The 72,089-nt window shown below is 43.0% G+C and overlaps 2 protein-coding genes across 3 annotated transcripts; one reads left to right on the top strand and one right to left on the bottom strand.

The window, feature by feature from the left end:
- Positions 1-11,927: 11,927 nt before the first annotated feature.
- On the top strand, positions 11,928-50,546 carry INTS6 (integrator complex subunit 6). 2 transcript variants are annotated; one of them, XR_011363147.1, is made up of 19 exons: positions 11,928-12,606; positions 12,789-12,866; positions 20,343-20,492; positions 32,031-32,120; positions 32,839-33,022; positions 34,988-35,113; positions 38,900-39,054; positions 39,338-39,490; positions 40,779-40,911; positions 42,653-42,747; positions 42,829-42,939; positions 43,202-43,417; positions 43,501-43,627; positions 44,749-44,891; positions 46,392-46,623; positions 47,761-48,126; positions 48,665-48,758; positions 49,871-50,222; positions 50,322-50,546. XR_011363147.1 is itself a non-coding variant. In XM_069969981.1 (18 exons), the coding sequence occupies exons 1-18, from the start codon at positions 12,496-12,498 to the stop codon at positions 49,962-49,964; spliced, it is 2,658 nt and encodes an 885-aa protein (XP_069826082.1). In that variant the 5' UTR covers positions 11,928-12,495; the 3' UTR covers positions 49,965-50,546. The 2 variants fall into 2 exon arrangements, 1 of the variants encoding a protein (XP_069826082.1); XM_069969981.1 differs by having other exon boundaries at positions 49,871-50,546.
- A 2,294-nt stretch (positions 50,547-52,840) lies between these two features.
- SERPINE3 (serpin family E member 3) lies at positions 52,841-64,458 on the bottom strand. The gene is made up of 9 exons (XM_069969982.1): positions 64,315-64,458; positions 62,835-63,120; positions 60,055-60,288; positions 56,545-56,742; positions 55,593-55,791; positions 55,409-55,509; positions 55,242-55,328; positions 53,947-54,030; positions 52,841-52,955 (listed from the first exon to the last, which is right to left on the bottom strand). Exons 1-9 carry the CDS (start codon positions 64,390-64,392, stop codon positions 52,912-52,914), a joined length of 1,311 nt encoding a protein of 436 aa, XP_069826083.1. The 5' UTR covers positions 64,393-64,458; the 3' UTR covers positions 52,841-52,911.
- Positions 64,459-72,089: the final 7,631 nt, after the last annotated feature.

Genomic DNA, 72,089 nt, shown 5'->3' on the forward strand with positions numbered 1-72,089 from the left:
AACTATAACATGTCACCATACCATGCCATATTTCTAGTGGGGGAGGTCCTAGGCACATGCCACTAGTTGTTTGCTGTACAAGTATCGAGAAAAAATAGAAACAAAGACTCTGCCTTGAGACAAAATATGCGTACACAAAATTAGTATGCAGCTACTAAGAGTATATAAGTGGACGGGATTATAATTAAAATTTATATCTGTGTTTTGTTATATGAGCTAATTACCCAAACATCCCATCCGGAAACAAATGATTCAGGTTTGTTTTGGACACAAGCAATTTTGTACTTATACCAGCAGTTAGTTAATTCTATTAATAATTTCTTAGCAAGAAGGAACCTTAGAGGATTGGCCTTTTTTTTGCAATATAAACTCTACCCACTATTAACCCCTTAAGGACGGGGCCCATTTTCGTTTTTGCGTTTTTGGTTTTTCCTCCTTGTGTTTAAAAGGCCATAGCACTTGCATTTTTCCACCTAGAAACCCATATGAGCCCTTATTTTTTGCGTCACTAATTGTACTTTGCAATTACAGGCTGAATTTTTGCATTTGGTACACTACGAAACCAGAGAAAATTCAAAGTGTGATGAAATTGAAAAAAAAAACGCATTTCTTTTCTTTGGGGGAACTGTGTTTTTACGCCATTCGCCCTGGGGTAAAACCGACTTGTTATGCATGTTCCACAAGTCGTTACGATTAAAACGATATATAACATGTATAACTTATATTGTATCTGATGGCCTGTAAAAAATTCAAACCATTGTTAACAAATATACGTTCCTTAAAATCGCTCCATTCCCAGGCTTATAGCGTTTTTATCCTTGGGTCTATGGGGCTGTGTCAGGTGTCAGTTTTTTGCGCCATGATGTGTTCTTTCTATCCGTACCTTGATTGCGCATATACGACTTTTTGATCGCTTTTTATTACATTTTTTCTGGATTTGATGCGACCAAAAATGCGCAATTTTGCACTTTGGGACTTTTTTGCGCTGACGCCGTTTACTGTGCAAGATCAGGAATGTGATTAATTAATAGTTCGGGCGATTACGCACGCGGCGATACCAAACATGTTTATTTATTTATTTGTTTACTTTTATTTAAAACCTGGGAAAAGGGGGTGATTCAGACTTTTATTAGGGGAGGGGGCTTTTTACTACAAACAGCACTTTTTTTTTTTTTACACATATACTAGAAGCCCCCCACTAGACTCCAGGGAAAGGTTGCCTCCGGTAATCGGAGGCAGCTGTCAACTTTGACAGCTGCCTCCGATTAGCTAATTAGCGGGCACGGCGATCAGACCGTGCCCGCTAATAGCGGCGGTCCCGGGCTACACGCGGCACCCGGAACCGTGGCGCTTCAAAGCGGGGTCGCCGCGCGGCCCCGCTTTGAAGTGCTAATGAGGACATATGACGTACGGGTACGTCATATGTCCTTAAGAGGTTAAAGGGGTTGTAAATTTTCTGATTCTGCAGGGGACATATCAGAGCTATATACTCACCCGTCTTGCTCCACCGCAGTTAGATAGCTATCTAGCTGCAGTGGACATCAAATGGCCTGGGAACTGGCAGCTGCTACCCTGGATTTAAATGGCCTATTCTTACTTCACTTATCCTGGCTCACCTTCTCCTTTTATTATACTGTACAGCCTATTCCATCTTGGTTCCTTGTGATCCTGAGCAAACACGTTGTTCCTGTGTCTCTTACTCCATGTATCCTGACCCATGCCTATTCCTCTGACTACACTTACCTACTTTAAGGCCCTATTACACAGAATGATTATCGTCCATTACGGCAGATAGTCGTCCTGTGTTATAGACAACGATCAGCCGACATACACGTCCCATGTAATAGGGGCTTTATTTCTCCTGTACCATATGTCTCTTGCTTTGCCAACCCAGACTGCCTGACCTGCACCTGAAGAGGCCCACCCAGATCCTCTGCCTGATTGACTACTTTGCTACCTTATCCCTTGTACTGTTCTGATTCACCTGCTTTCCCAGCCTGCTGACTGAATACATACTACCTGTTTCTCTGCATCAGCACAGTTTGGTTCTGAGGTCCAGCCACCACCCATACCAAGACCCCGCTTGTGGAGCGACCTGGTGTCCACTAACAGCAGAAGTCCAGCTTCCACATCCTGGAGTGGGATAAAGGATGAAGACCTAGAGGGCACTTAGACTCTGCTCCCCGATGTCAAACAAAGTCAAACAAATTTGGTAGGAAATCGGATCCACATCCGCTCCACTGTCTGTTCGGCAAGGTTGACACAGAGTTTTTGATGTCTTTAGTAAAAATAGATGCTGTTGTATGCCATACTGCATAATCTTTTTCCCATTCCATTGTTTTAAAAAAAGTTTTTAGTTTTTTTTCTACGTACACATAAAAGTAGTTGACCATGTTTTTCTGTATTATAAAATTAAACAAATGGAAACACTGAAACGGATGGGAAAACACTGTGTAAACCCAGCATTATACTGCCAGCAAATAAGGAGAGAAGAAAGGGGGATACCACCTAAAGGAGAAGTTAAAAAAAAACTTGCAATTTGAGCATTTAGAGGGTAATATTGAGAGGCCACCACTGGTGGTTTATGGCGTTCTCTTTACAGTTATGCCTGTCTACCCTTTTTAAATTAAAGGAAAATGGACAATCAGACAATAATTTAAAACCAACATGACAAGAACACTCCAGTGATTTCAGTGCCCACTGTGTAATGCTTCAACTTACCGGTGATCTGTCACTTGCTGCCACAATTCTTACATTTTACAGCTGATTATCCCAGCAAATGAACAACATATGGTTAGCTTATCTACCAAAAAGAAACACTTATCAATGGTCAGACAAGCTATTTATTTAATTATAATTAATGATTAGAGAAGAGTGAAGCAGGCTTCGATGGGGTCCAGCCCGAGAACTGCCTAGAAAACCAGACGTCCCTCAGGCTTTATCCACCTTCTCCACGCACAGAGGGATTCAAAAGCTGATCGTTCAGCTTTGTAAGAACCCTACCAAAGCCCGCTTCACTCATCTCTATTAGTAATCAATAAACTGATTGTTGAAGGAATTGTTGCTGCTGGAAACTATATCATCATTGTATCCTAATATTGTCAGTTATTACTTACCGATCCAGATGGTGCAGTGCAGGTTCTCAGATTTCTGATCATTTATCTATGCGCACAATTCTTTGCATTTGATAATGATTGTTCAGCTTAAATGATCACCATAAGGCTCTCTCTCCCTTTATATATATATATATATATATATATATATATATATACTGTATATATACATATGCAAAATAAGCTAATATTCTTGCCTGAAGATTTGTGGTCTGAACATTAATGCTTTTTTAAAGCGATACTGAAACATGTTCTTTTTCTTGCTTTACGGCAAGCCACATGGACATAGACACAATGGGGGGATTTATCAAACATGGTGTAAAATGAAACTGGCTCTGTTGACACTAGCAACCAATCAGATTCCACTTTTCATTTTCCAAAGAGTCTGTGAGCAATGAAAGGCAATTGGTTGCTAGGGGCAACTGAGCCAGTTTCACTTTACACCATGTTTGATAAATCTCCCCCAATGAACAGCAGCAGATCCTATTCTTTGTATGGGACACATTTGTTAGCATGCTCTGTGACCTGTACAGGGGAGGGGAGGCTGGGATTTGTCTCCTGGTGTCAGCTTTCGCTGTAATGCTGTAGACATCACTTTTCAGCAACCACCTCCATATCATCACAAAACAGCAAGTCTCAGCTTAGTTTTAAGCCTAGGAGAATGTAAACTGCAAGATTTCAGGATTATTTCATAATATAGATGGTAAAATGGTAACATTTGTAAAAAAAAAAAAAAAAATTCTTCAAAAGATCATTTACCATAAAAACTTGATTTAGACAATAGGTCGAAGAGCTGACTCCTGAATTATTGGTGGCCTTTAATTCCATTTCTGATATAGAATGTTTCCCGTCTTCTTTCTTACATACACATATCACAGTTATCCCAAAGGAGGGGAAGGACCCCTGCCTGTGTGCCAGTTATCGTCCGATCTCTCGAATTAATACAGACGCTAAGATATACGCGAAGATACTAGCGAATAGGCTTGCGCCCCATCTCATGTCCTTAATCTACCCGGACCAGGTTGGTTTTATACCTATGCGTGAAGCTCGGGATAACACCCTTCGGGTCTTTCTTTACTATGCATTATGCTCAGACAATAGGTCATTGTCTGATGACACATTCCCTCTAAACTAATTATCCTGTGTTCTCTATGAGGAGGGTGAAGCAAGAGCCAGAGAGCTCTTGCTGCGGCCTCTCTCCCCCAGAACAAAGGGCCAATTACTGATTTTACATCAGACACGACCACTATCTCCACCGATATCACCCGTCAGTGAACAGTCAGGAGAGACCCATAGACTCTATACTGATGGCAGAACCTTCCGCAAACAGGTACAGCCAGTAAAAAGTATAAGGTGTATGGGGACCTTTAGTCCTAAGAAAACACTGAACAGGAATCTTTACAAGACTCGAACTTACTGGCGGTTGATGGATTTGACTCATTCTGGAAAACTGAGGACAGTGTGCAGTCTGATGTATGAGCAAATTGAAAAACGATCTTGAAAAACTTCTCACTTCACCAGTTATGACAGTTATTGTCAAAATGTGTACACCTAGAATAGTGTTCAGTACCATGAATACAATAAATGAATATCTAGCCAATTTGTACAAAATTAACAAATCTTTATTGAATTTATAACAAGATATAACAAAGATTAAAAACAAGACGGGAGGTGGGAGACCATATTGTTGGGACATTAAAAGTGCAAATGATCATGTAAACACTATGTAATACTAATACAGCATGGTTGCATAAAACATAGAAAGTGCTTGTGCCAAAGTAAATATGCTCCAATACGTTGACAATAGTAAACACCAGTTACTGACTCATGCAAGTGCACATGAACAAAATTACCAGTATAGTACGTAAGTCTCAGTACCACAGGCCTCCCACCTCACACTCCGTCGTTTCGCTACCAGATTCCTCAGGAAGTTAATTAAAGGAGACCTGTCACCCCCCATGCCGGGGTGACAGGCTCCCGACCCCCCCTACACTCACGTGATCCCGCCGGGTCCCGTTTCCTGATCTGGTCGGGTCACGGAGATATCAGCTTCCGAAGCCCGGCGCGCGCGCTGACAGGAGAGTCCGACGCTCAGAGAATGAATGGGGAGTCCGATGCTCCGTCATTCTCTATGGGCATCGGACTCTCCTGTCAGCCCGCGCGCCGGGCTTCGGGCGCTGATATCTCCGTGACCCGACCGGATCAGGACCCGGTGGGATCACGTGAGTATAGGGGGCTCTAACGGGGGGTCTGGAGCCTGTCACCCCGGCACGGGGGGTGACAGGTCCTCTTTAACTATTAATTAATTGTACAAAATGTGCATGTTAAGTTTGTTTTATTTTCCCTGCCACCAACTTAGTGATTACACAGCCTTTTTATTGGTGTTAATGTTCCAACTGTATGGGGAAAAAAAAAGATAAAAAAAACCCCATTTTTTATTTAGTATCTTACATGTGCAAAGTTCTAAAAATTAGGTATGAGCGAATGTATAAGTTTGGGTTTGTGGGAATCTAAACTTACTGTAAGTTCCCTCATTATTAGGTGAGCTTTCTCCGAAATTGGTATTAAAACACCACAAGTCAGTTTTACAATTCTGCAGCAAACCTTTACTTCAATTTTTTCATTGTTCTTCTTTCTTTCCATATGGTCTTCTCTACTCTTTATTTCCCACTGTATTTTTCTTGGTAAAGGCATTTTCATCAGAGAACACACATGTATTACAAAACTATTTTGCAGAGATTTGAGTCTGGACTGTCTTTGTACCCATCTTCCTATCCTTCTCATTATCACAGTCCACTTTAATGTGGGACTGTATCATGTATCGCAGGTAAGGTCAATGCAAACTTTAGATATTTTAGCCAAGGAAGCAAGAGCAGATTTGATGGCATACAATTGCCACACTCCATGTAAACTCCACACTCCTTGGTCAGAAGACAGCAGATTGGCTCTTTACCACTTCTTTGTCATACAAATATTTACCATGTAAATGTTTGTCTTGTAAATTATTATGACCACTTCCTAATTTTGACGTTGGCAGCATAAAACTGATGAAGGAAGTCACTGATGAAGGCTGTCTACACACACACACACCCCTTGCTGCTGTCATGGGTAAAAGGTAGGGCTGGACGATATGGCAAAAAAATAAAATCTCGATTTTTAAATTTTCTGGGACGATTCTAGATTTAAATCTATTTTTTTTTTTCATTTTTTGCTAAATAAACTGAATTTTTTCTCGCAGCGTCAGAAACTATTTTAATGACGTTTGAGACAACAACTGTATTGCTTCCCAGTGTAACAGTGCTCCCCCTGTGACTAGGGCAGACTGGGGGTGAATGAGGGAGCTGAGGGGGACTGGGGCAGCTAAAGGGGACCAACCCTAATAAAAGGAGCGATATATCAGAGTTGCAAAAAAAAAAAAGGGAAAATTATTGGCTTTTTGGCCAAGGATAGTGAGATTTATGAAACAGCAGTTTGTAAACCGTTCTTGTGCTGTGGTAGTGAATGTGTATCATAATTGAAAAAATGGTACCACAGGGAATAAGCGACTTGAAAACTGCAGAGCACCAGTTACCATTGATGTGAGAGGCAAATGCTGGCTACAAAGATGAACTAATGGACTATCAGATATGTGTCTAAAACAGATAATTAGTTGAGATGATCACAAGTCCAATTGTTTGGCATTTGAATACTAGTGACTGAAGTTGGATCGAACCCTAGGAAGTCCAGGAAAATGGCTGTCTCCATGTTTTCCAGAACTCCTTAGGGCTTAATCTGACTTCAGCCACCAGTATTCAAATGTCGCATGCTTGGACTCAAGCATGCTAGAGCTGTACTAATCTCTAGTCACTGCACCTCTGCTAACAAAAGTACTGTACATCTTCAGAAAAGGTTTCAATTTCACAGGATTATCAGAATTGAACCTCCACTGAATGGCAAAGAGTTGTCTTCTCTGATGAGCCAAGTTTTCAACTTTATCTGATCAACACTAGTGACTCTGATGAGAAACATTATTTTCGTAACATTCTCTGGGCCCATCCATGTTGAAAGCAATCTCAGATGATTTGGGTATGAATCCATTGTTTTAAATCACATACACCCATACATATTGATTGTCTTTGCTAGGGCAAATTACATCTTCCAGGAAGAAAATGCGACATGTGAAATAGCTGTAAATGTCCCACTAGGGTTTAAAGCGGGAAGAAGTAAGGTCCTTAAAAGACTGTAGGGCCCACAAACGATCCTTCAGACAGCATAGCGCAGGTATTGGAGCCAGGTGGTCAGTAAGCCGTGTGCAGTAGGCTACCAATGGATGTGACTCACCAAGCCAGATAAAAATGCCAAGATAGGTTTATTAAAAAATAGCGACGCGTTTCGGCACACTAGTCTATCAGTGCCTTTCTGAAGCTTGAGAAAGGCACTGCTAGACTAGTGTGCCGAAACGCGTCGCTATTTTTTAATAAACCTATCTGGCTTGGTGAGTCACATCCATTGGTAGCCTACTGCACACGGCTTACTGACCACCTGGCTCCAATACCTGCGCTATGCTGTCTGAAGGATCGTTTGTGGGCCCTATAGTCTTTTAAGGACCTTACTTCTTCCCGGTGTAGCTGCTCCACACGCTGTGTGGATGATCCTCTGCTAAGCTGCGGTATTTGGCATTATGTCTGATATAGTGTTGTGCCTATCATTGCACAACCTCAAAAGGTGAGCACATTGACAATCTTGTGCATTATTGCTATCTAGTAACCCAGATATTGCACTAGGAAGCGCCCTTCCCTCCTTTCCTTCTTCTTTTTTACTATGGTTTAAAGAGCATTAGTAAGGGTCATATTACAAGGCACAATATTGAGGAGAAAGTGGGGTCAGCACTTGCTTCCTCCTCGTTCCCAGTTGGCTGCCTGTGCTATTAAATGCACAGACGACAAGCGGGAGGGGCTGCACAGACGATTCTTAGATCATCCGGGTGGCCTATTGAAGTCAGCAGTGGTCTGCTGCCACCACTATAGCATGAAGCGACGAGCAGCAGACTATAAATGATGTGATCAGGCTGTTTCAACCTGTTGAAAGACTATGATTGGCCGACATTGTGCATGTTGGCTGATCGTGGTCTTTTAACATGACTATTACCCTGAACGACTATCGGCCAGAAATTGGCTAAGTACTGCAGATAATCACTTGGTGTAATAGGGCCTTTAGTCTTTCAAGTATTAACCTGGCCTCTTAATTCCCTAGACTTGAACTCTGTGGGACCATCTCATATTCACTGCATGGATCCCCCCATGCACTCTCCAGTAGCTGTGGGATGCGCTGCAGTAAACATGGCACCAGATACCGATAAAAACCTACTAGGATCTTACCGAGTCATTCTCAACTGATCCTGCTGGTATCTAAGGCATGGGTCTCCAAACTGCGGCCCTCCAGCTGTTGCAAAACTACAACTCCTATCATGCCTGGACAGCTAAAGCTCTGGATTTGGCTGTCCAGGCATGATGGGAAATGTAGTTTTGCAACAGCTGGAAGGCCGCAGTTTGGAGACCCATGATCTAAGGTATACACAGAAATTACTTACATATACTATATCTATATGTATAACAGCCAGACCACTGCATTTAAAGAGTGGTTGTCATTAACCTAAACAATGATCTGCAAACAAGATGAAGAAAAAAGTGGGCATAGCAGGAGGAGGCAGGTTTAAATACACCTTATGTGCTCCACAAGTTTAACTACATTGGGACGGGAACACCCCTTTAACCCTTAGAGAATGGGGCCAATTTAAATTTTAGCGTTTTCGTTTTTTCCTCTTTGTGCCATAGGCCATAGCACTTGCATTTTTTCACCTAGAAACCCACATGAGCCCTTATTTTTTGTGCCACTGATTGTACTTTGCAATGACAGGTTGAATTTTTTCATAAAGTACACTGCGAAACCAGAAAAAAATTCAATGTGTGGTGAAATTGAAACAAAAAAAACGCATTTCTTTTATTTGGAGGGTATTTTTTTTTTTTACGCCATTCGCCCTGGGGTAAAACTGACATGATATATATGTTCCTCAAGTCGTTACGATTAAAACAATATGTAACATGTATAACTTTTATATTATGTGATGGCCTGTGAAAAATTCAAACCATTGTTAACAAATATATATATATATATATATTCCTTAAAATCGCTCCATTCTCAGGCTTATAGCGCTTTTATCCTTTGGTCTATGGGGCTGTGTGAGGTGTCATTTCTTGCGCCATGATCTGTTCTTTCTATCGGTACCTTGACAGCGCATATGCGACTTTATGATCACTTTTTATTACAATTTTTCTGGATTTGATGCGACCAAAAATGCAAAATTTTGCACTTTTTTGTGCTTACCGTTTCCGTACGAGATCAGGAATGTGATTAATTAATAGTTCGGGCGATTATGCACGCGGCGATACCAAACATGTTTATTTATTTATTTATAACATTGGAAAAGGGGGGTAATTCACTAATAATAACACTTTTACTAATTTTTACTAATAATACTTTTTTTTACACTTATACTAGAAGTCCCCATGGGGGACTTCTAGTATAAGTACACTGATCTCTCACACAGATCTATGCTGCATAGATCGATGAGATCTGGGATCAGCGCCATTTTGGCGAAGACCCCGGCAGGTAACAAACACGGAGATTGCTCCTCCGGGACAACATCCCGGGGGGGGGGGGGGGGGAGATCTCTGCTACTAGACACCAGGGAACGGCTGCATCAAGTAATTGGATTCAGCTGTCATCTTTAACAGCTGCATCCAATTATCTAATTAGCGGGCACGGCGATCGGACCGTGCCCGCTAATAGCCGCGGTCCTGGGCTACATGCCGCTCTGAAGACCTGTGGGCAACCCTGGACGTACGGGTAAGTCCAGGGTCGCCTTAGGGTTAAAGGGGTCCTCCCAACCCCAACATTTATGGCATATCCACAGGATGTCATAAACATCAGATAGATAGAGCAAGCTCAGTAATGTGGGTTACATCTAATAGTTTGGCTCATAATTAAATGTTTTTAAAATAACAAAGTGTGAGGGTCCTCTAAGACTATTTCTATATGGTTACTGTAGTCAACAAGTCAAAAATCTCTCTCGATATTAAACAAAAGCAGAATCATAGTCAACATTGTCATCTTTAGTAACTAAAGATAAAAGATTCCACACAGAGTTTATCTGGAAAATCAGATGTCTTTAACAGCAATGCTGAAATAGAGCAAAAGGATAAGTCATGGGCTAGATATGTTATCATAGCAAAAACATTTTACTCAGGCGGATACATGACTATTAAGGTTCCTTAGTAAACATGACCTCACACTTGGGTGGGGTTTGATGTTCTCTGTACTCCCATGTCTGGTGTCACTGCCTATTCAGCACTCACTTACACTCTATTAACAGCACAAAGAAAAGCGTAGTTAATATATGAGCTTGGCTGGGGTGTACGTACATCCCTCAATAAATCTTTGCGCCAGAAGATCGTATGAAAATACTTAAACCATGGAAATTATTTTCTTAAATCTCTGAGCCTTTCCTATACCATAGATAGGCAACACATGTCTGGAAATGTGGCATCTAAAGCCAGAGGAAGCCATCAGATGAACTTGAATCCCCCCTCCCCCTTCCTTTATGCATCCCTTCACAGCTGCCAAGAATACGACCCACTCGTCAAGCACGCTAGGACTTGTAGTCCCACACTAGAGGGAGTTACACTTTCTGATTGGTTATGTTACTTTATATGTGTGTATGAGAGCATGTGACTGGTGTCTGTCTGGCCCTCCTTTCTCGCAGTCCTCGGAGGGTATGACATGCGGCGCTGGCCTTGTTTATATTTGTTATCTGATACCTACCCCCCCTTCCCTCACAGGCAGACAACCTCAGGGCATGAGCGCTGACATTACACTATTCTGGTTTATTAGGCCTTTATTAAACCTTGCCCTTGCCGTAAACACCCCAGTAATCTGAACAGTTCTGGGCTCATAGAAGACCACCTGTATCTTCTTATATTAGGTTTATCCCAGGTAGGTTTACATCGACTGTAGATTTACCAAATCACATCTGCTGGAAGTTTGTTCCAAGCGTCTACTACTCTTTAAGAGATATATATATATCACGTATATGACAACCTATGATTGCATCCCATTGTTCGTGTTGAATTTCTTATTAAAACCACTTCCTGCCTGGTTCATCTTTAGCCCTGTAACAGACTCCTAGGTGTCAGTCCTGTCCCCCCTTCCCAATGATAATCTGCAGGTTCATGCTGATGTGACAGTATACCGGGCATGCTCACTCGGTGGCACTAATAACCTATATACGTGTGGAAATCCGTCTCTATTGTAGTCACTACCTGCGGTTTTCCCAATGACGCTTGTCCTGAAACAACCATGAGGTGAACGCGATATCAAACGTGGCCCCCCTAAGGGCAGAGATGTGCCCCTTCAAGGACACCGCAAAAACACCTCAACCTCCTCGACATCCTGCCTCACATAACCCCCTGTACGCCATTCTATAACTGCGCGGAGGTAAGGGCGGCTGTAAGCCTTTATGTAACAGCCCGGTGTGACAACACGCAGCCGCAGCGACCAGTCCACCACCGCCGCTCCTCTGCTGACGACTGAGGGAAAATCACTAACGACGACGCCCGTTATAGACGCGCGCTCCCAGTCACGGCGCGCGCGCCCGCCAGCCCACCTCTTTCCCGCCCATCCAAGAGCCCGCGCTTTTGGCTCCTCCCACCTCCACCAAGCCCGGCGCGCGCGCTCTCTTTTTTTTAACACTCGCGTCGAGGCACGCCGTAAACCCAGCACGTCGCCGGGGGCGCGCATACGCGGCAACGGAAAGAGTTAAGCGCCCGGCGTGCTCGCGCCCCTCAGCTCCCCCACCTCCACAGCTCATGAATATGTTTAGTAGGCGCAGCACGGAGGCCAATGGCATGACCCCTTGCTGTCACATGGTCCGTGACGTCGACATACTAGAATCTCCAGAACCCCTCCTGCTCGCCTTAAAAGCTGCGAGTGCGAAAGGAAGCGCTCAGTAGAGGGAGACAGAGCCTGCGAGAGGGGAAGTAGTGCTGAACTCATTCAAACTTCTGTCACATCCAACGGGGGGCAGGGGGCATAAACAAGCCAGTGCAGCACCCACAAACACCACACCAAGCCATAGGAGAGGAGGAGAGACCGAGGGGGAGGACCACCGGGGTATAAGAGGCCACCATTATCATTAACCCCCTCAGCACGGGAGCCCGGGGGCCACAGGCTGTCACACAAAGAGGAGGACATGGGGCTGCTGTGGAGGAGACACCGTGCGTAGTGTCAGGGAGGCTCCCGCGCTGCTCGTGAATGGGACTGCCCATGTAGTAAGAGCAGCAGCACTATGCCCATCTTACTTTTCCTGCTAGATACGTCCGCTTCCATGAACCAGCGCACCTACCTGGGCACCACATACCTGGACATAGCCAAAGGCGCTGTAGAGACTTTCATGAAGGTATAGTACCCTGTCAGTGAGCAGCGCCCCCTGCAGGCAGGCAGGCAGGCGAGAGTGCAGCAGCTCCCCCCAGTGTCACACTCAGGGGGGGCAGCGCTCCCTCACCGCAGCCTCCTGCCTCCCGCCGCCGCTGTGAGTGTGTCCTCTCCTCGTGTACTCATCCCCATCTCTCTGTTTCCCAGCTCAGATCTCGGGATCCTGCCAGCAGAGGAGACAGGTACATGCTGGTCACTCTGGAGGAGCCTCCTTATGGCATCAAGGTAAAGAGCTCGCCATGACGCTTCGTCACTTCCTGCCTGTGTGTGTGCTGTGCTGCCGGGCCCGGGTCACTGCTGGCGGCCAGGGTGAGCGCACACTCACACACACTCACACAGCCACACTCAGGAGCTGACAGGAACATGGCCGACATCCCCCTCCGCTCCCCCCTCCTAACCCAGCTCAGCTGCAATGAACTGTGGGAGATGTGGAGACAAGTTCTAAGTGACATTCCCGAGGGGAGTTTGCATTGCACGGTGCAGGCCCTGGGGTGCAGGGGCTGATACAGGAGCTCCCCCTGGGGTGCTGGGGCTGATACAGGAGCTCCCCCTGGGGTGCTGGGGCTGATACAGGAGCTCCCCCTGGGGTGCTGGGGCTGATACAGGAGCTCCCCCTGGGGTGCAGGGGCTGATACAGGAGCTCCCCCTGGGGTGCAGGGGCTGATACAGGAGCTCCCCCTGGGGTGCAGGGGCTGATACAGGAGCTCCCCCTGGGGTGCAGGGGCTGATACAGGAGCTCCCCCTGGGGTGCTGGGGCTGATACAGGAGCTCCCCCTGGGGTGCTGGGGCTGATACAGGAGCTCCCCCTGGGGTGCTGGGGCTGATACAGGAGCTCCCCCTGGGGTGATGGGGCTGATACAGGAGCTCCCCCTGGGGTGCTGGGGCTGATACAGGAGCTCCCCCTGGGGTGCAGGGGCTGATACAGGAGCTCCCCCTGGGGTGCAGGGGCTGATACAGGAGCTCCCCCTGGGGTGCAGGGGCTGATACAGGAGCTCCCCCTGGGGTGCAGGGGCTGATACAGGAGCTCCCCCTGGGGTGCAGGGGCTGATACAGGAGCTCCCCCTGGGGTGCAGGGGCTGATACAGGAGCTCCCCCTGGGGTGCAGGGGCTGATACAGGAGCTCCCCCTGGGGTGCAGGGGCTGATACAGGAGCTCCCCCTGGGGTGCAGGGGCTGATACAGGAGCTCCCCCTGGGGTGCAGGGGCTGATACAGGAGCTCCCCCTGGGGTGCAGGGGCTGATACAGGAGCTCCCCCTGGGGTGCAGGGGCTGATACAGGAGCTCCCCCTGGGGTGCAGGGGCTGATACAGGAGCTCCCCCTGGGGTGCAGGGGCTGATACAGGAGCTCCCCCTGGGGTGCAGGGGCTGATACAGGAGCTCCCCCTGGGGTGCTGGGGCTGATACAGGAGCTCCCCCTGGGGTGCTGGGGCTGATACAGGAGCTCCCACTGGGGTGCTGGGGCTGATACAGGAGCTCCCCCTGGGGTGCAGGGGCTGATACAGGAGCTCCCCCTGGGGTGCAGGGGCTGATACAGGAGCTCCCCCTGGGGTGCAGGGGCTGATACAGGAGCTCCCCCTGGGGTGCTGGGGCTGATACAGGAGCTCCCCCTGGGGTGCTGGGGCTGATACAGGAGCTCCCCCTGGGGTGCTGGGGCTGATACAGGAGCTCCCCCTGGGGTGCTGGGGCTGATACAGGAGCTCCCCCTGGGGTGCTGGGGCTGATACAGGAGCTCCCCCTGGGGTGCTGGGGCTGATACAGGAGCTCCCCCTGGGGTGCAGCTCCCACTACCCTGCTGCTGCTGCACATGAGGCTTCTTTTCCCTTCTCTTTTCCCTTCTCTTCTCCATGTGACCCTGATAACTTGTTACTCTACTTTATTACTGTAGCGTTAATTCCTGGGGAGTGGTTTATTACATATGTATCCATCATAGGAGGAAGCCTTTGTTACAGTGTAATAAGCCAGTGAGGTCCCCATGTTCTGGATGTATCCTGGGCTGTCAGGGCATCCTGGGAGTCCCTAGTATTGCCGCAGGTTAGTGATCACGTCCTGTAGCTGTCAGGGCATGCTGGGAGTTGTAGTTTTGCAACAGCTGGGGGAGTTCCAGGATGGGGGATCACAACCCATGGCTGTTGGGGTATGCTGGGAGTTGTAGTTCTGTTATGGTTGGGGATCACAGCTTGTGGCTCTTGGCATGCTGAGAGTTGTGATTTTGCAACAGATGGGGAGCCACAGGTTGAGGATCACTGTACTTATATGGTGTTAAAGGGGTTTTCTGGGGATTAAATGTTTAAGGGGGTGTAAAAATTAAGAGATTCTCCTTCCCCAATTCCCCCCACAGCTGTTGTTCCTACAGCTCCTGGATTACCTTCCTGTCACCACTCCTTCCTTGGTTCCTGTAACACATCATCCCTGCAGGAACTGCTCTCAGACAACTTTTTTTTATTTTTTTATCTCCTTTAGTAAGTTTAGGATTAAGTTTAGGTGAACCCTTACAAATCTAAGTGGTCATAGCGCTCTTCAAAGTACTATAATTCTGGTACATCTAATTCTAGGGTTCAATGGGGTGGTGGCAGCGGTGACCTCCAGGGATGCAAACAGACCAGCTCTTGTTCAGAGAGAACAATTTTGCCATGGAATTCTTATCTGAAATTCATGTGTGTTTGCCCCAGTAAAATTGTTCTACTGGCTCAGGATTACCTTAAAATTTTTTTTAGAAAATCATACACTCCTGCCCTAATCCCCCACAGTGGCTGTTCCAACAGCTACTCCTCCTTGCTGGTTCCTGTGACGTGTCAACCCTGTAGGATTTGTCTCCTAAAGCAGTCGCTTGCTGGAATAGTTTACTACTGTTGGAAGTAATTGAGCGGGCAGTTCACGTGGGGTCAACACATCACAGGAACCAGAATGCAGTGGTGAGGATGAAATGTGGATAGTTTTCATAGGGTTGTTCTTATTTAGACAAGTTATGCCTTAGCCACAGGATTGGGCATAACTTGTGGTTCTTGGTGGTCCAACCACTGGGACCCTCAGAATGGAGAAAAATTTCAATACCGAACAAAAAGTGCAGGAAATGCATGTATGGCCACAGTTCTATTCATAAACTTACTAAACATTGACAAATGCAGCAACGGTCAGACCCCCACCAGTCCACATCTTGTGGATAGGGGATTACTTGCCTACATTAGAATATTCTATTTTGTAAAATTTCCCCCTATTTTTTTTTCCTTTTTTAAATTGTCTACAGATGTTGCATTTCTCCATTGTTATCTACAGTATATGCATAAGGACACAATAGAGAGAGCCCCCCACTCATGCTCTATCCTTTATTTTTCCCTCAACCGATGAGCTGTTCTGGGATCCTTGTATTACATGGTCAGCTCTTCATCCACATGGCTGCTACGTAATACTATATATTCCTTGCATGGGATGCACCTGGCTGGTCACTGGCAAAATCAGCTGTTTTCCACAAGTGGGTTCTAGAGATGACTAGCTTATTGCGCTGGTGGCTGCATTTTTAAAGGGTTTTACTACTTGATTTTATAGTAATATTTTACATTAATGCAATATTTTTGCATCCAACTTTCCATTACCTCATATCATGCTGTGGCTATGGAACGTCCAGAATGGATTCATCAGGTCAAAAACCAGTTATGCAGCATAGTAAATATTGCATGTCACCAGAGCTATGTAAATGAGGCCTAAGTCAGATGGACCTTTTTCATGGCTGGTACTGTAGCAGAGACCAAGAAAAAAAATTCCTTGATGCATCATCAGCACCAGTGGATACCACATGAATGCCTGCTGACTCCACATCCAGTACTTTCCTCTTTCTTTGCTGCAGTATCCACTGTGGAAGACTGATGAGGGTCTTGCACATTCTTTATTAATGAAATAAGTTTGCATAGCTAGACAACCCATATGGACCATAGGATGGTGAGGTGGTTGTTCCGGTCTGCACTTGTCACTGCTTCTGTTTCCAGCAAGTAATGACAACTTTGTTGGCTCCAATGTCTGTCCAGATGGACCCTGTTGACTTTAAAAGGTTTGGTCAGGGTTTCACTGTTCACAGCCTATTATGGCACTCCATCGTAGGTGCTACATGGACAGTGTTTAGTTAGGTGCCTGTCAAATGGCTGTAAACCCAGTAATAAAATCAGAAATGGTTAGGTTTTCACATGCTGTGGTCATTCTGTGTTTCTGCAATTTTTTTTTTTTTCTCGTGCCAAGCTGCACAAACATGCTAATGCACCCTTTGGATTATTAGTTACACAGCACCTATTTAGCTCTGTATATCTGGTAAAGTAAGTCTATTACCATTGACCATGGTGATTACATATGTGCTGGGGGCAGTCAAAGGACAAGAAGATTAAAGAAAATCTGGATTGCGATTGATGCTTTTAGGAGGCTGCATCACAGACAAGTTTTGATTACAGGTGCTCCTGGGACTGAATGTAGTTGCAGGTGTCTGACATGGTAAAACATTTTTTACACATGACTCAACACTTAGGCTGCGTTTTTCTGTCTGTTTTATGGTTTCAATATCTTTATTTTTAACGGACAGAATAACTTGATCAACCAAATGTTTGCATACGTAAAAAAAAAAATTCAGTACTTAAAAAAAAAAAAAAAAAAAATTGTTAGTCAATGGGAAACAGATCCTGCAGTATGGCATACAGCAACAACCATTTTTACCATCCACTTTTTCATCCCATTTTTTTCCCCCCTTTTAACGTATGTGTTAAAGGGAAACAAAAACGCAGTGTAAGGGTGCGTTCAGGCTATGGATTCCGCCGCTCACCCCATGTGCCCCAGCTCATCCCATAGCTCATTCCATTCTTAGGGTGGACAGTGGAATCTGCCTGATCATAGAATGGAGTCTTTGGGAGGGGCAAGCGGCGGAATCCATGGGATTCTGTAGTCTGAATGCGCCCTAAATGTAGCTACATGATGTGAAAAAAACTGATTCAGCAGACCAGGTTCTATTCTATTACTTTATGGTCAGGTTCTGATGCTCATGCACTTTGTAGGTAGCCAGAGGTGAGCATAAGAACCCTAACCAGTCTGTAGATGCAGAGCCCCATAGGGCAAGTTGCGGCACCTTTAAAACCGATAAAAACCAGTTAACTATTTCAGTAGCCCTTCTATGGGATCAGACCATACACACTAGCCCCCCTCCCAATTTGCATTAATGAGCCTTGAATACCCATCGCCCTTTCACCCATTTACCTATCTTGGTCCACTTTTGGTGACTACTATCCACTACATACCAGAAACACCCAGCAAGACCTGCCGTTTGGTGATGATCTGCCCAAGAGAATTTAAAGTTGGCTGTGTCTCTATGGCCATAGTAAATAATACTGTACTTTACAAGTAACTGAGTGGCAAAATAATTTGGGTGGTCAAAAGAAATATTTAACTTTCAACAAGTTTTGTCCACCAACAGGGGGGACCTGGAATGAAATATCAGAATGACATTGAAGGCTCTGTCTGTTTTGTAATTACATTGACAAACTTTCTTCATTTAATTTGTTTTATTGTAATCCTCTAAAACCTCATTTTCCAATGTATTGTGGCTAATATGTAATTGAGACAAAACTCCAGCAGGGGTCAGGTCACTTACACTATGGAGATTTCGGAGTGAATTACAGCCAGCTATACATTAGGGATTCTCAATACATTTTTATTCCTTGTTTATCTGTGGAGGTTTTTTTTCTGTGACAGCAGTGCCATGCATATTAATAAATCTACTGATCCCAGCTGTGATCTGTCATTGGGCATGAATGGCGCTCTAACTACAGTAACTGGAACAAATTCTACCATGTCACCTCAACCACAGATTTGTCTTCAGTTGGCTTCTGTCACACTTGTTCATCACTAAAGGTGCAAAATGGTCTAAATCCACCTTTTAGAATCTCAAGAATAGCTGGTGTCTAGCGATCTTTAGCGTATTGAAGACCGCAGCATGCTAAGTTACTTTGCTTTTGATAAAGCTGGGTTAAAAGTATGAACAGTGCCTGAATGTGAATCCTTCTTAAGTTTACTTCACTTTTCTGAGTTTAAGGGTTTGTTCACACATTGCAATTCTCATAATTTCAGTAAAAATGCTGCAGTACTGCAATAACACTGCAACGAGGGCAAATAAAGCCTTAAGGGCCTTTTATACAGGGTGGTTATCGGATGAATAGTTTAACTATTGCCCTATACATTATAATGCAGCATTATCACATTATGGACCTGGCAACATTGTGCAGCTTTTAGTGACCACAAGGTGGGAGCTGTTTTCAGCCGTGCGCTTAAAGCTACACAAATTGTATGGTGATCATGCGGTCCTTATCGCACAATTACAGTAGTGATATCTGCAAAGGTTTAAAATCTACTAGGTTGCCAGCCATGTCAGGAACAGGCCTACCTGTATAAAAGGACCCTTAAAGGAAAGCCAATATAACCACAGTAACTTGGCTAATGGCAGGGGGGGCGCATCACAAAGTAAAGGCAACCTGGGTGAATGCCACTTATTTCTTCTTGAATGAGTTTACAGGAAATATTCCTGCCATGTATTGTAGTTTAGCACTGTGACATGTTACTGGTGTTCAATGAGATCCTCCGCAACACTAGAACGAAGGCGGTCTGCTGTGCCCCTTGGACTTGGATTCTAGTTTTTTTTTCTTATAAATTTGTCCTTATGGACTGTATTCTTCTGCTTTGGAAGTCTTGGTATTTTTTTTTTTTGTTTTTGTTTAGTTTAGTTTTTTTTTCTTGTGTGTACATGGCTTGGACATTGGTAAGTTGTAGTCAGTGCCTTTATCACATCACTAAAACATGATTTTTATGTTTTATTTTTTCATATATTCTGATGCCGTAATTGACCAAATGTTGACTTGGCACAATTTAAAGGGAATCTGTCAGCTTTGATTCAGATTTCAAACTGCTGCCGCTGTTAGGTCAAGGAGACACCTGGTACCTTTCATATATCAATCTTTGCTTCCAGAATGTAGAAAAAATATTTAGTTCAGAGAGTCTGAGAGCTGTAACATGTCTACTCCCCCTCTCATCCCTATCTCTGCTTGAGCGTCAGTCAGCTGAGAGCTGAGCCATGATTGACAATCACACAGTCAGGGATAGGAGGGGGGAGTAAGGAGACATGTTGTTATCACGTGTCACTTTGAGGTAGTATTGGCACTTTGGAACGTGACTTTTAGCTGACATATTCCTCTTAAGGCCACTTCCAGACATGCATATTATAGATGCAGGTCCCAGCCCAGCTCTGGGTTTAAAGATCTTAGGTGAAAGGTGTCTGAGTAGTCTGTGATGTTTTAATTTCACATATTAGACCCCTATTTGGATGAAACCATTTATCATTCTTATACACCTAATGAAAGCAGAGCTCTGGTAACTCCATTGCTTTCTAAGGCTTGGTTCACACCCGTATGGTCATGATGGTTGATGGATGCTATTTTATATCTGTAAGACTCAGACAGGTTGAAAGTGTGTATGTTTTTATCAGCCCTGTCATTGATCCAGTTTTAGTTTATTCTTGAAATCCGTGTGACATGGATAGCTAAAAGTAAAAAAAAAAAATGTAATTGAGAAATCATTTTACAGGAAACACAGGTGTGAACCTGATTATATGTAGCACTTGGAGAATATAGCACTTGTTCATTCAAAGAGTTTGAAGAGTATGTGTCCTTTACTTTCTTCACAGGCCGGATGGAAGGAAAATCACGCCACTTTTATGAATGAGTTAAAAAATCTTCAAGCAGTTGGACTCACCAGTCTTGGTCAAGCCCTAAGGACGTCCTTTGATTTATTAAATTTAAATAGATTAGTAACTGGCATAGACAACTATGGACAGGTAGGTCACAACATGGGAAGGAAAAGACTTTCCTTCATTCATGGTTTATTTTATTTTTATTTCGACAACCGCCTTTTATGAACAAATCTTGTGACGTTCCAACAACACTGGAGGTTCAGAGGTATATCATATCTTGCTGGTAGGACTTTTCCTTGTGGCCTATCCTATTCTTAATTTCATTGTTGTTCAAGAATTGACTTTTTCTGTCCAAACACTTTAAGGTAAGAATAATCCCAAACATTTCCGATGCCCTCATAAAATATCTCTCTCATCACTCATTTTTTTTATTCTGTTTTACCTTGGAAAATAAAGTTTACAACTTTATTTTCCCTGTGTGGGGAATGTTTCTATATCTGTCCAATAGAGATAAGATATATCTGCAGAGCCACCTACATGGTCTAAATCTCTGGCCAACAACAACACAAAGGGGTTGCAGGCATGAATGTTTTCATCACTATAGTATATATGATGAGTTACACATTTTTGTAGTTTTTTTTATTTTCTATGTCCTGAGTTTCTAATAAAAAAAATAAAATAAATTAACACAATGAGTAGAGGTATAAGCAGCACTAGGGCTGGGCGGTATACCTCAAAAATACCGATACCGTCACTGGCGTCGGTTAACCGACTTCAACTTAGCCAGGACGGTAATTGCGGTATTTTTGTATTTTTATGTCCCCGCACCCGTCCTCTCAGAGCCCCCCGCGCACACAAGCGGCCCGGCACGAGCGCTGCACGTCATGTGCAGGAACGCCAGTATCGGAGCGGGAGCTGGAGGAGCAACAGGGCTCAGGTGACAATGCCGCCCGCCCCTGTCTGCTCCAAGCGACCCCCCCCCCGTGCGCGCACCTCTCCGCCCTCTCCTCCCGTCCGGTCAGAGGCCCCGTCCTGCCGCATCTGTCCCGTCCATGTGCCCACCACCCGTCTGGTCCGGCGTCCCAGCACACTGAGGGGAGTACAGGACAGCCGCCCCCAAGTGCTGCTCCTCCACCTTCAGCTCTGACATGGCCGCGTCCCTGCACACACAGGACAATGTGTGCAGCGCTCGCCGGCCGGCCGGGGGGGGGGGGCGCTCGGACGGGACTGTGCTGGTCCCCCCTCCCGGACCAGTCTCGTCCACCCGGCCGGCGAGCGCTGCACACGTTGTCCTGTGTGTGCAGGGAGGCGGCCATGTCAGAGCTGAAGGTGGAGGAGCAGCACTTGGGAGCAGCTGACCTGTCCTCTCATCCCCTCAGTACCAGTACAGGAGTGTAACATAGGAGGAATAATGGGCTGCAGCAGGCAGGATAACTTATAGCTGTGTGTGGTATCCTGCCTGCTGCAGCACATCCATTCCTCCTATGTTACTCTCCTGTACTGTTACTGAGGGGACTACAGTCATACACTTCTATTCCCCCCCCCCCGTATAGTCATACACCCCTGTCCTCCTCCCCATACAGTCATACACCCCTGTCCGCCCCCTATACAGTCATACACCCCTGTCCTCCCCATACAGTCATACACCCCTGTCCACCCCCCTATACAGTCATACACCCATGTCCGCCCCCCTGTATAGTCATACACCCCTGTCCTCCCCATACAGTCATACACCCCTGTCCTCCCCATACAGTCATACACCCCTGTCCTCCCCATACAGTCATACACCCCTGTCCTCCCCATACAGTCATACACCCCTGTCCGCCCCCTATACAGTCATACACCCCTGTCCTCCCCATGCAGTCATACACCCCTGTCCTCCCCCCTATACAGTCATACACCCCTGTCCTCCCCCCTATACAGTCATACACCCATGTCGGCCCCCCTGTATAGTCATACACCCCTGTCCGCCCCCCTATACAGTCATACACCCATGTCCGCCCCCCTGTATAGTCATACACCCCTGTCCTCCCCATACAGTCATACACCCCTGTCCGCCCCCCTATACAGTCATACACCCCTGTCCTCCCCATACAGTCATACACCCCTGTCCGCCCCCCTATACAGTCATACACCCATGTCCACCCCCCTGTATAGTCATACACCCCTGTCCTCCCCATACAGTCATGCACCCCTGTCCGCCCCCCTATACAGTCATGCACCCCTGTCCGCCCCCCTATACAGTCATACACCCCTGTCCGCCCCCTATACAGTCATACACCCATGTCCGCCCCCCTATACAGTCATACACCCATGTCCGCCCCCCTATACAGTCATACACCCCTGTGTGCCCCCCCGTATAGTCATACACCCCTGTCCGCCCCCCCTGTATAGTCATACACCCCTGTCTGCCCCCCCCGTATAGTCATGCACTTCTATCCCTATGTACCTCCTGTATAGTAATACATCCCAATCCATCCCCCCCCCCATATAGTCATATGCACCTATCCCCCCTCCCCCCCCCCATATAGTTATACACATGTATTCCTATATGACCCCCTGTGTATACACATCCTGTAGAGGCTGTATACCTGTATATACACATCCAGGTCTCTGCTGAGACCCCCTAATAATGACAAATAGTAATAATGATAATTGACTAACCATGGATTGCTGTTCAGTTCTTTTTTTACTTTTTCTAATCAAAATATCGCCAGTTTGACATGGAAAGTGGGTGTGGTTTGCAAAAAAGGGGCGTGTCATAATTATCGTTGAATTATCGTTACCGCGGCTACATGTGCGATAAACCGCGATATTGATTTAGGCCCATATCGCCCAGCCCTAAGCAGCACCTTACTGTAGGTCACACCACCTGGAAGGCTTTACCTGTGTAAACCTCCCCCAACAATCTAAGGCAACATTGTCCGAGTGTTCAGACCCCAACCGATCAGGAAAACCAGGAGGAAGAAATGTGCGCTTAGTGCGTTCTATACTGCCTCTGTCACTTAGATTGAGGTGGCCACATAATGTAAGTCTATGGGCTGTCTTACTGACACATAGGCGCCTGGCAGCGAATGCCTCTCCCTGCTTGTTCTGCTGATCGGTCACGCTTGTGGTGCGTTTACACTGACAGATTTTTGAAGCCAAAGCCAGGAATGGATTAGAAAAGAGCAGAAATCTGTTTTCTTTATCACCTGATCTCTATTTATAGTCTTCGTGGTTTTGGCTTCAAAAATCTGTCAGATAAATCTGTGTAAACGCACCCTTAGACCCTGACGTTTGACTAGCATCTGATTTTTTTTGTCAAAAAGGTTTACACGACTGACTTTAGATGAATATGCTAACTTTAGATGAATATGCTAACTGAGCATGACAAAGGCATAAGACACTGTAATGAGGTGGTTCACTCACTAAAGCCCCTATTACACGGGGCGATGTTGAGCAAACGAGCACTGTCAGAGCGCCTTGCTCCTCGTTCCCCGCTCACTGCCGGCATTACTACACATGTAGGCAGCGAGTGGGTGAGAGCTGGGAGGGACAAAATAAATGACTCTAACGATCAGCCGACATCGTTCATGTTGTCTTCTATTACACCAGACAATTATCGGCAAAATACGGCTGATCGTTTTGTGTAATAGGGCCTTAGGACATTCACAAAACAATTATTCAGAGTAGATTGGCTTTAATCTATTGGTATTTTTAAGCAAACTGTTGAATGATTCATATCTGGATGAGAGATCTGGTGAGCTACTCTTTTCTACTATAAGGGCTATGGCCCACTGGTTACTGTAAGTAAGCACTCCTCCTTTCGTTGTCTTTAACCTCTTAGGGACATATGACTTACCGGTACGTCATATGTCCGCAAGAGGTGTTCAGAGCGTGGCCGCACGCTGTATAACTATACAGCAAAGATCTCAATGAGAGATCAGAGTACTTATACTAGAAGTCCCCTCCCCTAATAAAAGTTTGAATCATCCCCCTTTTCCCATGTTTTAAATAAAAGTAAATAAATCAAACATGTTTGGTATCGCCCGAACTATAAATAAATCACATTCCTGATCTCGCACGGTAAATGGCGTAAGCGCCAAAAAATTCCAAAGTGCAAAATTGCGCATTTTTGGTCGCATCAAATCCAGAAAAAAATTAATCTATCAAAAAGTTGTATATGCGCAATCAAGGTACCGATAGAAAGTAAACATCATGGCGCAAAAACTGACACCTCACACAGCCCCATAGACCAAAGGATAAAAGCGCTATAAGCCTGGGAATAGAGCGATTTTAAGGAACATATATTTGTTAACAATGGTTTGAATTTTTTACACGCCATCAGATAATATTAAAGTTATACATGTTAAATATTATTTTAATCGTAACTACTTGAGGAACATGCATAACAAGTCAGTTTTACCCCAGGGCGAATGGCGTAAAAACAAATACCCCCCAAATAAACAAAATGCATTGTTGTTTTTAGGTTCAATTTCACCACACATTGAATTTTTTTCTGGTTTCGCAGTGTACTTTATGCAAAAATTCAGCCTGTCATTGCAAAGTACAATTAGTGACGCAAAAAATAAGGGCTCATGTGGGTCTCTAGGTGGAAAAATGCAAGTGCTATGGCCTTTTAAACACAAGGAGGAAAAAACGAAAATGCAAAAACAAAAATTGGCCCTGTCCTTAAGGGGTTAAAGAGTACCTGTTAGAAAAAACTTTTGATGTGTCAAAAGTTTTGATCGAGCGGGGGACTGAGTGTTTAAAGGGGTTATCAAGCGTTAAAAACATGGCCACTTTCTTTCAGAGACAGCACCACTCTTGTCTCCAGGTTGGTTGCAGGTTTTGCAGCTATGTTCCATTGAAGTGAATGGAGCTTAATTGCAAACCACGCCTGACCTGGAGACAAGAGTTGTCTCTGGAAGAAAGTGGCCATGTTTTTCTAACACTTGATAATCCCTTAAACTGACGGAAAACGCAATCTGGGCAGATCGCTGGACCAAGGAACCCCAACAAAAAGGATCAGCGCAGAGGTACTGAATGTTCAGCATGTATGCTACCAAAAATCATCAGATCATGAAGATGTGGTACAAGGGTATTTCTCTTTATTGCAACACGTTTTGGCCTGGTATATCCAATCCAGGCCTTTTTCAAGCATTTTCAGCGTGCTTGTAAAAGGCCTGGTATATCCAATCCAGGCCTTTTACAAGCACGCTGAAAATGCTTGAAAAAGGCCTGGATTGGATATACTAGGCCAAAATGTGTTGCAATAAAAAGAAATACCCTTATACCACATCTTCATGATCTGATTATACATATGCTGAACATTCAGTACCTCTGCGCTGATCCTTTATGTGGGGATTCCTTGGTCCAGCGATCTGCCCAGATTGTTTTTCTGCATTTTCCTCCTACCGTTGGTGTCCCCTGGAATAGCTGCAAAGTACTTCTTTCGCTTTCATTAGAGTTGTGCCTATACATCGCACAACTCGCCCAGGTGAGTATCCCTGCAGCACCTTGGTATTACACTCCCTGCTCCTTCGTACTACACAAGGAAGCTTCCCTCCCTTTTCTTTCTTTCAAACTGTGACAGATCAGGAGAAGTCTGTGCTCATGGGCGTTCATCTCCCTGCTCTGTCTGTACAACCTGGACGACCTCAAAGCCAGGTACAGACTAAACTGAGAACAGGTCATAATGGAAAGACTGAGATTTTTCTTCTCTTCAGATCCATTCCTGGCTTTGGATTCAAAATAGGACCTTTACTGGACGCTTCATAATGTACACACTCTGTTTTCATGATTGGTTGTGGTCTGAACACCCAATCCCCGTCCGATCTAAAATTTTGACCTGTCTCTGTGACATGTCAAAAGTTTTACTAATGACCGGGTCACCTAGTACAAGGCACAACCACTGTGAGGGCAGCCCCCACAAACAGTTCCTGTATTTTTCATGTAGCCTAATGCTTCCATCATTCTTTGGCCACACATCCCGGTTTACCTCCTAAATGGGAGATGTTGAGTTGACAATGTGTTTATTCCCACTTTCACATAGGGATGTGATATGTAATGCCTTTTTTCAGACAAACAAGTTGACACAAGTAATCTGTCTGGATTAAAATGTAACTATCATTTGTAAAAACTACTGACTTGTCAGACGTTCCATAGGCTTCATTATAATTCAGTAGACTGCTCGTATTAGCAGTTATAGCGTAGAGATGAAGGGGCAGAATGTGCGCTGCTGAGCGTTTCTGCCCCTTCATTCTAGCAATCGGCGGGGGTCTCAGCACCCGGACCCTTACTGATACGCACAGAAGCTTTTACAAATGATGATTACACTTTAAGGCAGTCTGGAGAGAGTCTCTTACAAGAGGACTTTGAAAAATTGGAACAAATGGATAGCCGATTCGGAGGATCTTAAAATTCTTAAGGATTCTCACATCTGTAGAGAGAAATTTTTGTATGAATCATAACCTGCATGTGCCCTAATCTGGTCACTGCGCACATTTATGAGTATGAAAAGAAATCTTTTGTTAAAGACTTTGGTTTTCTACCTACGGGAACCCTCTGTTATAAATGTTACTCTATAATTGACCATACATGCTTTAGGGGTTAAGTGTTTGCCCTCATTCAAGATGGCCACTGTCTAACTTCCTGTTAGACACAGTGACTCATCGATAATTTGTACAGCTGTGGCTTCTAACAAGTTATAAAGCGTGACAAGCAGTGTCTTATTTCTCTAGGCCATGCTTTGCTTAGTATCTTCAGGAAATAGAAGCCCGCTGTGTGATTCTAACTATTATTTATTTTATTTTGAATCTTTTGATGTGTTCTCTTATCACCTTTGTGGTTTCTTGTTGTCACTGTACATAGCGTGTACTTGTAGTTAAAGAATCTGCCTATATATAAACAATTATGTTTAAAGCGTAACTGTCATTTCAGGGTCATTTTTTTGAAAACATTAAATATCAACAGTACAAGCAATTTTAAGAAACTCTGTAATAGGTTTTATATACTAAAAGAGTTTCCTTCTGGACTGAAAAAGCAATCTCCCAGCCTCCCCCTTCACATCAAATGAAGCAGGATTTCGGTCTCCATTATGTGGCTATGGAGAGGGGAGGGGCTGTTAGGAGTGACTGAGCACGGAGCAGTCCTGCACAGCACAACACCCTGCAATCTTCTCTCAGTAAGTTCATAGATAAGCACTGACCTTTCTGACACCTGAATCCAGCTTCTTAGGTGCCCAGAGAGTCTACAAACAGCTGACCTTCATGTCACCTCTTCCTGCTCCCTCATCTCCCTCGGCCCCTCCCCCCTTCATAGGCTTACAATGGAGAGAGCAGAACCAGTCTTCACTGGCTTCTCTGTAATGAAGACGTGTTTGCCTGATAATGCACAGATAAGAAGTCAGGGGGGGAGGCTGGGAGGTTGCTTCTTGAGTACAGAAGGAGGCTTTTTTGGCTGATAAAACCTATTACAGAGTTTCTTAAAATCGCTTATACTACTGATTTCTGCAATAAAAAAAAACATGACCGTTACGCTTTAATGTTAAGATGAAGCTGCGTCTTAAGACACATTGAAACAATGGAGGGTTACTGCACTTTGTCAGTACTATTTTCTATAATGGGATCACTTTGAAGAGATGCTTTCGGGGAAATCTTCCACATAAAACAAGGGTCTGATCTGAAATCTGCAACAGATTTAATGGCACAGATTTAAAGTTGCCGATTCTAAGCAAATCAAATCTGCTGCAGATCCTGTACGTGTGAATCCACCTTAGGGTGCGTTCACACCTACAGGATCTGCAGCTGATTTTCTGCAGCAGATTTCAGTTAAATAATCAAATCTGATGCTGTGTTCAGTTATTTAACTGAAATCTGCTGCAGAAAATCAGCTGCAGATCCTGTAGGTGTGAACGCACCATTAAGGTGGAATTCAGCCATAACCTGCATAGTGCCCACAGTTATACCCAATATCTTCCCTTTTCCAATGTCACATTAACAATAAACTTGGAATCTGATATGTGTAAATCCTTCGCTAGATAGGGATACTCCATGATTCTGGGTATACATTTTCTATTTCAATAGTTCTCTCCAACTATTGGGTTTAGGCTTTTTTTTCCCGGCATGAGTTTTAAACTCCTTTTTTTCCACTTTAGGGTGCGTTTACACGTACAGGTTCTTCAGCATATTTAATGGCGCTGATTTGACGCTATGTTCACTTAAGTGACATTGATATCTGGGCCATCATATCTGCTGTGTATCCTGTACGTCTGAACACACCCTTAAGCTATCACTGTGCTCGTCTGCGCCTGGGACAGATGCTGGGTCACCTCACCTGTAACTTTATTTTTTCCTTAAAGAATTTAAAGGTTCTAAGTCAACAAACAATAGTGATCCTGGCTCTGTTCTCCTTACCGTCCTGTTTTTGCACTCACTATTAGCTGTATGATTTGGCAAGAATGCAATTTTTGCTGTTAGGCCCAGAAGCCAGTGGCTTCCCCCCTGAGTAACTATATAAATGCTAAGCAATGGTTTCCAAATTGCCCATGATTTTAGAAGCCTCTGTACTATGTTGTTAGCTCTTTGTAGGTACATAATAATTTCTGTCCTCTTCTGTAAAATTGTAGCCACTAGGTGGCTTGTAAAGTACTCTTCTGTCAGCTTGTTTAACACTGGATCTGCTGATAGCAGAATATTACCGGGGACGTTACTGTGTGCGCTTGTAGCTTGAGGTTTTATGCTGCTGCATTTCTGTCGCTGCAAGGAACCTTTTTTTTTTTTTCTCCTGATCTCAGATATACAGGTATCATAAGACGTCTGTTCACAACTAGCACGTTTGGCTTTACTGTAATCGGCCCAGCCACAACTAAGCTTTACAAAGAGGAAAGAAAAATTCTTCATTTTCTTTTCCCCATTCAGTCCGTGAGAGAAAAAGCCAAAGCTTTCTTTTGTCTGGCAGGGGTTACTAAAATGCTCAGTCATTTAATAGGAATTTTTTGGCTGTTATGACATGCTGGGTGTTGTAGTTTTTCAATGGCTGGACTACTGCACTAGCACCTGATGCGTTTGCTTGTCACTCTCCACCATTCATAGGTAGCCCCTAGGATTTTCATTGGCCTATCCTTTTAAGAATGCCTCACACCTATTGATATATATACAAAAGGGGGTATATGAATGCGTTTTGCCTGGGTTAATTTGGGCCTATGGAGTATATGCTGAATATAAGGCAAGAATAGGAAGTAAACTGCTCCTAAAATACACAGCAGTAAGAGGACATGGTTTTTATTCTTCTTTTTTTTTTTTTTTTTTTTTTTTTTATACTATTATGCAAAAAGACCAAAGGCTATTGCAACCTCCTGTTTTCAGCTATGGCACGAAGAGTAGATCTGGAGTACAAACTGCTACTCTAATCAGAAAGTTTAAATTGGTTGGGTCTCAGTACTGAGACCTTCACCACTGTCCAGATATAGCTAGGGAATCGTATGGCAGCACCCGTCCACATCCTGCAATGCCTCTTGAGCTGGGCCAGGGACTATATCTAAAGATGAGAAGAGGTCTCTGCACTGAGACCCCGACTAATCAAAACGTATGACACGTCAGATGTTTTTATAAATGACAACTATATACAGTACTATATATTGTAATGCCATCAGCTATGGGAAAAGCACCAACTTGGCAGACATTGACTGTCGCCGTAACTCCATTTGCTGTGCCACTTCATGTTCTTCCTGTGAGGATGTGACTGTGACTCTGCAACTGTTGCATTTTCCCTTTATGGAATAATAGAAGTCGCATCACATTAAAAATAAAAGCAGATTGGTTTACAAGGCATCTGGAGAATTCATGAACGGATGCTGTCATTGCTGCCATGGCCCTGTAGGGGGAAACAGTGGCCAGCACAAGTTACTGCATGCATAGTTGTCCTGTCGTGACTGTACTGTGCTATGCCATTCTCTCATTGTGTACAGCGCACAGTGATAACATTATGTAGGTCTTCTCACCCGCCCCCCCTTATAACCTAGTCCTATATCTATCTACACTATTAATCTTATGTAAAATATCAGATCCTGAATTAATAGTGACTATACTGAGATTTGCATTTTGTCTGGAAGAAATATCTTGGTTCAACTTCAGAAGACTTCTGAGAATAGGCCATCATGTAAAAATACATTTCCTATGTAAGGCAATACTACCTGGGCTTTGTGATAAGGCTGCAGTAACACAATGGGGAAGTTTTACTATCCTCATCACACTGGAATTAGCTGATTCTTTGAGCTTGGCCTTCACAAGTGTCACAGTTCATGCCCAGGACACTCCCATTCATGTGAATAGGGTCTGCTCTAGACCATTGTCTATGGGGATTGCATTAGAGCATACCTCAAAATTCCACTAAAAACCTCTAGGATACGATGGATTCTCCGATAAGGTACGAAAAATGTCTTCACATAATGTTCACATATTGCAGTTTCTTTGCTATATTGTGTCATTTCAGTGAAAAGGGTGCAGTACCACAGTGAAACTGTGTGTGAACAAAGCCTTGAAGGAGCACTCCTGTATACTGCACACTCATAATTACTAATCCTGCTGTCATCTGCTTCATCCCAGCTTTGCTGCATCCCTAGATTCCATTACTGCATCTGGGTCATGTGACCTCCGACCAGCCACCATCCTAAATTTCAGATTGCAGACTGCATACCCCCCCCCCCCCTTTAAAATGTGCTCTAAATCCTATCATGCATCAACATAGCCTCATATGGACAAGTAGCACCACGACCATCTCTGACTGCTGGGATGACAGTATAATAATCCTCCTCCTTGTATATCTGTATATAAGATAAGAGACTGTAAGGAAACAGTCAGGGAGGCTGAGCTGTCATCACATCCATTATAACCGTAACAGGTGCTCCATAGTCATCATGAGTAACTGAGTTTCTGTTACTCCTTTACCCCTGTCCGTGAGCTTGTGTGTGGAACAGTCCATGCAAGTTCATTATAAAGGAAGTTCCCATTGGGAGCACAGAAACACATGTATTTTTCAGGGGGTCATGACAAGATCACAGGACCAAATAGAAACGTAACAACTCGTAACAACTAAATGCAGTAATACTAGCTAAATTGTATGCATTGGCTGACCAGTTGCATAACTGATGGAAAAAATGCAGGAAAGCTCAATGGGTGTAGTTTCCCTTAGGCATCTGCTTGCAGGATTTTTTTTTTCCTGTATTGGAAAGTGTAACCTGCTGATCTTTCCTATACAGTTAACAACTTAAAAAAATTGATATGCTGAAGCTGGCCACGTAGACATGTTGTGAACAGAGCCTTAATGATCCCAGGAGCTGCACTGTATGACCAGTTTTATGCATTACTACTGATGGTGCATATTTAGGGTCCATTTGCACAGATTATCTGCCAAAGATTTGAAGCCAAAGCCAGTTTGAAAAAAAGGAAAAATCTCATGCTTTCCTTTATGACCTGTTCTCTGTTTATAGTCTGTTTCTGGCTTTGGCTTCAAATCTTTGGCAGATAATCTTTCTGTGTAAATGGACCCTTACTATGTGGCTTCAAGCCAAGGAGTCTGACCTGCATGGATGTTGGTAACTTGAGTGTTTCCTCTAGTTTGCCTCTATAAGTTATGTTTTTGCCTTAGAATGGGGAGAGTTACTTGATGATTAAATCTCAAACTTCTATATTTCTTTAGGGAAGGAATCCATTTTTCTTGGAACCCGCCATCATTATAGCAATAACTGATGGAAGTAAATTGACTTCAACAAGTGGCGTACAGGAAGAAGTAAGTAACTTATGCTGTGGATAACATGCATGGAGGCTGATCTGTTTGTTTTTGATTGCTTATACCACCACGTAAAGAGGTCTTTTCTCTTAAAACAGGGATGGGGAACCTATTGCAATATTACAAATACCTTCATGCCTGGACAATCATATCTCTTGACTTTGGCTAGGCAGGCATGATGGGCATTGTAGTTTAGCAACAGCTGACAGGCTGCAGTTTCCCCATCCCTGTCTTAGCAGCAGTACTTCTAGGGGAAAATTTCTTTCTAATATGCCAACAGATGGCCCAACTTTCTAATTCCATACGAAGGAAGTATGGCATATGGACGTACAATAGGGCCAATACACTTCATGTAACTTGAAGCTTGTACAGAACAACCATACGGCTGTGTGAGATATTACCATGTGCTAGTGAATAGTTTGTTTGCATTGTGCTTTCCTAGTCTTCTAGTAATCTAGCAATGTGTGGATTACTAGATTTCAAGGCATCAAGGTCTGTGCACCTCAGGCCTTCAGTTTGCAACCTCCGTTTACATAGGTCGTCTTGAGTTGCAATGTGGCTGGTTATGACTTCGGAGACCTACTCCTTGAGACACGTGTGTTAGACTTCATAAATGCCTCCCGCTGTACATTTACTGCTTCACGTCTTGTTTTTGCTGTTTTAAAGGTGTCATGACCTGTCATCTGTATGTTGCATCTATTTTTGTATTCTTCTGTAGCTTCACTTGCCTTTAAACTCTCCGTTGCCTGGAAGCGAATTAACAAAGGAGCCTTTTCGTTGGGATCAGAGACTTTTTGCTTTAGTCCTTCGACTTCCTGGTGCCACATCTGTTGAGCCGGATCTGATGACTACTGTTCAGGTTGATGAGTCCCCCATCACTCCTATGTGTGATGTCACAGGCGGTAAGTATGTTCTTGTGCATAGACTGCAGAGAACAGTGACCTATTGGTGACTGTCCCAGAATTGTTTGGTGTTGATCACATACCCATGACCTCCCCTGTGCTTCTACAGTGTACAGAGTGTTGCGGCTCAGATGGCATTTCAGTACCTGATGCAGGTAGTAAATGTATAGAAAGAATACAGTAGCTACTTTGACATAAGAAACAGCCTGAAAGAGATTTATCTATACACCAAAATTTAAATTGTAACTTTATTTAAATGGCTATTTTACAGTGACACTTTTTTTTTTTTCTTTTTAAAGGGGTTATCTTACTAGTACATTTTTCAAGCAATGTACAGTAAAGTTAAAGGGGTATTCTGGGAAAAATTAACTTTCTGTGGATAGGGGAAAAGTAGGAGACTGTGGGGGCGTCCGACCCCTGAACACACCAGCAAACTCCGTATCTGACCCTTTCCGGCTCTATTAATTCCTATGGAGTTACGGAAAGAGCAGAGTACAGCGCTGTTTCGGCTTTCTGACGCTCCATGGGAATGAGTAGAGCCGCGGGTCACGTGGCGACCCGGGGCTCTATTCATAACCAAGCCGGCTAGGGCCAGATACAGAGATTGGCGGGGGGTGCGACCCACCAGGATCTCCTATTTTCCCCTATCCATAGTAAATTTTTCCTGGAATACCCCTTTTAACATGATTTTAGGATAGCGCTACCTACTGTTCAAAGAGTATATTAATGTGCATGTCCATTTCAGTACTCTCTAATTGTAGGGGAGGTGGGCTGTGACCTTCTCTCCTGGGGGATAACTTTCTAATATGGGAATTCCTCCTTATCGCAGGCTATATTCATGGCTGAAAGAAGAGCAGGAGTCTGACTGGCTCATTTACTTGGTTGCTCAACAGCTTAAAAATGCAGTAGGGCATTTGTTCTAAGGGAAAGTGGTAGAATTGGTATTCAGTTTTTTTTTTTTTTTGCCCGTGTGTCCATTAAAGAGGATATTTTGGTGTTTTAAATAGTGCGTTCATACACAAAGTCAGAAATTAATTTGAAAGGAAGATAATTCTTTCCTTTATGACCCGTCCTCCTTTTATAATCCATTCCTGTCTTTGGCTTCAATAATTACAATTAAATCCTGACACTGTAAACAAAACCTAAAAGGAACAGGACATGTGAGCTTGAGGAGGGGAGGAGTTGGGGGTGCTATGGGGGACCAGGAGTATGTGTATATAATATTATTCCAGAAATCTCTAAAGTTACAACAAAAGAATAGTTTAGGAGTATTCAAAGTATAGAGTTAATAAAACATTCTTGATCAGCTAATGGCAACCACATCTCAGTTTTGATCACCAGGCACATCACCATACTTTTAGTAGAGGCTCTACTTGGTATTTCTGCTCAGCCTGTTGATAAAAGTAGATGTAAGGGTTGTGGCTCCAGCCTGGGCGATGGGACTTCCTCAAATATCTGATTGGTGGCATTGATGTTAGTATTTCAATGTCAGGTGCACCTACAGGATATGCCGTATAGATGTGGGTCCCATTACTGGGGCTCTTCTATCATGTGGGCAGTGGTCTGTTTCAGGTATGGACCTTTCCATTAAGGTATATGGAGACCATTGCTCTTGGGAATCTAGTAAGTCGTGAAGGGGGTGTTGTGTTTGACATGTCTGACTTATGACTGAGGACCCGGCGAGGATTTTCAAGCTGTGTCTGCCTGTAAAATATGTTGAGAGCAATGTCCTGTTGTGTTTAACGGATTTCTGCTGTTGTTCACACAGCGAGATTTACTCTGAATGTTCTGTAGTGGATCCGCTTGCCGCGGATTCCTTGCCTATTTCTCAGTGCGAATATACCCTAATCCACAGCCGCGATTTGTGCACCAATATGTGTCATGTAATTGTGCTTTTTTTTTTTTTTTTCGGGCTTCCTTTGTAAGCGTAACCTTTTTTAAATTTCCCTTTTCCATCTCTCTCAGGTCGCTCCTATTGTGTGTTCTCGCAGCGGACGCTAAACCAGTGTCTGGAGTCATTGGTTCAAAAAATTCAAAGTGGAGTCGTCATCAATTTTGAAAAATCTGGTCCTGATCCCCCTCTGTCTGAAGGTAACAAACTGTTTTCTTTTGCCACTTTAACTAGATCTAAGCGCTTAACCGGCAACTGTATTCTCAAAACATATGGATGACTCCAATCTTGTCTCTATTGGGACAGAAGTTTTAGTTGCTAAAGGTGCGTTCACACATACAGGATCTGCTGCAGATCCTGTACGTGTGAACGCACCCTAAAACATTACTTTCTATTGTATAACAACCAGTATGTTTAGATGCGGAGTTTAAAGGGAATCTGACACTAGGGTTATGTCTCCTTAAATGAGAGCAGCATAAACTAGTGACAAAAATGCTTAACAGATCAGTTCTCCTAATATGCAGGAGAATAGGATTCTTACCACACCCCTGCCCCCTCTCTCCAGTTGCTGATTGACAGTTGACTGCTTATACACAGTATGCATAGGTCCCTGCAAATCAGCAGCTGGTGGGCGGGGTTTTCTGCTCATGAATATTGAGGACTACATGCACTTAATGGAAAGGACTACGTATTGTCCATGTTATTCAGGAGGATATTTCCGAATCGGCTGCACAGAACAATGTCAGTGATCCATCATTCTGTTCAGCTTCTCTGTCACTAATTTATGCTACTCTTAGAACAGCCTAAACCTGCTGACAGTGTCTTTAATGTGTAGAGAAGTCTGCAGGTCTCTTTGCTGTTTCAGACAAAAAACAAAAGGTGCAACAGCAACCCACAGGTGCAAGGGCCTACCGTATATACCCCTCCCAGCAAACACACGGTAAACACCTGCTATGTAGATATTAAAAATTAAAATATTTTTTTTTTTCTTTAGAAAAGTGAGGATCTTGGCAAACTATTTGATCAGAGTGTACCATGTGGGGGGTGTAGCTATGCTAGAGTAGGGACAATGTCTCTGAGGACGCCTTAACGTGGCGACATGGTACACTCTGTTTGATCAAATAGTTTGCTAAGATCCTCACTTTTCTGAAAATTTTATTTATATTTTAATTTTTAATCTACAGAGCAGGTGTTTACCGTGTGTATGCTGGGAGGAGTATATAGGTAAGCCCCTGCACCTGTGGATTTCTGTTGCACCTTTTGTTTTTTGTCTGTACTTAAGTGACACTGTCACCTCCTTTTTGCATTTTGACATCTCTACACCTGTGTAAAGGGTAAATTTTTAGAGTTTTTCATACCTTCTTTCATATCATACGTCATGGTGCTTGTTCAAGTAAAAAATGTCCTTTTGTCAACTGCAGATTGTGTTAAGTGGGCGTGGCCTCGCAGCATTAGCGCCACTTAACCCCGCCCACAACGGCACCGTTGGTCCCGCCCCCTCGCCAGCCGTTGGAACTGGCTGGCCGAAATGTTTAGACCCCACCCCCTTTACGTCAAGGGGGCGGGACAAACGGTGCCATTGTGGGCGGGGCTAAGTGGTGCTAATGCTTTGAGGCCACGCCCACTTAATACAATCTGCAGTTGATAAAAGGACACTTTTTACTTGAGCAAACACCATGACGTATGATATGAAATAAGGTATGAAAAATGCTAAATTTACCCTTTACACAGGTGTAGTGATGTCAGAATGTACAAAGGGGGTGACAGTGTCACTTTAAGCCACAAGCCGCATGCAACCTGCAGTGTGAACAGAGTCATAGATGTGCTGCCAAAATTTCCCTTATTTTTTTCTTTGCTGTCTGTTGGTTTTGGCAGGTTTTTTTTTGTTTGTATTTTTTTAAGCATACTGAAACAAAAACAGTCTGAACAGAGTCTAAGGGAGAGAAAAATGACACAAAGTAGGTGAAATAATGCCAGACCATGCTATGTTTGAAAGATAAATTACAGGGTCCAAAAAACGCTGTTAGTATTTCACTGACTTCCAGTTGAATCTGGCCATACCAAACCCCACCCCCTCAAAAAAAAATACACAAGATACCCCATTCTGTTGTGTGGTGTTTTGTTTTGTTTTTTTGTGGTTTTCTGTTCTCAGATTTTCCACAATGTTTCTAAAATTAACCCATCTTTACAGTAAAATGGCAGCCAAAATAATGCAGTGTTACTGGGACTGTGTGAACACAGCCTTACAGTTTGAACTAACCCTAATAACTAATATATTGAATCTTTTGGGCTCATTGTTTTGTTTATTTCCTTTTTTTTTAACTTTTCATTTTGCTGATATATTTATTTAATTTATTTATTTTTGCAGCAATAGTCTTATTTTTAGCTAGTTAAGCAGGCGTTTATTCAATAATATCCCTTTTGCTGATGCTTGCATTGTAGTAATACACAGCGGCAAAAAGCAGATTGTTTTGTTCTAGGTTTTATATTGCTGTGCCAAATTATCAGGCTCCCTCTGCTACCATTCAGATCCTGTTACACATCTTGTGCCTTGGACGGCTGCATACAGATCTGCTGCAGTGGTGCTTTCCTGCCAATAAGTTACCATGGTGATTGAGCACTCTTTATGAACCTCAAAGAGTAGTTCTCCAACCTGTAATCAATGATTTATATTAGCAAGAGGGCTTTTAAAATACATGTTGTAAAAATTTGCCTCTCCCCCTGCTGTGTGTCTTGTCAGGCCAGCTGGCACGGAGCTAGAATGATATGATACGTGAATGGAATCTGCAAGGCAGAGGGATGTCTAATAATTTCTGCAGGGAGGGGACGGGCTTGTCCTTAGTCTTTTGGATCACTTCACTTCCTCTGGCTGTGATGGCTGAGGATGCCCCGTACTGCTTGTCTTGTCTATTGGCAAGTTACTGCCAGTCCAGTGAACCGATCTGTTTGTGTGCATTGTAGTTCTATGTTGTTGTTTTTTCTTACAAATTACTTTTTGTTATGGTGTTTAAAGGGTATGTGCACTTCTGCAACTATTCTTTTTCAATCAACACTGTTTAAAAGATACATGAAAAGACTCTTTACAGTTTTGAGTGTGCAGCCCCTATGCAGATGTATGGCACAACTTTCTATTATATGGTTTACATTCAAATTCGAATGTTTTTCCATCCACCTGCAACTTATAACCCTGCCGCAGTGAGCGAAGTGCCAGGACCGGTTTGGTTTTTAAACACTGTCAGCAGGTTTATGATGCTCTTTTTGAGGGTAGCATAAACTAGTGACAGAGAACAGAATAACCGAATGATGTATCCCTTACATTATTCTGTGCAGCTGATATCATCCTGAATAAAAAGGATGCTGCACTCTGCATTCTAGTCCTCTCCATTATTTGTGTGCTCAGTAATCCTCGATATTCATGAGCACCAGCTCCTTCTGCCCACTAGCCGCTGATTGGCAATGGCCTTTCTATACCGTGTATAGGCAAACAGCTGTCAATCAACAGGGTGAGTGGTGCGGCACAAAGCCCGTTCTCCTGAATATCAGAGAATAATATAAGTAATACACCGATCTGTTCAGTATTTCTGTAACTATTTTATGCTGCCCTCATACATTGCGCGTTACAGTGCTGCTTGATTTCACATGGGGAAAAAAACACCTAGTAGTGAAATTTATTTTGATGCAAAAAAATTTAAGTTCCACTATGCTTATTGTAAGGCTCAATTGAATACGTTATATATCAGTACATCCAGTCCTAACAGATTCTGTTTGCTGTAACTGGACATCGCATTTTTTTTATTTTCTCTTTCCTGAATAGGTTTTCTTTACTTCTGTACTCACTTAGCCAAGCTATAGCCCTGCCATCTTGGATATCTGCATGAGGTTTTCATAATCCTTTCTTGTGTTGATGTGCACTGTCATCTTTCCAGAACTGCATGCTGTCGAGTCCGCATTAACCTTTCTCTTTTTAATAACATGTTGTATTTTAGATGGAATTACAGAAGCCATCAAACCAGCTGGACCTCAGCCATGGCACAACTGTCGGAAATTAATCTATGTTAGACCAAATCCTAAAACTGGAGTACCGCTAGGCCACTGGCCAATACCGGAATCTTTTTGGCCAGACCAGAATTCTCCGACCCTAGTAAGTTCGGAAGCATTGTGCCTGACATTGCTGCTGGAAATTATTCAGAAATAAACCACAACACACAGCCTCAGTCTCTGAACCACGAGCAAAAAGACATGGATTTATACTTTTTTTTTTTTAATATACATTCTCTTATGGATTTGTACATTGAGAAAACAAAATACAATGTGGGGTAACTTTAATATGAGGAGCGTTTTACTAACTGTGGTTTGGTGGGTGTCTGTGCGCAACTTCCAGAGTCCTATGATGTGTGGAAATAAATTTATTTTTCTTTTAACAGCCGCCTCGAACCGCTCATCCTGTTGTGAAGTTTTCTTGCACCAACTCTGAGCCAATGGTTATTGAGAAGCTGCCATTTGACAAGTATGAATTGGAGCCATCACCACTGACACAGTATATTCTGGAGAGAAAATCCCCACATACTTGCTGGCCTGTAAGTTCATGTGTATATGTGCTTTTAGAATTAAGATTTTTAACTCTGGAGAGACCCTCAAATTTTACATGGATGGCTAAATGGTGGGTATGGCCGACAAAAAGAAAGTGTACGGAGATCTTAATGAGTACCTGCCATGGGGAAAAAACTTCTGACACGTCAAAAGTTTTTTAGTTGGTCATGGTCTCTTTAGGCTCTATTATCCACTGTGGGTAGCCGCATATTGTAAGCCTATGTGGTTGGTAAATGTCACTGCCTGGAGTGAATGCGCTTCTTACGGCTTGTCCTCCTAAACAGTCTGTCAAGTTGTTTTTCAGGACGCTGGCCATAGGCTTTAAATAAGGGAGAGAATGGAAAAAAAAGGCAGACAGCAGCACCTCGTGTGATACCGTACAAGCAGGTTAAGTTATAGTGTAAGGTACTGATGAGGTGCTCACCTTCAAGCCCCTTGGGCTTTGTGCATATCACCCAAAAGGGTACTAGGTCTTCAGGAGTAACCAGGATACAGTGTTTTACTGGAAAGTCCAGGGCTGCAAGCCAACTAGGATAGTCTAAACGGGATTCTCCCAGGTAGGGGCCCGTGAATACGCTAGATAATTATGTAGCTTATACGCTTTTAATAGCTGTAGACCAAGCACTTGCTTAGTCAACAAATATTCCTCTCGACCCCCGTCATATAAATTCAGGCTGAGCATGCATGTGTTCTCAATGTAGGAACTGGCATAAACCACTGCCAGACACATTTATTGGTTTCCTTTTCTTCTGCACTTTTTATTAGTATTTACATTCGACACATCCCCATATACATTAGATGGTTAGTCAGTCTTACTGAACTTTTTGTGGTATCCCCCTATATATAGGATAAGAGCTGATCGATGGTGTATGACCACTAACACACCCACTGATCACAATAATAATGACTAATTCCCTAGCACTTTACATAGTTTGTCCCCATCAGGACTCAATCGAAATTCACCTATCTGTATGTTTCGGGTGTGGAAGGAAACCAGAGTACATGGAGGAAATCCACAGAGACCCTGAATGCCCCGAACACTCAGCATTGTTCGGAAGGCCAGTAGAGATTACATGGAGCCTTGGGGAAAATTTTCCTCCATTCTAGGTCTGCGTCTAGTTGGCTTTTTGTCTCCTTGTCCTGCATAGTGGACACAATTAAGTTATGACTACCCCTTTAAGCAACCTACTTAAACTGCATACACTTAAATCCATCTGGCGTATTTGATTTGGTCATCTATTAACTATGTTTTCTTTTTTGTCTCTTTATTTCAAGGTATTTGTGGTGAACAGTGCTAAGTACAGTGAACTCGGCCATCCCTTTGGTTACTTAAAAGCCAGCACTGCCCTGAATTGTGTAAATCTTTTTGTGATGCCTTATAACTACCCTGTACTCCTCCCTTTGTTAGGTATGAATTTCCTACTATTCTACACATCTGCTGTCAGGCTATCTTTGTATAAATGGTGTTAATTATTGTAGGTTTGGGAGATCAACTTGCTGAGCAGAAAAAAATTGTCATTTCAGGCGCTCAAGTGCAAAATGCATTTTTTAGACCTGACTGATACTTAAAATAGTTTATCCTCTGGAATATTAGTGACCTTAAAGAGCGCATAGGGCTCTTGTAATTATGCAGTGATACAGGACTTGGTTGAGAAGGGCCCGGCAATGTATAGACCAGGGACGAGGAACTTTCAGCCCTCCAGCTGTTGCAAAACTACATTTCCCATCATGCTTGGACAGCTAAAGCAAATAACTGCGCAAATAACTTTATGGTTTTTCAGCATATTTTATGGAAAAAGGAGGTCTGTCATTGCAAAGTACAATTGTTGTTGCAAAAAAATAAAGGGCTCATATGGGTCTGTAGGTAAAAAAAATATGAGCACTATGACCTTTTAAACATGAAGGACAAAACAAAATGGCAAAAAATGAAAACTGTATGATGAGGTAAGGGGTTAACTAATTGGTTGCTGGTAAAAATAAACAGCAACTGCTTACCTGCCTGTTCTCCCTGGTTGCGCTCCTGATTCTGTCTCCGGGTCCCTGCTCACTGATGGCTCACTCAGCCATTCATTGGTGGCAGTGGCACAGAGCACTGATTGGCTGAGAGGGCTGTCGGTGAGCAGGGACCTGGAGACTGAATTGGGAACTCAGCAAGAGAGAGCGGGCATGTAAGCAGCTGCTGCTGTTTTTACCAGGAGCCAATTGATTAAATATGGATGTCACTATGAAAATCTGCTGCAAGAATGCAGGGCTATAGGATGTAATAGAGTATCGCGGTGGATTCACTGCAAAACTCAAGTGTAAAATCCGCTGCAAACACTTAAAGGGGCTGTCCAGTGAAAATCTTTTTCTTTCAAATCAACTGGTGTCAGAAAGTTATATAGATTTGTCATTTACTTACTGTTAAAGAATCTCAAGTTTTCCCATACTTTTCCCATTAGCTACTGTATGTCCTGCAGGAAATGTTTTATTTTCAGTCTGACACAGTGCTCTCTGCTGACATCTCTGGCCGAGACAGGAACTCTGTCTAGGTTTTTCTATGAATCCCCATAGAAAACCTTTCCTGCTCTGCACAATTCCTGTCTCGGGCGGAGATGTCAGCAGAGAGCACTGTGTCAGACTGAAAATAAAACATTTCCTGCAGGACATACAGCAGCTAATAAGTATGGGAAGACTTAAAGGGAACCTGTCACCCCCCGTGCCGGGGTGACAGGCTCCCGACCCCCGTTAGAGCCCCATATACTTACCTAATCCCGCCGGGTCCCGCTTCTGGAGGTGGTCGGGTGACTGAGATCTCAGCCGCTGCGAGTTCAACACCCATAGAGAATGACAGGAGAGTCCAGCGCTCCGTCATTCTCTATGGGTGTTGGACTCCTCTCAGCGCGCGCGCCGGGCTGCAGCGGCTGAGATCTCAGTCACCTGACCACCTCCAGAAGCGGGACCCGGCGGGATAAGGTGAGTATATGGGGCTCTAACGGGGGGTCGGGAGCCTGTCACCCCGGCACGGGGGGGTGACAGGTTCCCTTTAAGTAAATTTCAAATCTATATAACTTTCTGACACCAGTTGATTTGAAAGAAAGTTTTTCGCTGGACAACCCCTTTTAAAGGGGAAACATAACTAATACCATCTCCTTTGTATTTCTTCCCAGATGACTTGTTCAAGATCCACAAGGCTAAACCTTCTTTGAAATGGAGGCAACTTTTTGAGACCTATTTGAAAACAATGCCACCTTACTACATTGGAGTATGTATCGCATTTGTGTATTTTTAATGTTTTATATCTTAAGTCTTAACATGCTGTTAACTTGGTCTCCTTATTTTACAGCCTCTAAAGAAAGCATTAAGGATGATGGGCGCCCCAAACCTCATACCAGAAAACCTAGAGTATGGGCTGAGTTATAGTGTTGTGTCCTACCTCAAAAAACTCAGCCAACAGGTACAGTGTGATATTAGTCTATACCTGTTACTGCTGGTCTAATACAGCATTAGGTGCCATGTTACAGAATAAATGCCACTCTGTCATGACCTAGTTGGCTGGCACACAGCTACAAATTTCATCTGGTGCCCAACTAAACCCTTGCTGGAATTCCAGATATCCTCTAGTAATGAACACTGACAAGGCAAGAAATTCTGCATGTGATTTGGGAATGTTTTATAGGTATCAGTAAAATGTATAGGTATTTCCTTTTCTACTTTAGGCCAAAATGGAATCCGATAGAGTGATCAGTTCCATTGGGAAAAAATGTCCACAAGAAACCGGTATTAAAGTCATAAACGGCACCAGTATACCATCACTGGCCGTCAGGAAGGATTTTAAGCAGTTATTGCAGGAGATCACAGGAGAAATGCCGCAGAGAATGCTTGAACTGAACATGAAAGAGTTTGCTGGTTTCCAGATCGCTCTGCTGAATAAGGTATGGCTGACATGTCTGCTGTGGTCAAACATGGCGTCTAATACACAGCACATTCTCATGTATATGCTTTTATTTTTCTGTAGGACCTAAAACCACAGACATTTAGAAATGCCTATGATATCTCAAGAACTAACCTCTTGGATCACCTTACCCGGATGAGGACAAATCTCCTTAAGTCATCACGCAAGGTTTTCAGTGGACAAGATGAAGGTGAGTTGGTGTAGTGTATTGAGTAAGGGTGGGTTCAGACTACGAAATTCTCGCTGATAAATTCCGACTATTTCCGTCGCTAAAACGCGCTCACGGCTGTCTGTCCGTGCATAGAATGGTGTCTATGGCACGGGTGGAGAGGTGCGTGTTCTAGCAACGGAATTCCTTAGTCTGAACCCACCCTTCAATAGCAATAAAATGGAATGTTGCCTAGTTTAGTGTGAAATTGCTGCGGATCCTTTATAAAAATTGATATAAAACCTATTTATTAAAAAACAGCATACATATAAATTCCATGCAGGCAAACCAAGGAAGTGTTGGCACAAGTATGGCCCCTTATTCTTTGTGTAGTCTACTAGGTCAAAATCTAGGTGGTTTGGTGGCACATCAATGTTTAACCACTAGGTGACGCATGGCATACAAGTACGGCATAGCCACCTCGGCCATATTTGTATGCCATGCTTTTGCTCACAGTCAGTGACAGACAGCAGTGATCTATTGTCCCTGACCAATCAGATTCCCTGACAGCTGGAGGTCTAATACTTCTAATAACTCCATGCGTTCCTAACTGTGATCTAGCCTGCCTCAGGGTATCAGCACAAAGGAATTCTCGCGGAAAACTTGCAGCGGATTCCGCCGCTCGTCCCTGCACGCTCTAGCGTCACACTCCGCCTGTCCCATAGACTCCACTATATGATCAGACTCATTCCGCCATCTGCCCAAAGAATGGACATGTCCATTCTTTGGGTGGACGGCAGAATCTACCTGACCATAAAATAGTCTATGGGACAGGCAGCGAGTGAAGCCACTGCAGGTTTTCTGCAAGAATTCCTTTTGTGCTCATATCCTGAAGCAGACTCTATTGGCAGAGCACTGGTATCACTGATCAAAGCGATGCAGTAGCAAAAAATAATTAAAGCTTGGAAAAGTTATTGTATTCAGGCTCACCTATAGAAGAGAACATGTAAGTTTTTTACCTTTTAAGTGCACTGTGGATAGGGGAAAAGTTCATTCTATCTGGAAAAACCATTTAAGGGGTTAATCATCTGAGTAAATAACCTTGCCTAAATTCACTGTGCTTGGCTTGTGAGAATAACTTGTGCATGTTTATTCTTTCTCAGACCAGATACACAGTATACCTATAGTACAGATGGGAAACTACCAGGAATATCTAAGGAATATCCCATCACCACTAAGAGAGCTGGATGCTGATCAGCCCAGGAGACTGCATACATTTGGAAATCCCTTTAAACTGGATAAAAAGGTATAACCCCTTTTTAACTTTGTATGGATAAGATGGCTTTAGTTTTTGCTATCAAAGACTAGATAATAGTCATTTAGATCTTGGACATAGAAACCAGTAGATTGGAGGGGACTCATTGGGTCACATTTGCTATTCTTGATGTGCTAGAATTTTGGTTCCACATGCGATAAAATTGTGGCTCAGAGCAAATGAGACAAATGTATGATGCTGCGTATACTGAAGATGGCTAGCTCGACAAAGGGTGTGAAGCAAAAGAGACGTGGCCTGAAATGCTATGCTCCAAAATTGTAGTGCAATAATTTGAAGTAAGCCGACTAATAGTTGGTGAAAACTAAAATTTCACAGTGCAGTCTTAGTCTACAAATGCTTATGATTCATTGGTCTGAACAACTGTGGCTAATATGGCACATTCTGAAGTCTACAGCCTTATTCCCACGTTCTGAGCACAGTCCGTATTCATGGGCGGTGTGCAACGGAGCGGATTTTCAGAATTCCTGCCGTCATGTATCATTATGATGCCGGGAGCTCTGAAACAGTTTAAATCTTCATGGTACTGTACTGACACAGCCAACTCTCTATGGGAAAGAGTTCTGGGCATGATCTCTGTGCAGAGGTCACTATTCAAGTTGGGGAGGAAAATAATTGTGACTATCACCTATTGTGAATGGCCTAATCCAATGTTATATATAGGATTTTGAACATGGAAATTAAAAGCTGCAACAATTATTTACCTTTTCACGTAGACTTGATTTAAGCAAATAATTTTTTGGTGACATTCCCTCCTTTCTACATTTTAAAAAGTTTTATAATGGATTCTTTTCTGGTTTTAGATTTCTCCTTTTCTCTGTATACTTTGTAAATATTCTATCTAGCTGTTATTTAAGGAGTTATCCAGGCTTAGAAAAACATGGCCGCATTTTCCCCCAGAGGCCGCATTTTCCCCCAGAAGCAGCACCTTTCCTTCCCTCTATTTGGGTGTGGGGTTTAGCAGCTCTGTTCCGTTTAAAGGGGTTATCCAGCGAGGGGGCACTTTTTTCGGAGGACCGGGGAGGAGGTGGCTGAAATAAAGGATGTGTACTTGCCTCCCCGGTTCCAGCAGCGGGTCCCGCATCACGGCGCTCCGGTGCCCGGCCGCTTCCGGGTGTCTGACGCTGCCCAAGACTTCCACTCTGTGAAGGAGGCGGGATCCATTTGAAGTCCGCCTCCTTCACTGAGTGGCTGAGCGGCCCTGAGACGTAGCGTCTCGGGCGGCATCAGACACCCGGAAGCGGCTGAGAATCGGGCGCCGTGATGCGGGACCCGCCGCTGGAACCGGGGAGGTAAGTGGACGTCTTTTATTTCAGCCACCTCCTCCCCAGTCCCCCCAAAAAAGTGCCCCCACGCTGGAGCACCCCCTTAAGTGAATGGAGCTGGGTTGTAATACCACACACAAGGACAGGGGTGGTAAAGTGTTTTTTTATAATCCTAGGATAACCCCATCCTCTCATTTTCCTTCTCCAGGGGATGATGATTGATGAAGCTGATGAGTTTGTGTCCGGACATCAAAACAAGCACAAGCGACCAGGAGAACCGAATATGCTGGGGATCCCGAAAAGGAGGCGATGTATGTCACCATTGTTACGTAACAGACCTCAGTCTCCAGTTGTAAACAACCACATAGGAGGAAAAGGTCCACCATCTCCTGGGAACCAGACTTCTCCAGACATGCAGAAACCAGGAGCAATAAATAAACGTATGTGTGTGTGATACTGACCACAGCTACTCACTGCGCCACTGTGCTTAGAGCTATGTATAATTATCTGAAGTGAATAACAGCCTTCATACTATTTATGCATTATTAGAATATTACTTTTTAATACTTTTTCTCCACCTAGTATATTTTATGTCTATATCAGTAATAGCCCCAGTAATAGCCTAAAATTAATATAAGACACTGTATTATTTTCAGGAAAACAGGGTATGATGGTATTTTCTGTTTTCAGTGGTCTCTTTGGTAATCTCCTGGCACACTTTTGTGATCTTTTAAAGGGGTTGTCCGGCGATAAAAAATTATTCACAGAATAACACACATTACAAAGTTATACAACTTTGTAATGTATGTTATCTCTGTGAATGGCCCCCTTCCCCGTGTTTCCCCCCACCCACGCTAGACCCGGAAGTGTGGTGCATTATACTCACCGCATCTCGTGTCGTCCACGGTCTCCGATCCTCAGCAGTGACGTCTTCTTCGGGAGGCCGGCGGATCTTCCCGAGTGCCGGCCGCCCTCTGCAGCGTCATCCGAAGCTCAGCCGCGATTGGCTGAGCATAACTGTGCTCAGCCAATCGCGGCTGAGCAGCTGATGACGTGGCCGCGTCATCAGCCGCGTCATCAGCCGCGATTGGCTGAGCACAGTTATGCTCAGCCAATCGCGGCTGAGCTTCGGATGACGCTGCAGAGGGCGGCCGGCACTCGGGAAGATCCGCCGGCCTCCCGAAGAAGACGTCACTGCTGAGGATCGGAGACCGTGGTCGGCACGCGACAGGTAATGTATAGCGCACCACACTTCCGGGTACACGGGTGGGGGTGGTGGGACACAGGGAAGGGGGCCATTCACAGACATAACATACATTACAAAGTTGTATAACTTTGTAATGTGTGTTATTCTGTGAATAATTTTTTATCGCCGGACAACCCCTTTAATATGGATGATAAAATGTTAGCTTTTAATATGAGGTAATGTCTATGTATGTTAGGTATACTTGTAATAAAAGAAGCAGACCACATGCTGTGAAGTTGGATGGCAATGACTTGGTTTATAGGACATTTAGAATTAGTACCAGGATAAGGGAATGCTGACATTCTTCATTTATCTCTTACATTTACTCTAGAACCTGGCTTGCATAATAGTATATTTCCAGCAGAAAACGCAGAAAATCACGTTGAAGACCAGCTCTCCACAGATGTGTTCATGGATAATTCAGACCAGTTTGAGACTTTGTCCCAGGTCTCTTTAAACTCTCTGGAAAGCGCCGAAGACTCCACAGAAGACGGAGACTCAGACAGCTTTGGTTCTAGTAACTCCGATCTATTTATTGATAACTCAAAAGCTCCTGGAGATGTGGGAAATTGCTTTGGAAATGACACCGCCACATTTTCACACAAAATGAGGAGGTTGCGGCCTTGTCGTAGCTATGAGGAGGTCAATATAGAGCTAAAAAGCAGAATAATGAAAGAGATCAGAAAGCCTGGAAGAAGTAAGTAACCATATCATGCATACTATAGTCTGTTGAGCAATCTCCTTATAGTGGTGGACTATATAGAAAAAGGTAAACCACCTTGTATGCACCATTAATGGCTTTTTAATTAAGTCATAATTTTAGCAGCTAAGCTCTGGGGCAATCTCTGATTTCCATCTCTGACCAATGTTTTTCTCGTTGCCAACAATACAACAGCTCGCTCTGGCTACATACGCATTCTCTGTAGTCTTATTACCTGGCATGTACGTTGTGCCTAGGGAAGGAGATCGAAATCTCTAAACATGGTTCCACTAGGGAGTTGGGAGAAAGCAGCATTCGTACCAATTAAATTTGCCCTCACAAATAGAACTGAACAAGTAAGGGCTGTTTGGGAGGGATGGTAAACAGGAAACCATATGGGCAGACGTTGGTGCAAAGTACCTACATGAAATCATTCTCGTGCCAAGTGAAAATAGTGTAAAATGTCACTTGTCAGAATGTGTTATCGTACAAATTAAAGATGCAGTCATTTGTCTGTGTCTGTTCTTCTTTGTAGAGTATGAGACTATTTTTGCGTTGTTAAAAGACGTACAAGGAAGTCTACAAGTACGGCTACACTTCTTGCAGAATGTTATCAAAGAGGCGGCAAGGTGAGTGCGGGGTCCTTAATGGTAAAATCCTCTTAAATGCCACCGTGACGAATAGAGCAGCAGTGACATCTTGTCTTATGTTTGTGTGTGGGTGTATACTATAGCACTGCTAATTTTATTTTGGCTATATACGTCTGAAACTGGATATGGCTGATATTTTGTGAGATCTGTGGGTGTTTATTTTTTTTAAGTAAATTGCTGCTTAAGCACATTGGAACTGGTGTACAGTCATCAAATGGTCCAGCAAAATTACACCTTGGCAGTCGGAGTTAAAAGCGTGACACCTGTTACTGATGCTTTGTCCCATATTTCTACTGTGCTTGTGGCATTTAAGAGGTCAGTATGGGGGGGGGCTGTCTGTCACCCCATCAGTGCTGCTGCAGCACACCAGTGGCTTCCAATGGCATTATGGGCCTATAGGTCTGCCCTTCATGATACCTAATATACAGTCTGTCAGCTTTTTAGTTTCAGAGTGGATTTACGTGTAGTACTTTGATTATTATTATTGGCCAAAACAAGGAGTGGGTCTAAAACACAGACAAGTTGCAGATCTATTCTTTTTTTCTGCAGTTCCATTCATGGTTTTGACTAAAAATAGACTGCAGTACTACGTGTGAGCGTAGCCATACACTAATGGGTATAATATAATGCATATATGGAAGAATTGTAATAGCGATCAAGCAGTCACATGGCCACATCCGTTAATGAGCCAAATAGTTAAGGTAGTTGTCCAGGATTAAAGAAACATGTCTGCTTTCTTCCAGTGCCCCTTCTGTCCTCAGTTTGGGTGTGGGTTTTGCAGGTCAGTTCCATTGAGCTGAACTGTAATACCAAACACAACCTGAGCACAGGGATGGTGCTGTTTTTGCAAGAAAGTAGTCATGCTATTTTTTTTATTTTTTTTTTGTAATTCCAGACAACCCCTTTAAAAAAATCCTTAGTTTCGAAATGCTGAAATGCAAGATCTGCACTCTCTAAACATGGTGATCGAAGTGAATACTGGTCGTCTGCGTACAGTGTGCAGAATATGCTAACTCTATATAAACAACTGGAAAACATGCTCAATACTGATCTGCAGATATAATTAATTTTTTATCCTATTGACTTTTCAGGTTTAAAAAGCGAATGCTGATCGAACAGCTCGAAGGTTTTTTAGAAGAAATTCACAAGAGGGCAAATAACATTAACCACTTCAATAGCTGTTAAATGGCCTCGCAGGGACTCCTTCGGCTTTGGGCATAAAGTACATGCACAAATGGACATCAGTTGTGGCCAAATAGTCTAAACCGTCTGAACACTGAATTCTTCATACACTTCAATGCTTCCATTTTTATGTACATGGATAGTATCATCATGATGCCTTTAATGGAGTAACGGGACACTTTTAAGAAGATCTGGCCGATCACTGACTGGCTCTGCTGATTTTTCTCTCAGGTTTCACAGCGTACTCTCTCCACCTCACGTGTAAGTGCATCACTGGCTGCAGTTGAGGTACTGTATTTGCCAAAATCTTAACAGGCTTATTTGGAGGTTGTTCAAAAGACTGATTTTTTTTCATTTTAGCATCAGAATCTGAACTGTCTGCATCTGATGTGCACGCTTTCCACAGAGACTTTTTAATGCAGTTTATCATTGATACATAGCTAGAGAGAAGCACATGTTGAACAAGGTAATATTTTGTACATAATATTTTGAATATATTATTGTAAGTTGTACAGGTGTATTTTGAAGACTATTTAAAAAGAGGCACTTTTGTTATTCCATTAATAAAAAAAAGCTCTATTTTAATAGTTGAGATGGATGTCTGTTTAATGCTGTCTCTATTCACATGCATCATGCCCAGTCCCTTTTCTGAGCAGGTCACGATTGACCCTATTAATGATGGCAGATTGGTGGGGGCCGGACCACTGGGACAATGACTGTCACATTTGGGGTCCTGTTTCCCTCTGGTTGAATGAAGGTGTACTCTTATTTTCCCATAGAGATGAATAGATCAGCTGCATTTTATTTAGTCATAGAGACATGGAATCCCCATTCTTGTGACTGTTAGTGGTCTGGCCCCCAGTGGAATACCCACTTTAAAAAAAAAAAAATTCTTTAAATGGACCCACCAGGTTTCAGTTACGGTTCATTAAAAGTAGGGATACTCCTGCAGACTACCTACCTACTTACAAAAGCTATGTGAACCATGTCTTGGACTACCATGTACACAACAGGGAATTTGGTAAAGATTTTTATTTTGTAAAGCCATGAGTAAGAGGATATGTGATAAACATTTGTGGCAAAACCCCTTTGAGGGTGCGTTCACACGTACCATATACACAGTGGATTTCACGCTGCAAGTTCGCTGCAAAATCCACTGCGGATACCTTCCCTGTCATTTTCAATGAGACGAATGTCATCCCGCTGCAAGAATGTAAAAGCCGGCCCCCTTAACCCTCCACCGCCCGAACCATACTTTACCTAATTCACGCTCCGGCTGCATGTGAAGGCTCCCTTAGGTCCCTCGCAGCCAATCAGTGCACAGCCCTGACGCATTTACTGATTGGCTAGGTGGGAGCCTCTGCAGCTGGAGGGCAGATTAGGTAAAAAGTATGGTCCAGGCAGCGGTGGGGGAGGGGGTTTACGAGGGGTGGTATTTACATAACTCGTAGTGGAATGACAATCCTGCTGCAAGTATGTAATCTCATTGAAGATATCTGCAGGGGATTTCGCTGGGAACTCGCAGTGTTAAATCCACTGCGGAGACGATAGGTGATGCGTGTGAACACATTCTAGAATGGAATTCTGTGCAGAAATACTGACATGCCAGTGATAAGCAAATTTACAATAATTTATCTGCAATCCGCTTAGCAGCCTGCTTCTATGTATGTAACTGACTGATGCTCCTCCCCGGGTACTGGGAAAAGTTAGATTCAGTCCTGGGAAACTTCCCCCAGTTTCCCAGGATTGGATCCAGTTTTTCCTGGGGCACAGAGTGGCAGCGAGTTAGAAGGCAACTGGCTGATGAGTGGATATCCAAGATAATGAAGCAAATCGCTTTGTTATTACTGTAAATTCGCTCATCTCTAAGCACAGCCTTAAGGGCCCAATAGAACAGATGTTGGGCTCCTGATAATGAGGAATGATCTAGGGCGATTGGTGCGCGTTTAATAAGCTTTCAAAAGGATTGATCAGGTTTTATCTGGCTTGTTGGCTGACCTGCTGGCCCATATGAATACGTGGTCAGTTGAGAATCATTCCATGTAAAGCCTTTTAGACTTTGGTCTGTTAATAGAATCTCAACACGATGAGTATGTAATGAAATTCTGAAAATAGGTCACATGAAATACAGTCCTGACAATTGCTGACCAAATCTAGAACCTGCACTTGCCGAGAAGTCCTCGAAACTCTTCTCCTGGGTGCTGCTTACATTAAGCTTGGTTTGGCCCCATCCGCAGTCAGTAGCGGATTATAACAGGTCCATTTCAAGCTGTAGCCCGGGGCCCTGAGCTCCTTGGGAGCCAATGGCCACCCAAACACTCATACTTTAGGGGGTTGATTATCTCCTGGCTGCAGTTCTGCCATGATTTGCTAAAAAATTGCTACTTTTCTACATCAATTTTGCACAAACCAGGGCATTGTAACATTATCTGTCCTGTACTATGAACACATTAGTGCTGCCATAGTTACAGTGGGGTGGGGGGGCAGGCTTGGTAAACAGCCCGCGGCCTATGGTAAAGTTAATCCGCCCCTGTCCGCAGCATCTGCAGAAGTTATAGTGGAAAAGGTCATTAGACTCACAGTAGTGCAGCTTTGGGCATGGGCCTATACTGTGCCAAACTAGATGTGCTGGGTTCCGATTTTTGGGTCGTGGTTGACTACTTGCGTATTGGAAACATCAACACACATCCGTGGCCTGGCCATAAACTGCAGGTGTTTTCTAGATAACATGCAATATGTTCCTAGTGGTATTTTTTTTATCTTTTTATAAGCTTTGAGACCAGAGCTTTGATAACCAGAATTACTATCGATATTTGTAGCAATAATTAAATAAAATAGTTAATTGTAAAACATAGCAAGGCTTTATTAAAGAAACTTCTAAATATAAATGTCTTCATCCATTCTCACGTAGATAATAAATATAGAAATACACTAGTTATTAGCGGAGCCTTCAGTGCAACGGATTGGTGACTCTTCCTATAAACAGCACAGATCCTACAGACAAGAGAAACCAAGAAGAGGTTTGTTACCCAACGCACAAGGAACAAGCATAGATAATTACAAAGATGTGTTTTAATAGATTTTCATGACTATATTTTGTTTTGTAAGCTGCAATGTTAAAAAGATGAGCATAAGAAAGTCCCATGACCGGCAACAAGCGGACTAGATGCTATTGACAGTTTGGATTAGGAGGTAATTTACTCCAAACAAGATCTTCCCTATAAGTTTATATATGCATCTTTGTGTGGCGTTTCCAAACTTAGCCATTGTGGTCTGGACTATAGAGATACTGCTGTTATAGGAAATCTATCAGCTGATTAGTCCTAGCCTCAGTACAGTCAACAAACTAGAACCATAAACAGTCAATTTATAGTATTAAAACCTAAGGCCTAATTCACCTATCCGTTCTGTCCGCAATCGCGGGCAGAACATGAAACCAATGTTATCCAATGGCCCTGTTCACACTTTCGTACGTGTTTACGGAGCCGCGATCCTTGCCGCAAAAATCTGGACATGTAATGCGGACCGGTTTTTGCTGCATGGATCGCTAGGGTGAAGGAAGTGTAATGTAGTGCACCGTGAAGCACGAAGCACTACGTATACACATTCGTAGTGCGGTCCGCGGAATGCATTACGCATGTGTGAATGTGGTCTTAAAGGCACAATATGATTGCAAACCTGATGGTAGCCCCTTTATAGGGCAGGAAGTAATGCTATACAAACTTAAGTATTTATGGTCTGTAGTATTAACCCAGCTTAAATGGATGCACACAAATGTAATTTTTAACAGTTTGAACCCAGCCTAAGGCGCTCTCTAGCTTTAAGCAGTTTTGCATTGGGTGCTGGTACACGCCAGGTCAGACAGTTACCAAAACAACTCTACAACGGTCTAGCACGCACGTAATCTGTCTTTCCTTGCTCTATACACTGTATCTACACAATGCAGCTTACATATTGATTTAGTCAATTAAAATCTCTACCATACCTGAGCTGGCTTGTCTTAAGAAAAAGAAAAATGGTCTGTCCGCTTTAAACACAGGCATTCTGGATCTTTTCAACAGCACCATCGCTGTAAGACACAAAGATGAATAAGAGTTGATGATTGTATTGACATGAAATAAAACACCATCCACAGTAATTCTCTAAAATACCAAATGGGTAAATTAGACTGGAATGATATATTCTGCTTTTGCAAAAGGAAAAGTATAGAGGAAAGACTGCAGATTTAAGTGGCTCACAGGTGTTATGGCTATTAAAAAAAAAAGTTAATTGCACTCCAGTGTGCTGCATTTACACGCAGCGATAATTCGTTCGATTACCGATTTCGAAGTAACAATTTTTTTTAACGATCAGCGTTTAGACGGAATGATATATCGTACGGAAAAATCGTTTTGCGATCACTTAAGCCTTTCTCGTACATAGGTTAAATCGGTGAAGGACTGTTTACACTGAACGATCTGCGAATTTTTTTGCGAACGACTAAGAACATGTAAGATCAAAATAAACGATTTCTCGTGCGTCGTTTGATCGTTCGCTGCGTTTACACGTACAATTATCCTTCAAGTTCGATCATTATCGTGCAAATTCGAACGATAATCGTTCCGTGTAAACGCAGCAGTAATCTTCAATATCAGATCAATTAATGCCGTTTTTTTATTGACTGCAAAATATGCTACTTGCCAGTGGCCAGTATATCATGTACTCTTTACATAATGTACACAGCAGCTTGTAGTCTGTTATATATCACCTCGTTGCTTACGTTACAGCTTACACTGCTCAGTACTGCTCTATAATGTCCTCCATTCGGCTTCTGTTGTGCTAAAGAGTTATAGGGGCCAGGGTGTACAATGTATGGGAGATTAGGCTAGCTTTCAAACACAATAGGAAAATAAACACAAACACCATGTGATGCTGGGTTTACACTGAATGATAATTCACCCAATCAAACGATTAACGATTTTGAAGCAACGATTTGGTTTTTATAACTATCAACGTTTAGACGGAGAAAAATAGTTATTGCAATCGTTTAAGCCCATCTTTCACATACGGTGAATCTTTGAAAGACTGTTTACACAAAGCGATCTGCGAATATTTAGCGAATGACTATTTAAGAACATGTTCAAAGATCAAAATGAACGATTTTCTTTTCGCTCATCGCTTGATCGTTTGCTGTGTTTACGTGGAACAATTATCGCTCAAATGCGATCGTTATAGCGAAAATTCGAACAATAATTGTTCCATGTAAACGCAGCATTATTCTACCCAATTACATTTACCCACCTGTTACACCTGAGGCTCTTGTGCCGGCTTCTTCCACCTCAATCTCTGCTTTGTGAATTGCTTGAGAAACATAAAGATTTCTCTGTTCTGAAATGACATTCAGTTGAGTTGCTTCTTGATTTATATTGGATTTTTAATACTGTCGCTATACTAAGTAATAGAATTACCTGAAATCCCTTTGAAATCTGCTTTCCTTGGGTCAAATAGGTCTGAGACTCCCAGAGCTGTCAGCGCTGTCCTTAAATCGCTGAAGCTTTCTAATTTAAATCTGTCAACCAAAGACAGGTTATAATAAAAAAAATAACATCAAAAATTTTGCTTAAATTTTATTTCTATTTTGTGTTCTTTTACCTGGGCAAAAAGACATCCATTTTGATTCTTTTCATGGAGTTGGCCCATGTTGCAATGCTCTTTGAGGTCAGGGTAGACTCGATGGAGGATAATGGCATGTTCCTGTCTGTAGGACGTACTACAAACATACTGACTGTATTCCCAAGATAGGGCAGCTCAACTACTGTAAACTTTTCATGGGATGGGGTTTCAAATTGACCTGCAAAGTTTTTTTACAAGGTAAGGATACATTCTGATCATTACAATGCATAATTTTAAGGTTAAATCTAGTATTTAAAGGGATTATTCAGGATTTAAAAACAGCTTTCTTGCAAAACAGCACCACCCCTATCCTCAGGTTGTGTGTGGTATTACATTTCAGCTCAGTTAATTTCAATGGAACTGAGGACTTTCTGAAAGAAAGCAGCCATGTTTTTCTAATCCTGGACAACCCCTTATGTGGGGAAGAAAGTATGCTGTGACATAGGGCTTCTAGTATATTTTTTGCACTGGGGAAAATGTACCACATCATAGTCTTGTTAACTTGCTAATTTCCAAAACTATTGATCACTCAAACTTTTTGGCACCATTCAGTGTCGGAAAATTCCAGTGATTCATTTATGAACGATATTATGGTACAGGTCCATTAAAAGTTAATTTTTGATGGCTTCCTCCCTTAGAAATCATAGCACATATAGTGCTCACATTTCAGACCACCCATTTAGACTTGATTGATTTTCACATAAAACCCATATATGATCAATAGATTAATGCACTAACATACATACTCATATAGATTTGATTTTTGGATCACTATTTTGTTGGAGTTTTCTACTAGAGATGAGTAAACCTTGAGCATGCTCTGGTTCGTCTAGACACAAGCATGTGGCATTTTATTACCAGTGGCTGAAGAAGATGGATGCAGCCCTAAGGCTGCCTGGAAAACACTGCAGCGTCATCTCTTACTACTTACCATAGTTCACCTCTGTGGTTTGATGCATCATGGGAACTTTAACCACTGATCCGTCTGTGTTAATAAAAGGCAATGTCTGTGTGTCCGTGACAGAGAATTTTGTTTTCCATTTGCTTTTAAAATACATAGTGCTCACTAGTGCAATCTGCGTAAAACCGGATCCCAAATGATCCCCGGGCATTAGTGTCTCTATTCCACCTGGAAGAATCAGAACATGATTAAAGTAGAAGTAATGGAGGCTGAAAGGGTGATAACTGTGGCGCATGCTCCTGGTGACTCATTATCTGGGCAAAATTGACCGTCATTTTTTTTTTTTGCCAACAAGTGTGGAAGCTCTTGCTTTTATGGTCTTATGTTGGACTTACAGTTCAATTATTTAGGCATAATCATTACCAGAGGCCCATATCATATGTGTATTCTGTGCAACATGCTACTAAGCCATAGACTGGGGACCTCCCCCATAACATTGTTCTTAAAGTGAATGTACCATCAGTCCTGGGCTGAAGCACCGGAGGCAGGCTGACCCACCTCCAGTGGGAGGAAATCCCCTGCCCCTCTATGACGCGGCTCCATTGATTCTAATTTACAGCTAGTTTACACACAGCAGTTTTTGTGCCAAAGCCAGAAGTGGATTAAAAGGGAATTGGAAATATAAAGGAAGGATTTATACTTCTGCTTCCTACTGGATCTTCTGACCTTGACTCAAAAACTGCAGTAACCGTTTTTCAACACCCATATGTGAAACCAGCCTTACGCATGTCTCTTATGGGGGTATAACCATCTCAGCTAAATAGTTGTAGAACTCGTCAAGTTATATATTTTGTAAATCCATTGATTCAGCAAATGTGTCTCCTTCTCCTAATAGATCTGATATTTTCCTCCTAGTGTTGACGACTTATTACAGTATATAAAATCTCTAGATACCTACATTTTAGCTATAAATATACCAGCCAGACCACTGCTTTTAGAGCAGAGTGGGGGTCTGGCACCTCGATAATGAGCTGTCCATAATGGGAGGTAAAGACAGGATATATGGGAGAAGTAGACAAGCTTGCTAAATGAATGTATTTGCAAAAATATTTAACTTGATGAGACCTACAAGCTTTGCTGTTAGTTGAGAATACCCCTTTAGGGTAGCGTCACACGTACTGCACTTGCAGTGGATTTCACGCTGTGATTCCTTGTACAGTGAAGTTGAATGGGTCACATATCTGCAGCAAAATTTTCATTCCGCTGCCAGTATGTGACCCGGCCCCTTTAACCCCCCGCCGCCCGCCCCCAGAGCATACAATACCTGTGAGGCTCCTGTCTGTGCCCATCAGCCAATCCATGCACAGGCACCAACAGGAGCCAGGAGCCTCACATGCTGCCGCTCCGAGCAGGGAATGTATGCTCCTGGTGTGGGCTGCGGGGGGTTAAAGGGGCAAGGTCACATACTGGCAGCGGAATGAAAATTCCGCTGCGGGTATGTGACCCATTCAACTTCACTGTACCAGGATTCACTGTGGATTGCGCTGCAAACTCACAGAGTGAAATCCGCTGCAAATCCGGTACATGTGAAGCTACCCTTAAGAGAGATTCCTTAACTAACGGGATGTCTCTAATCTGTTGTCTGACTTTTTATAATGCAGAGTAACAGACTTCATTTTTAATAAGCAATTTTGTACCCCAAATCCTGACCCTGTGCACAAACCTTGTACAATGAGTCTAAAAGAGGGACCCAGGAGAAATGTGATATCAAGCTGAACCCTTGATGGTTCACCCTGTTGTTTCCCTGTCTATGTTCCAATACTCGCAACCGAGTGGGACGTAAGGGGCTATTTATTAGGGTGGTGTGGTGCTCTCCCCATCATGGAGGCACCCCGTTGGCAACAGGCTAGAGATATCTGGCTATCCCGTGTTTTGAGACTCGTAACTGAGATACCACGGACTCTTGTTTTGCATATTTAAATTTTGGGGGGCATCAGTGGAGACTCTTGATTGAGTACTTCATTGGAATTTTTTTCGCTGTTTCCTTGAGTTCAGTGATTACTGTGTTTTGTTGGTTGATTTTTCATTGCCCCAACTAGCCAGAATCCTACCCCACACTGACGAGGGGCAAATACCCCGAAACGGCTGTCTGTGGATGGAAGCCTGCCTCTGCAAGCCCTTGTCATGATCGCAATACTCGCACCTTGAGTTAGACATTGACAAAAGGGGCCACCCTGTTGTTTCCCTGTCTATGTTCCAATACTCGCAACCGAGTGGGACTTAAGGGGTTATTTATCAGGGTGGTGTGGTGCTCTCCCCATCATGGAGGCACCCCGTTGGCAACAGGCTAGAGATATCTGGCTATCCCGTGTTTTGAGACTCGTAACTGAGGCTCCACGGACTCTTGTTTTGCATATTTACATTTTTGGGGGCATCAGTGGAGACTCTTGATTGAGTACTTCATTGGAATTTTTTTCGCTATTCACCTTGAGTTCAGTGATTACTGTGTTTTGTTGGTTGATTCTTCTCCGCGCTGTCTTCATCCCCGGGTCCCGCGCGCTCTATCTTCAGAATGGCCGGTCAGCTGACTGAGCGCTCATCGCGGGACCATCGTGGCCTGTGATTGGCTGAGTGTGGCCTGCCAGCTGACCGGCCATTCTGAAGATAGAGCGTGCGGGACCCGGGGATGAAGACAGCGTGGAGAAGAAGCCTGGACAGGTAATGTATGATGCTGCAAGGATATCGGTAACTATGTCCCTGCAGACCTCGCTCAACGATCATCGGGCCGTGGAATAGGCCCAGTAAACGAGCGGCGATCTAGCAGATCGCCGCTCGTTTACATCGTTGATCGGGCCCTCCTCAGCTCGTGGAATAGGACCCTTAAAGTGACTCTGTACCCACAATCTGACCTTCCCCCCCCCCCCCCCCCAAACCACTTGTACCTTCGGATAGCTGCTTTTAATCCAAGATCTGTCCTGGGGTCCGTTCGGCAGGTGATGGTTATTGTCCTAAAAAGATACTTTTAAACTTGAAGCCTTGTGCCAAACGGGAGTATCTGTGCCCTAACTTTGCACCACCCCTCCGTCCCTCCTCCCCACCCTCTTCATCATTAGGAATGCCACTGAAACATTTACAACATGTTGAACATTGCACAGGTCCTTAACGATCCAGCCCATGTGTCGGGCTGCCACAGGTGGGGGAATAGGAGGCAATCTGCCTGAAGCATTCCTAATGATGAAGAGGGTGGGGAGAAGGGACGGAAGAATTGTGCAAAGTTAGGGCACAGGTACTCTGTTTGGCACGGGCTTCAAGCTTAAAAGTTGTTTTATTGGACAATAACTGCATCACCTGCCGAACGGACCCCAGGGCAGATCTTGGATTAAAAGCAGCTATCCGAAGGTACAAGTGGTTTGGGGGGGGGGGGGGGGGGGGGTCAGATTCTGGGTTCAGAGTCGCTTTAATCATAACCTTTTTGTCTGCCATCTAGCCCAAGCATAAAGAAGATTGGATATGCATATGGCCAGCAAAGTAATTACTCACCTCCGGTATTTCTGTTCACCCACTGGTTTATCTGGATAGCTGTCCTGTTGTGCTCCGTGAAGTTGGTGAGCTGCAGGCTGCTATTCGCCCATTGTACAGTATACTCTGTAAACTGTGTGGAAATAGGTGTCCCTGCTTGGACAAACAAGGCGCATGCCAAACGGATGGATGTATCCTGGCTTGAGTTGGTAAGTTCCCTGTGCATGCTCTTCATAAAGATCTCCACTGTTTTATCTGGTAACCAATACAAAGTAGACAAATGCAAATCAATACATAGTTACAAGTAAGGTGCTAATATTAAGAGGTTTTTTTTATGGGGAGTTGCTACTGCTCTGGACAGTTCCTGTCATAGACAGAGATGGCAGCAGAGAGCACTGTGTCACACTGGAGAGAGTATACCACTTCCTGCAGGACATACAGCAGCTCATAAGTACTGGAGGACTTGAGATTTTTTTAATAGGAATAAATAATCTTATTAATAGATACACCATGTAAAAACACTACAGACTGATTTCAGTTCTGACAATCATAACACCTAATATAGTAAGATTTATACAGAGAAGCCATGTAGCAGCTGTTCACAATCTAGAGGGTCTAGTAAATAAATCAGCCACAATAATTGCAATCTTGTCTTCTTCACATAACAGGTGGATCAAGACGATATTTGCTTGCTGATAAGCTGGCCATACGGCTGTCGGCAGAACATTGGTTACTAGGCTTAGCCGGGTGTGCATAGGAGGCAAGCTGATGCCACACTCCGCTTGCAGTTGGATGCAGCCCAAAGGCTGCCTGGAAAATATGGATACAGCCTATGGCCAGATAACCACCTCAATGTGCATAGCAGTGATGTGTGCATGGATGCTATACGGAGAAAGATTTAGTATCTGCCACTTTATACTAAGAGGTGACAGTGCTCTGTACAGCATTGTACCTGGGAGATCATTCTCAGCATTTTAAGGAAAAGAGGGCTGCGCAGCTTACAATGCTGATATGTAGTAATGACCTATCTTATTGACACTTTAGATGTCTCGATCACTTAGTGTCTTGAGATCTGGTAGGATTATATACAGTCAGTATGCGTGTACTGTGGCTCTGGTTTGGTTTCTTCTCTGGCAAAGCCTTTTAGACAAGTACTATGCATTGGGTAAGATCCGGTCACTACGCAGCATAGGGTGTGCACCTAATCCTAAAATCTTGATTTATTTAAATGAAAATCCTTTAAGTATTTAATTAAAATCAAATACAGACGTTTGAAACTAATTTCCTTCCCTCACGCTGAATGACCCTTTGGAAGGGAAGTTGTTATTGTGAATTATTAAAGGATTAAGAAGAAAAGAAAGCTGATACACCGCATGGCCATGCTCACCCTCAGTATGGCTTATATATCATGCATTGTATTCATTTCAGGTACATATCACTATAGACATGCCTTGGATAAACATAAAAACACACACATATATATATATATATATATATATATATATATACACACACATATATATACACACACACCTGGGATAGACATATATTTATCCTAAGATAATAAGAAAGGAAATACTAAAAGGGCAGACTAGATGGACCCAGTGGTCTTCTTCTGCCGACAATCTTCTATGTTTCTACATATATTTATATGTAAATACTGTTGCTATATTGAGGCGCTTTGTGTCATATTGCATTACGCGTACACCATATGAGTTTTCTCACCAGGCTCCTTTTCTGCTACCCACGTCCTAGATTATCAATAATTCAGAACAACTCAAAATTATCCTGAGTGTCAAGAGAAATTATCAGCTCACTGAAGGATCAGGTAACATGCTGCCCTTACAAATGTATGGAGAGAGAAGAGGCACTGGAGAGAATCATAAGCTGATAGATTGCAGGGAGACATAATAATGGGGGCATTTATCATTTGCACTAGTTTTTGGGGTTTTTTTTTTGCACTAGTGCACTATTCACTCGCTGCACAAAAAATCTCCATTCCACGCACATATTTAAAGTTAGATGCACGAGCCTTGATAAATCTTGCACAATTTTTATGTTTTTTTTTTTAAGCTAAAAAACCTGTACCAGGGTCTGACTGGAGTACTGCTGTGCAAAAGTCGCACATGATGCATCTGGCTCAAAAAAAGTAGCTAACTTAAACCACGCCTCCACTACACTCACCTGAAAATTTTTAAAATGGTGCAGCCGCTGCAAATTGCTAAAAACTTTTTGATAAATTTTGATTAAAAATTCACTCTATGTGCAACAGCACCAAATTAGCCAAAATAATGGTGCAAAAACAATGATTAATGTGCCCCAGTGAGTTTATTGCATTGCATCTCACCTGAATTTGCTTCACAGACTACACTGATCAATATTGCACTATAATGTCCTTTATGCTGCTACTTCATAAGAGATATATAGAGACAGAAGATCAGTGATCTCTATGCACAATAAATGGGAGAAACCATAGAAGCTAGTCTCTACCAACTTTCCAACTAGATCAGGGACAACTGAAAACTAAAGATGGCGTCTAAAGAGCAGAAATCTGTAAAAATGCCATATACCATATGCCAAAGTTATATAATAGCCTCCAAGTACCCCACATGTACACACAGAATAGCTTATACTGAAAGGTATAATTGAGGTGGGCTCTAACATTATTTTGGAACTTAGTCTTTACAGCTATTTGGTCCCAAGAACAATTCTGTGCATTTTACCATGATAGCCTGGTCCGCATGTATTTTTTTTTTAATAGATATTCACAAATATATATTTTTTAAAAACAGCGTAATTACCATAAACATTGTATCCCAAAGTCTTTGTTATCTGAGTGAAGGTGCTGCCTTGAGCGCCAAATTGCAGGAGCCCCAGAGACCTGGCCACGCTGCTTGGAGAGATGACTATGTTTGTCCTGTTCTCTGCGGTCACAATAGTCTGGTACAACTTCAGTGCAAACTCTGTGTTCTGCTCCCTGAGTCTGTCATACAGGTGGCAGTGTCCCTGGCAGAGGCAACATGAATACAGGAGGAACCAGAACAAAGCTAGAGGCATGGGGTATGTAGGCACAACTGGAAACCAGACCTGGAGGGGGACACAATAGGAGATGGTTAAGAGCAGGGGGGTCAAACTCAGGCTCTCCAGCTGTTGCAAAACTACAATTCCCATCATGCCTGGATAGCTAAGAAAGCAAAAGACATGATGACCTAGGCAATAAAGTGTCACCACTATATAAAACACCATATTTAAGTATACATTTTATCATGATTTGCCTTGTGATAGCGTGTATTTCATATGGTTTTGCTGTTTTAATCATAATAACGACATTGGACCTACACGAAGACAATTTCCTTAAAGGGATATTCCGGGTAAAATTTACTTTTCCCCTATCCACATGATAGGGGATATGTAGGAGATCGTGCGGGGTCCCCGTATCGGACCCAGCTGGCTGTGTTCTGAATAGAGCCTCGGGTAGGCACATGACCCGCGGCTCTATTCACTCCTATGGTGCGATAGAAAGAGCCGAGTATGGCGAAAGAGCGATGTACTCGTCTCTTTCCGTCACTCCATAGGAATAATTAGAGGCATGGGTCACGTGCCGACCCAGGGCTCAATTCATAACGGAGCCGGCAGGGTGAATGAATTTTTCCCGGAACACCCCTTTAAATTCAGTTTATATTATGAACACCAAGGGGGAGATATTTTAAATTCAGTTTATATTATGAACACCAAGGGGGAGATATTTCAAACTGGTGTAAAGTAGAATTGGCTCAGTTGCCCCTAGCAACCAATCAGATTCCAAGGATGAAAAGTGAAACCTGATTAGTTGCTAGGGGCAACTGGGCCAATTCTACTTTACACCCCTTTAATAAATCTCCCCAAAATGTATAAAATGTACTAAGAAGACATTAACTGTATAATAATAATAATAATAAAAAGCTTGAACTTTGTCATCAATAAATACACACACATACATATATGTGATCCAATAGCACTATAGCTAGTACATAAAATATGACCACTTTTTTCTCCTTTTAGCTGTGCCATCTGGGACACAGTACTGTATAATACACTGCAGCTGCTGAAGAACATCTTAAAGAAGGACGAATCACTGCGTGTCAGTCAACTTCCAACAAAAGTGACCTGCAGCAAGAGATGAGCATACGTGGCACCGCTTATCTCTGTATCTCAGTAATATTCATATAAATATTATTTCTAGACATGTCAATGGGATGTATGATGATATGAATAATTGAAGCCATTGTCCCCTGTACTCACAGTGTGTGCTGTCCTGTGCTGTCCTCTGGAGGTGACTCCCTGTGAATCTCCTTCTGCCGGGCACTTTGATGCGTTCATGAATAAATCTAAGTCATGAGACGCCACAGAGCGGCATATCCAGTGGCTGCAGCCTGTGCTGGCGATGTCTCTACCACTCTGGGGAAATTCCTGTGCACTTGTGGCTCTATATAGTGACAGGCGGAGAGGCAGATCTCCAGCCAGCAAATCCAGTGTGGGCGCAACCCTAGGGGATGCAGGTTGAGACTTAGTTACATTTCAGTATATAATATACTCTAGGCTTACCTTGCATGTACAGGCACAGAAAAATTATCATTTAGTGTCATTATTTTCACCCAAACTATTGTGCGACTGTAGGCAGTGATAGACATGACTGACGACACATATAGTACTATATACCACTGCATGCATAGTCAAAGATCACCATAAGTAACAGGGGAGAAAGAAAACCAAATTTTATTGCATTCATTCATAAAATACAAGTTTAGATGTTATGGTTGAGCAAAAAAAAAAACATCAACAGGTCAGAAGCGTTAAAATTTTTAGGTAGTTTGCGAAAAAGAATATTAAACATTAAGGGACACTTTAGCTTGAAAAAAATTCTTTTAAATCAACTGGTGCCAGAAAGTTATAAAGACTTGTAATTTACTTCTATTAAAAACAATCTCCAGTCTTCAGAGGTGACAGAGGTGACCATAAGAGGAACTGTCCAGAGCAGTAGCAAATCCCTATAGAAAACCTCTCCTGCTCTCCACACTGGTAAGAATACACCATTTTCTGTAGGACATACAGCAGCTGATAAGTACTGGAAGACTTGAGATATATTTATAGAAGTCTCCTCTGCTCACCTTGTTCTGGTCTCAGACTCAAAACAAGAAAGTGCCTATTCAGCCATACACTGTCCGAGGCAGACTGATGCTGCATCCAGCGACTGGTGTAGTCACTTTCTCATGTTGAGATGTCACCAGAAAATGGAAAGCAGTGGGGTTTGGGCACCATCTGAACAGGAGCCGCTAGCAAATCTAGACTTATTTTATCAGCCCTCCCTGTCTACTTTTACACAGGAAAAGAAATAGCTGGACAATCTTTCCCATGAATTAACATAAATCAATTTCTTAAAGGGAAACTATCAGCAGGTTACAAGCATCTAACCTGCTGATATGTTCCTATAGCACAAAGGGCACTCAGGATGAGGGTAAGTTTCTAACTTTCATCCTCTGCACCTTTTTTGATATTAGCAGTTTAATCCATATGCTAATAAGTAGTTTCAGTGCACTAGGGGCAATAGTCAGTTCCCACTGGCCGGCCCGCTCTGCTCATTAGGAGGGGTGGGCCAGCTGGGGCACAGGTTGGTGCACTGGAGGAGATAGTCCAAAATGACTTGTTAGCATAGGGATTAAACCACTATTATCAGGAACCTTCATCCTCATCTTCATCTTCAGCACCCCGTCAGCTATAGATACATATCAGCAGATTAGATTTTTAAACCTGCTGATAGTTTCCCTTTAAAGCAGAAAAAAGAGGGCTCTCACGTAAATAATAAATACAAATATTACATATTAAAGAGTTGACTCACGCGGGCTGAAATATTGCAGAAACAGAAATCTGCAGCTGAATATAGTAGAGGGCAAAATGATGAGATTTTAACAAATAAATAGGAATGAACTGGAATGTGACAGTAATGGATAAATAGTCACTGTTGTTTCAACAAGCTTAGCATAAATCAATAGTACAAACCAATGTAATAAACTCGGTCATATATCTTATCAGAGAAAAATGCTTCTAATCTCTCTCATCCACAGGTGCGTGGAAACTGCCAGATATCTACTTTAATAAAACATACAAGTATGCGGTAATAATAATAAAAAAAATATTTTATATTTCAGTCTGTAATTGGAGAAGCTGAAAGTATAATAATTGTCCCGGCCACTAGACATAAAGCAACGAAAGTTAATTATTTAAGGGACCGTCACAGCTAAGCACCGAAAGGGGAATGAAATTTCCATAAGATAAGTGTCTGTGACTGAAATAGGAAATGTTCGGGTAATTAGCAACCGTGAGAACCATTCCAGATTAGTGCATGTTCTCCATTCTTACTGCCTTAGTCTTGTCCTGTCGGAGCCGAGTCCCTTGTTATGTTACTCATTTATTACCGGACAAATATCTGGCATTTTTTGGATACGAAAAAATAAGATTTGCCCAAGTGAGACTTACACAATTGTAATTGCTCATTAAACTGCAAAAGAACTTATGGTATTTGCTGGTGTCCACATTCCACTGTGCATCCTTGATACGTGGCTATCAGCCGCTCTATTCACTCTGTAATTATGCAGATTCCTGATAAATACCTGGCCTTGTTCAGAGAAATTTCACATCAGATGGATAGAAAACGGAATATCTGAGCTCCGAGGAAATAATTATCTATAAAAGAGTCTTTGTATGGTGACCAGAAACTATGTAGCTGCATAGTGATATACAATATACTGAACCTGCTGCCTCACTACATTAAAGCATTACTAACTGGTATAATAGCATCTTTATTTGGTACTATATTTTCTTTTTATGAACTCTATTCAGGCCCTTGAGGTAAACCGCATCATTACGTTATTCTGTGTATGCATTTCTCTCTATATTACAAAGACCTGTGGTCTCCAAGATTGAGCTAGTTGCATGGCCTCAGCACCAAATTGCGCTACTAAGTCTGGTTATGCCAAGTAATTTATTCATTTACATAACTACGCCTATTAAACTTGAGTCTAGTGGGTGGTCTTATCCAGTGATTGACAGCAATCCCTGTATGTGTGCATATAGAGATAGCTGACTGCCCATTAGACCCCAGAATAAGAACACCACAGATTGGGTTATGGTTGCTCTGAAAAGGTTACAATGGGATCAACTCTCTACATTACTTTAGGGCAGTGCTTCTCAAACCTTTTCTACTGAAGCCTCACCCAACAGACCAAGGCAATGCCTGGGCCTCACCAGAATGACCAAGAGGGTGCATGGGCCTCACCAAAGTCTATTTAAAAGGTGAAAATACTGCTAGGGCTACCTTTGACCCATCTTTCAAGCTAGATACTAATAAAGCAAGTACTAAATAAATGAATAATGTTGCTAAAATGGAAATTTTTGCAAACAGCAAAAGGACTGTGCAGATTATAGTTATTTTTCTGACATTTGAGAAGCACTGCTTTAGGGTATCTTCAATAAGCCACTTAGAGCTGAGCAAATGTCAAGCCCGCAACTTCTCTGAACCCGAACACTCAGCGTTTAATTCCACATGTTTGGAAAAGTTGGTTGCTGCCCTTGGGAGTCATGAAAAACATGGATATATATATGGCTATCTGTAACCAAGTCATAATGATTTCCCTTGGCCCCTCGTAGACAACTATCATTTGCCATGAGCTAATTTTTATTTATGCCAGCGACTACCTATACCAAAGACTGAGGGAATCTAACACATCTAAATGGAAGCTGGCAAATATGTTTTCCTACAAGGGCCTGCGCAGTCCTCACAGTCTGACCTCAACCAAGAGTATTTGAGATGAGGTGGAATGGATTTTGCAGTACAGCTGTATAGTATCTATAGGGAAGTATCTGTACGTTGCCCAAGTGACAGAATCCAACTTCTAGAGTATAAGACCAGAAACTCTTAGGGTAGCGTCACACGTACCAGATCCGCAGCGGATTTCACGCTGCTAGTTTCCAGCGAAATCAGCTGTGGATCCTGTACTGTGAATCTAAATGGGTCCCATACATGCAGCGGATCCGCTGTGTGTATGGGACCCGACCCTTTAACTCCCTGCATCCCTGCCTCTTTAACCCCCGGCTGCCCGCAGCCCCGGCCCCCTGAAACCCCCGGCCGAATGCCCGCAGCCCCGAGCATACATTACCTGCTTGGCACCGCGGCTGTGTGTAACGCTCTCGGCTCCCCTCGCTCCCCATCAGCCAATTAGTGATTGGGGAGCGAGGAAGCGCGGGTCCGCTGCATGTATGGGACCCATTCAGCTGCACAGTACAGGATCCACAGTGGATTTTGCTGCAAACTCACAGCGTGAAATCCGCTGTGGATCCGGTACGTGTGAAGCTACCCTTAAAGTATAATACCTGAAAACTTCTATATTATCAGAACCCCAACCCCTACCCTTCTCCAAACTAGACCCCAAAATATCAGAGACCTGAACCCTAAATTATCAGACCGGACCCCAAATATCTATTATATCAGACCCTAAGCCTTAAAGTGTCACTGTTGTTTTATTTTATTTTTTTACAGAAATCAATAGTCCAGGCAATTTTAAGAAACTTTGTAATTGGCTTTATTAGGCAAATATGCCATTATTTGCCTTAAAAAAGACTTTTCCTAGGTCCCCACCCCCTCCCTCCCTCTTCTCTCTTATCCACTGCTCATTATCAGGAAATCACGTCTTGTTGCATCAGAAGTGCCCCTGTCTGTTCTATGGAGAGGAGAGGGGGGAGAAGGGAGATTAGTCGGCAGCAGAGAACAAAGCGCTATTAAGAGGTCAGAGGAGATAGCCCGGTAATGTAGCTGTCAATTAACTCTTTGTTGTCTTGTTTTGGTGCCTCATCTCCCTCCACCCCCCCCCCCCCCTCTCCATAGAAAACCACAAAGACAGGGGGAGAGCTTCAAACTGCTTTTTCATGATAAAAATTCATTTTTCTGCTAATAAACCCAATTACAAAGTTTCTTAAAATCGCCTGGACTATTGATTTCTGCAAAAAAAAATTTAAACGACACTGACACTTTAGGTAAGACCAGAGACCCATATAAATAATGATATACCAAACCCCCTAACTCAGACATCAGACCAGGCTCCAAGCTTTTATATAATCAGAACTAAAAATTTCAGAGCTCAGACTAAACCTCAGACCTCAGAGCAGGCAAAAAAAAAAAAATGGGAATGAGTGCAGTGAGTGAATAGAGAGCATTGTAAAGCTGTACCTATATGGTCTCTCTTATTTGGCAGAGTGATTCAATAGCGCTCTGCCTGACCATTAGGGGGTTAGCTTCTGAGCTGCGGAACTTAGAAAGGACAGTGGTGCTAGTCTGGGATCTCAGGTCCTCCTAAGACTGCAGGCCTGTAGTGCTACAGTACTAGTGTTACCCCTGTATGAAGGCACCAGACTGCCTGTCCATGAATGATATGTACTGTATGATAGCCTATGAAAAGGACCTGTCCCGACTCCCTGACTACACTACCTGCTTTATTTATAAGTTCATAGATGCCAAATCTGATTCAAAACCTTTAGCTGTAAAAGATGAAGTATAGGTTTAGTGTCATTTATATACCTTGTATTAATAAGTGATTCTTTTAACATACAGTTCTATTTCTAATGCATTTTATTATGGTTTGCATTAGGCAAGTGAAATTGTAAGGTACTTAACACTTTCTAACCTCTAGTGCCCTATTTGTGCACACAGGAGCTGTCAGCGTGGATTACTCTGATCCTAATTAAACTAGCTGATATTTGGAGGTTGGGTTGTAATGTGCTGCCAGGTACAAAGAGGTAACCTGATCTGGATTATCTGTTGATATGAATGTATCTATCAGGGAGAGACCATTGCTGGGTAGAACGTATCCATAATGATCGGTCATAGGCTTAGATGGAGTTCAGTACCAGCTTGCAAATGTGCGCTTTTTATCTTTGCTTGATAAGCTTTTACATACAAAGTTACATTGTGCTGTAAAAATGAAAGAAATCCTCGCCGCCAGGTTCCCTTGGAAACTAAGAAATGCGCTGCCGTAACCATCCCCTTCATATCCTTATATTGGAATTTACCTTCTATACTAAGCTATTTTAGTATATAGAGCTATAAAACTATCTATAGAGTCTCCTGGTTATAAGGGGTACTGTGAAAATGCTTCAAGGGGTATTCCTATCCTGGTTTTTCGACTTCTAGGATTTATGTAATTACAACTCCTATAGACTTTAGTAAGAAACTTTAAAAAAACTTTTGAGATATTGTAGAAACACGTCAAAAGTTTTGTTCAGTTGAGCCTTAGACCCCGACCCAGAATAAGAGAGGAGAGAACTGCATGGTTTAGCACTTCTTTCCCTGTTCTTTGTGCTTGTGACCAGAATAACTCACATTGAGATTCAGTCACGTATCACATAGAAACATAGAAGATTGTTGACAGAAAAAGACCACCAGGTCCATCTAGTCTGCCTTTAGTATTTCCCTTCTCATCATCTTAGGATAGATATATGTTTATCCCAAGCAGGTTTACATTCAGTTACTATAGATTTACCAACCACAGCTGTATAGTGATATACAATATTCAGGCCCTTGAGGTAAACCAGATCATAACGTTATTCTGTGTATGCATTTCTCTCTATATTACTAATTACTCTCTATATTACTTGTGGTCTCCAAGATTGAGCTAGTTGCATGGCCTCAGCACCAAACTGCTCTATTCCCATCCTGGCTTTTCGACTTCTAGGACCTCTCTGACCTGAAGCCAAAGTCATTTAAAGTTATGTAATTACAACTCCCATAGACTTTCGTAAGAAACTTTAAAAAGCTTTCGAGATATTGTAGAAACATGTCAAGTTTTGTTCAGTTGAGCCTTAGACCCCGACTAATCGCCAGAATAAGAGGGGAGAGAACTGCATGGTTTAGCGCTTCTCTCCCTGTTCTCTGTGCTTGTGACCAGAATAACTTTGTTCCAAGTGTCTACTACTTTTTCAGTAAAGTAATTTTTCTTTGTTGTTTCTGATCTTTCCCCCAAATAACCTCAGATTGTGTCCCCTTGTTCTTGTGTTTAGTTTCTTATTAAAGACACTCCCCTTCTTAACATTATTTAGTCCTTTACATACATATAAAGGCTTCAGTCATGAGAGAATGTACTTAGCGTGCACTTCTGCTGGCTCATTTCAGAGAATGGTAGGGTTCTGAACACTATGAACACTGTTTCTATAACATGTCATTTAGAGATGAGAATAATCTTGGTAGAAGTCTAAGGGCTGGGAGCAGAGGGTATTTGCCAGAGCAATGAGGCCATTTCCAAGTCCAATGACAATAACAATATATTAGAAAGGATTCCGGCACTACCATCATGCATATACTCAGCACTTCAAATATATATACTCTTAGGTGAATGCATGCGGGAACGTGTACTGGGTGACCCTCGGGGTGCTCAAATCTATACAGCAGATAACTATAGCAAATGGAGGTAGGAAGAATGAGTGGCACTCATCGATCTCTTCAATATTCTGTTATATTGTCAAACCTAATCACCAAGCATTATGGAAAACACGGACAACGGGCAGCGTTTCACTAAGGCAACCGCAGTTTTGCACAATTGCAAAAGTCCAATGACTTTTATGACTTTCCAATGACTTTCATGAGCACCAGAAATCTCTGCCCACCAGCTGCTGATTGGCAGTTATTTATGTGTAAACGCTCCGGCCGGGATCCCATAGCCAGCAAGGTAACGTATATATTCGTAATAATCACGGCCGTTGTACAACGGCAGTGGTTTTACGAAAATATACGTTGTGTGAACATGGCCTTAGACTGGAAAGAATACACCACTTCCTGCAGGACATACATCAGCTGATAAGTACTGAATGACTTGAGATTTTTAAATAGTAAAAAAAATATTTCCCAAGTACCCCTTTAAAATTGGGTGCTTTAAGAATGGGAGAGATCTGATAATTTTTGTATTTGTATTTTTATTATTTTCCTATTATTAGGACATTCTTAATTAAGTTGATTCTGATGATACCCTACATAC

Source organism: Dendropsophus ebraccatus, chromosome 5 (genome assembly GCF_027789765.1).
Source record: "Dendropsophus ebraccatus isolate aDenEbr1 chromosome 5, aDenEbr1.pat, whole genome shotgun sequence".
In the NCBI taxonomy this organism is placed as follows: Eukaryota; Metazoa; Chordata; class Amphibia; order Anura; family Hylidae; genus Dendropsophus; species Dendropsophus ebraccatus.

Bases quoted from the DNA above. Each gene is read 5' to 3' on its own strand.
- SERPINE3 (XM_069969982.1), bottom strand. From the start codon at position 64,392: ATGAACGCATCAAAGTGCCCGGCAGAAGGAGATTCACAGGGAGTCACC. The intron at 63,121-64,314 runs GTGAGTACAGGG...GTCCCCCTCCAG, and splicing joins AGCACAGGACAGCACACACT to GTCTGGTTTCCAGTTGTGCC. The intron at 55,329-55,408 runs GTAATTCTATTA...ATGTCATTTCAG, and splicing joins AGATTTCAAAGGGATTTCAG to AACAGAGAAATCTTTATGTT.
- INTS6 (XM_069969981.1), top strand. From the start codon at position 12,496: ATGCCCATCTTACTTTTCCTGCTAGATACGTCCGCTTCCATGAACCAG. The intron at 33,023-34,987 runs GTAAGTATGTTC...CATCTCTCTCAG, and splicing joins TATGTGTGATGTCACAGGCG to GTCGCTCCTATTGTGTGTTC. The intron at 39,055-39,337 runs GTAAGTTCGGAA...TTCTTTTAACAG, and splicing joins ACCAGAATTCTCCGACCCTA to CCGCCTCGAACCGCTCATCC.